This window comes from Ischnura elegans, chromosome 13 (genome assembly GCF_921293095.1).
Source record: "Ischnura elegans chromosome 13, ioIscEleg1.1, whole genome shotgun sequence".
In the NCBI taxonomy this organism is placed as follows: Eukaryota; Metazoa; Arthropoda; class Insecta; order Odonata; family Coenagrionidae; genus Ischnura; species Ischnura elegans.
In genome coordinates, this window is record NC_060258.1 from 6,437,439 (window position 1) to 6,509,527 (window position 72,089).

The 72,089-nt window shown below is 38.6% G+C and overlaps 1 protein-coding gene across 1 annotated transcript; it reads right to left on the reverse strand.

The window, feature by feature from the left end:
• Positions 1–14,236: 14,236 nt before the first annotated feature.
• Positions 14,237–52,694, reverse strand: LOC124170418. Its single transcript, XM_046549139.1, has 11 exons — positions 52,281–52,694; positions 51,762–51,896; positions 46,358–47,121; positions 45,280–45,447; positions 42,870–42,989; positions 41,381–41,518; positions 40,421–40,540; positions 33,716–33,883; positions 27,216–27,288; positions 24,153–25,111; positions 14,237–14,317 (listed from the first exon to the last, which is right to left on the reverse strand). The coding sequence occupies exons 3-11, from the start codon at positions 46,898–46,900 to the stop codon at positions 14,237–14,239; spliced, it is 2,370 nt and encodes a 789-aa protein (XP_046405095.1). The 5' UTR covers positions 46,901–47,121; positions 51,762–51,896; positions 52,281–52,694.
• Between the last annotated feature and the right edge of the window lie 19,395 nt (positions 52,695–72,089).

The following is a 72,089-nucleotide window of genomic DNA, read 5'->3' on the forward strand; positions in this document are numbered from 1 at the left end:
GAGCATCGAAATTTCGTGCTTTCGCGAAGTGAATGTCCTGTGCGAAGGTTAGGGAGGGCCTACGTTGCACAACGATGGTATGAAAACAATCTTCAAACCTTATCCTTCCTGAAAATAACCGGTATTAATTACTTTGGAAATGTAAATTATTTTTAAAAATTCAATGAAAAACCCTCTGCACGAATTCCAACGCTTTCCTTACGGGGAAACGCACACGGCAGCTTCAGCTGGCTGATGCCTTCTCAGAAACGAAATCAAGTGGAAAAATATTGCCTGGTCCGCGTTTCACGATTTCTAAAATACCTGGGGTCCCAGAATTGCTGAAATATAGGGCCGAGACATTATTGAATGGAACAAATATATAAATGGACACCGGGAAGCGGAAGCCGATTTCCATGCCTTTTGATAATGTAATCCCGATGCGATAAACGAGGATTGAAGGAAATTGTCGCGTGTAATGCAAGTTAAAGTTATTCCCACACCTATTTCTCTAATTGACGACATATCAGAATCGACGAAACTTTCGCAGTAGGGAATGAATTCAGGGTAAGTGATTGCAGTGATTACTGAAAATGGATTTTTTTTCGCAAGCCTTTTCTTTCTAACGGTACATTAACGTGACTCTCTTGAAACACGAACAAAATTCGTAGGAAACATTTCACATAGTGACATTTATCTTTCTTAAATAAGTTTCTAGGCATATTCTGGGTATGCATTGCTCCCATTACCTCAAATAAGAATTCCATGCTCACCCTATCGAAAGCTTTTTCAAAGTCCACAGCTATCAGCTGCAGATTTCTTTCGTCTAACGTGTCCTTTGCTGTTATTAGGTCTCTAATTATACCCGTTGCGGTTATAATATTTTCTCCACCTGTTTTAACTGCAAATTGTAAGAGGTGCATGTATTCATTACCTGCTATCATCATCCTATTTTTAATCATTTTTGCCAAGATTTTTTAGTCTGTATTTAAAACTGTAATTGGACGGTATTCTTTGATGCTTATCGGATTCTTGGACTTATGGATTAGTATGACCTTCCCCTCCCTCTGGGATTCTGTTAAAATTCCGCTTTTTATGCTATGGGTAAAGGCCTCAAAAAGATTCTTTTCTATTAAATTTTCAAAAGTAGTGTAAAATTCTGTTCCAAGCCCATCCAACCCTGCAGCTTTTCCTGCCTGCAATTTAGAAATTGCACACTTTAGTTCACTCAGGGTGAAATCCCCTTCTATTTTTTCTACTTCTTCTTCAGATAGTTTGTATTCTGAAATAAAATCCTTCTTAACAATTTTACTTTCTATCGACAGCGTGTTCTCAAAATAGCTGTACACAACTTCTTTAATATCGTTTTCGTCCGTTAGAATGAAGTTCCCATCTAGACTTTGCAAACTTTTTAGCTCAATATCTTGTCTGTCTTTGATGAGGTGAAACAAGACTTTACTTTCTCCCTCCATATAGTCCCTTTTGTTATTTATAGTTCTGGAATCCTGCCGCTCTTTTCCCAAAGTTTCGATTTTCTTTTTAATTTTAAATGCCATCTCTAGGTTGTCATTTTGCCTGAGACAATCTCTCAAGGCTTTTTTTATAAAAGGTCATCAGTGAATTGATATCCCTTAACTTATTTTTACCCTGTTGAGTAAAAAATTCCCTTGTTTTAATTTTTAAAGTTTCCTATTTTAAACCAGGGTTTAAATGAGAATATCTACCATTCCACTCCCTCCATTTATTTTTAAAAACTTTGCAAATTTTTTCCAAAAAAAGATTTGTATTAATTTGATGAGCGTGGCCAGATTTTGTGTGTATGAAAATTGCTTACTGACACATTTAGGATAACCAAATTATGGTCACTACATTTAACTGGAAAACTCCCTTGTGTTTCCAGGCTTACATCAGATTTCCTTTGAATGTAGAACCGATCAACCCTTGTCGCGTACGTTTTTGTAATTAATGTATAATCTATTTTGCCTGCGGCGTCTGCGAGCTCATTCGTATCGATAGCACTGAAGGTGCTGAGTAACGTTTTTAATTCTTTATTAACCGGATAGATTATTTGCTTGTCGTTGTTCAAGCTGTCCTTAGCTTCTATGATGGCATTAAAGTCACCTCCCAGGATTGTTTTTTATGTAAAACCATTCATATAGAAAGAAAAAGTAGAAGTGAAGAACTCTTTCCTCTCCTTTTGCAATCTACTGCCCGCTGGGGCGTACACATTTATAATTTTTACAAATTTGAAGTCTAAAATTAAAATTCTCCCATCAGGGCTTAAACAAGTGTCCATTGGCTTAAAATGATTTTTGAAAAGGATACCAGTTCCTCTGTTCCCGTTTGTATTACAAATAAATTTACAATAGGGAAGTGCACTAATTTTTTTTTATTGCTGAATTTGAAAGTTTAGCCTAAAAAAGAAACATTAGTAGAGTCACTTTTATTTTCTGCATCTGGGGTATGCACTTTAAAACGTTTTGAAAGCCGGAAAATTTCATGTTGCGCTGAAACACAGTGCCTCCATCTTGATTGAGATGTGACGTCACAAGGCAGTAGTCACCAGTGGAGTATCGCTGAATTCCGTCGCCTTCTTTAGCGCGGCGAGAGTTTCCGGGAATCGGTGGAGTTCGCTTCCTAAAAATGTCGTCTAGTACCGAAAGCATGAATTCAAAATAGAATTATAAATGATTTTTTGTTCCAAATTTCATCTCGACGACGAAAAAAAGCCTGGAGAAGATATTCATTGCCGTGCCTTAAGCACAAGCTATACGGAATAAATGGTTCAAGGCTGCTCCTGACTCTTACCTATCGATGATATTCTGTTTTGAAGATCATTTGAAGGTGTTGTAAGATCAAATTGGTATTTATATTATAATAATTTACTTAATAGGTACCTCAGTCACATCAGAAAGTGTGCTGAGTCAAAATATAGCATCTTCCTACGTAATTTATAAACTGAAAGTAGTTTGGTTAAAGAATTATGGCGCGACTGTTTTTTTACACGACCGGGCAAAATGCGTACTTTGCCCATGATATGTGCATATATGATAACAAATGATTTTTGTTAAAGTTAATCTTTATTTGTTGAAATTAGTACATTTATAGGTGATACAGATATTAAGGTACACGGCAGGTCGCGCGGCGTAATTTGTACTCCACTGGTGACGGGTTCATATCTTGCTGATCCAAAAAATTAGCTACAATACCTCGAACTTTGAAAACTCGCAATATAGGCAGTCAAAGTACATTGTAAGAATACACGAGACCATTATAGCCCAGAATGTACGTACAATGTCGAAATCCTTGGTTTTCAAAGACTGACGTATTTTATACGCCAGCGCGCCCGGTCCAGGGTTATCAACTTTTATTTCATCCTATTTGTTAGTTGAAATTATATTTCAGAATGGTTCTTTTAGCACTGCTACTGAGGTAAACTGGTAGGTACTGAGTACAAGTTACTGAGGTATGTACTGAGTAAGTAAACTCCCTTTGGAGTAATGTGAATTACAAGTGTTCGAGATATATGGCATTTTATATTCGCTTTGTGTTCTTATTAATTATGCCTGTACGCATATTGTTGCTTGCCGCGAGCCTTTAATGGTATGTGCTCTTGCAAGAGTGGTTTTCATTTTTAATGTGGAAGTTGGTCAGTAAAAGCAAAGAAAAAATTAACATTTTAGCGCACACCAACCCTTGTAGTCATCGTATCTCTGCGTTTGTAATGACACTGCTAAAATACCTAAACGCCATAATGATGATAAAAAAATTGTCTTATGTCAATGATTGCTGCAATTATAATTAATGATAAATTTGATGCCGTATGATCACAATGAAGACAACAAAAAATAATGCCATGACGCAGTCTTGAACCTCGGTCCTTCGGGTGCGATCAATCCTGAGAATCGTGCACGCTACCACTACCTCAACCAACCCATTACGTAATTGTGGACATTTTAAATTTATATACATAACTTGTAACAAGTAACGCATGAAAATTAATTAATTACAGCCTAACTAACGCCCTAATTGAAAAAGATGGAGCAAGGTACGCGGTCTCCCCTTGTTAGCCTTAACGTCTCGCATTTCTATGGAGCGTTGAACCTGTCCTCCTTATTCAGTAACCATGAATACATCAAAGTTTGGTATACCATTTATAAATCGTTGGAATTTTCCTTCTCCCAACCAAGATGATATTTTCTTGAACCCATCCTGGACAGCGAACCATTGCAACAACCAGCCAGCCTGGAAATAAGGCTAACATCCCATGATTCTAGTTGCGAAGGGCGAACGTTCCGGCCGGCGTGAATACATACGCAACGAATAAGTCTTGCAGCAAACGTCTGAAATAGGTTTATTAGTTTGACTCGGTTCTTACAAAATAAGTTTTGGCATGATAAACGGCATTGTGTCAAAATATACCCAGCGAAAAATAAATGCCATCATGCATTTATTAAAGATTCAATGTGCTATTCGTACTACTCTTTCCAAACTTGAAGTTGACACGTAAATGAATATTAATATATTACGCAATGATGAAGTCGTTTACTCAAAAGAGAAGCAGCCACATATATATTCTGAAGATATTTTATGACAGCAAAAAACGGATACCCTCAAATTCTGTAATTTTTCTATGCAATAATAGTGGTAGAACTAAACTGTGTAGAAGCTGCCTTCTGCTACTGCCTTGTGACGTCACGGCCAATATTCAACATGGACACCCGTTTTCGCGGCCTTTGAATTTTTCCATATTTCAGACGGTCATCTCGAATAAAGTATTCACTATTAGGATTTAAACTGTGGTTTTACGACATTATGTTATTCTGAACTCTAATTTAAGAAATGTGTTTGGTGCATTTGAAACACTAGTGCACTTCCCTATTGTGTTTCTTCCAAAATTCTGAAGGGATGACTTCCTGTAACAACAACATATCAATATCATTTACTAGAAAACAATTAATCACTTCCTCCACTTTGTGTCTCGCGGAGATTCCGCGTATATTAAGGGACCCGATCTTTAATTTACTCATTTGGATTCTTTTTGAGAATCCTTTATAATTGCACTCTTAATTTTAGCTGCACTTTTCCTTTTTGGGATTTGCAAAATCAAATAATTCGGATTCTTACACATTTCTTTTTTTTTCTTTCCTCCCGATCATCAGCTGTTTCCGAGCCGGCTTCCTCTTCAGTCGGTAGGTCCCTACCCGCTTCTTTCCCTTCGACGGCCTCCCCACTCTCCCCACTCCCCTCCCAAACCGGTATTTCCCTTCCCTCAGTTTGAATTCCTCGTGGCTTCACAGCTGTGTCGGCCGAATCCCTCTTCCCACCCCCCACATCTAGCTCGCCTCTCGGCTCATCAGGCGTGTCTGTGGACACACTCCCCTCACTTTCCCTATCTCTATCCCCCTCTCCTGGTTCTCCAGGCGAGGCACACTCCTCACTCCCCTCCCTTTCCATAATGAAGGCCCAGTCTATTGTAAGTTCTTCAATAACCGAGTCCCCTTCCCTTTTCTCTGAGGCTCCCTTTTCCTGCCCCAAGGAAGCTTGTGTGCTCGACTCAATACAACTGGTTGTGGAAGGTTCCATTTCCTTCTCCTCGATCTTCAATTTTTTTTTACATTTTTGACGTCTTTAGCCCTATTGTCTTTTTCCATACTCTTATCCAAAACGGGAGCAGAGCTATCACTGTTCTTCCTCACCCTCCCATCTCGTTTCCCCCTACCTCCCCTTCTTGCCTTTTCGGCCTCGTCATTTTCGGATTCCCTGGGCATATCTGAGTTATTCAGCCCACTTCCCTCGCCCGAGAGTTTTTCCTGTTGATGACATATTTCCATTAACTCCTCCTCCTCATTTGTCATGGCTTTCGCCGCGTCACTATACCCCCTTTTCAAAACCACCGTGAGATTGAGACATTTACCCTCAAATTATCCGTGCCCCCACATTTTGAGCACGTTTGGACCTGCCCATCGTAATGAATTAGAGCTCTTTCCCCGGCCAAATTTAAATAGCTGGGAATATTTTTATCCAAAACCATCTTAACTCTCCTGTTTCCGTTCTTAACTTTAAACCTGTGTTCCCCCCATTTTGTCTCGGTGTAATCCACAATTTTGCCATAGTCTTTTAGGATTTCACATACCTCTTCCTTAGTAACCTCGAAGAGAAACATGCTAACACGGACGAAATTTGTCCAATTTGTCGCTGGTTCCACTCTTACCAGGCCTCTTCTGTTCTTCTTTGATGGGAAAGGCACCAGTCCTTCAGCCTCCATAAGGATCCTCTGGACGGCTTCTTTGGATGTCATCTTTAGAAAGGCTGTTTTCTCGAACGGCCCAAATTGTAGGCCCAAAAGCTCTTCCTCCTTCACTCCTATCTCTTTTTCAATGAACTTCATTAGCTCATTGCTAGTTAATTCGTTAACCACTTCGGTTAGCGTGATCTTGATTATAGATACACGATATCGGGGCATTATTACAAACAAAAAGCCGTCACGTATCCGCGCACTGGCACTGTTAAAGCAAGAAAAACTAGCGCTGCTGCGCCGCGTAAGGTAAAAAACAGAACACTATCGCGTTCACCGAACGAGACCGAGGCCCGGGCGATTGCTGAAGCAAGCGCCGGGCAGCGAAACCTGTTTGATCGGGCTAACGGGACGAGGGAGCTCGCGAAAAACACGTCCGCTCCGTAGGTATAGCCGTTGGCGAGTGCATCACCGAATCCTTAAAAAGTTATCATTAAAAGAGTGATTTTAATGAAGAGTGCAACCGGCAGTGGTGGCCTGGTGGATCGATGATCGCCCAGTGAGCGGAGGAGTACAATGTTGAGGCCGAGGGAGAAGGAAGTGGAGGAGGTAGAAGGAGATGGAGGAGGTAGAAGGAAGTGGAGAAGGTAGAAGGAAGTGGAGGAGGTAGGAAGAGGTGTAGAAGGTAGAAGAAAGTGGAGCACGTAGAAGGAATAGAAGGACGTAGGAGGAAGTGGAGGAAGTAGAAGGATGTGGAGAAGGTAAAAGAAAGTGGAGGAGGTAGAAGGAAGTGGAGGAAAGATAGGGAGGGGGAGGAGGGAGAAGAAGGGGAGGTCAGAGAAGGAAAGAGAGAAGGAAGAAGGAAGGGGAGGAGGTAGAAGGAAGAGGAGGAAGCAGAAGGAAGTTAACGAGGTAGAAGGAAGTAAAGGATGTAGAAGGAAGTAAAGGCTGTAGAAGGAAGTGGAGGAGGTAGAAGGAAGTGAAGGAGGTAGGAGAAAGTGGATGATGGAGAAGGAAGTGGAGATGGTATAAGGAAATGGAGGATAAAAAAGGAAAAAGAGGAGGTAGAAGGAATTGGAGGAGGTAGAAGGAAGTGCAGCAGTTAGAAAGAGGTGAAGAAGGTAGAAGGAAGTGGAGGAGGGAGAAAAAGGGGATGTCGGAGAAGGATGGGGAGGAGGTAGAAGGAAGTGGTGGAGGTATAAGAAAGTGTAGGAGGTAGAGGGAAGTGGAGGCCGTAGGCGAAAGTGGAGGAGGTATCAAGAAGTTTAGGAGGTAGAGAAAGTGGAAGAGGCAGAAATAAGTTGAGGCGGTTGAAGTAATTGGAAGAGGTAGAATGTAGTGGAGGAGGTTTAAGGAAGGGGAGGCTGAATAAGGAAGTGCAGGTCATAGAATAAAGTGGTGGAAGTAGAAGGATCCGGAGGTGGTAAAAGGAAGTGTAGGAGGTAGAAGGAAGAGAAGTAGGAAGAAGGAAGTGGAGGAGGTAGAAGAACGTGGTGGAAGTAGAAGGAAGTGGAGGAGGAAGAAAGAAGTTGAGGAGGCAGAAGAAAGTGGAGGAGGTAGAAAAAAGTGGAGGAGGAAGAAGGAAGATGAGTAGGTTGAAGGAAGTGGAGGAGGTAGTAGGAAGTAGAGGAGGTATAAGGAACTGCAGGAGGTAGATGGAAGTGGAGGAGGTAGAAGGAGATAAAGGAGGTAGAAGTAAGTGGTGGAGGGAGAAGGAAGTTGAGGAGGGAGATGGAAGTGGAGGAGTCAGAAGAAAGGGGAGGATTCAGTAGGAAGGGGAGGAGGGAGAAGAATAAGAAGAAAGAGAAGGAAGGGGAGAAGGGAGAAGGAAGAAAAGGAAAGAGAAGGAAGGGAAGGAGGTGGAAGGAAGTGGAGGAGGTAGAAGGAAGTGGAGAAGGTAGAAGGAAGGGGAGAAGGTTGAAAGAAGTGGAGGAGGTAGGAAGTAGTGAAGGAGATAGAAGGAAGTGGAGGACGTAGAAGGGAGTGAAGGAGGTAAAAGGAACTGGAGGAGGTGGAAGGATGTGGAGGAGGTAGAAGGAAGTGAAGGAGGTAGAAAGAAGTGGAGGAAAGAAAGGTAAAGGGAGGAGGGAGAAGAAGAGGAGGTCAGAGAAGAAAGGGGAGAAGGGAGAAGGAAGGGGAGGAGAAAGAAGGAAGGGGAGGACGTAGAAAGAAGGGGAGGAGGTAGAAGGAATCGGAGGATGTTGAAGGAATTGGAGGAATAAGAAGAAGGGGAAGTCGGAGAAGGAAGGGGAGGAGGAAGAAAGAAGTGGAGGAGGGAGAAGGAAAAGGAAGAGGTAGAAGGAAGGGGAAGAGGTAGAAGGAAGGGGAGTATGCAGAAGGAAGTGGAGGAGGTAGAAGGAAGTGGAAAAGGCAGAAGGAAGTGAAGGAGGTAGTAGGAAGTAGAGGAAGAAGAAGCCAGTGGAGGAGGTAGAAGGAAGTGGAGGAGGTAGAAGAAAATGGAGGAGGAAGAATGAAGTGGAGGAGGTAGGAGGAAGTGGAGGATGTAGAAAGAAGTGGAGGACGTAGAAGAAAGTCAGGAGTTAGAAGAAAGTGGAGAAGGTAGAAGAAAGTGGAGGATATAGAAGGAAGTGAAGGAGATAGAAGGAAGTGGGGGAGGGAGAGGGAAGTTGAGGGGGGGGATGTTAGTGGAGAAGAGAGAAGGAAGTGGAGGATGGAGTGGGAAGGGGAGGAGGTAGGAGAAACAAGAGGAAAGAGAAGAAATGATAGGACGCTGTAAGAAATGAAAGAGGGAAAAGGAAGGGGAAGAGGGAGGAGGATGGTCAGGAAGGAGAAGGAAGCGGAGGAGGTAGAAGGAATTGGAGGAGGCAGAAGGAATTGGAGAAGACAGAAGGAAGTGGAGGACGTAGAAGGAAGTGGAGGAGTCAGAAAAATGTTGAGAATGTAGAATTAATTGGAGGAGATGGAAGGAAGTGGAGGATTCAGAAGAAAGTGGAGGAGGTAGAAGGAAATTGAGGAAAGAGAAGAAAGGAGAGGTGGGTGAAGAAGGGGAGGTCGAAGGAGGAAGGGGAGGAGACAGATGGAAGGGGAGGAGGTAGAAGGAAATGGAGGAGGTAGAAGGATGTGAAGGAGGTAGAAGGAAATGGAGGAGGTAGGAGGAGGTAAATGAGGTAGAAGCAAGTGGAGGAGGTAGAAAGAAGTTGTGGAGGTAGAAAGAAGTTGTGGAGGTAGAAGTAAGTGGAAGAGGTATAAGAAAGTGATGGAGATAGGAGGAAGTGGGGGAGGTAGAAGGAAGTGGTTGAGATAGAAGGAAGTGGATGAGGTAGAAGGATGTGAAGGAAATAGAAGGCAGTGGATGAGAGAGAAGGAAGTGGAGAAGGTATAAGGACGTAGAGGATAAAGAAGGAAGTGGAGGAGGTGGAAGGAAGTGGAGGAGGTAGACGAAGTGGAGGAGGGAGAAGGAAGTGGAGGAGGTAGAAGGAAGCGGATGAGGGAGAAGGAAGTGGAGGCGGTAAAAGGAAGTAAAGGAGGTAGAAAAAAAGTGGAGTAGGAAGAAGGAAGATGAGAAGGTTGAAGGAAATAGAGGGGGCAGACGGAAGACGGTGAGGTAAAAGGAAGTTGAGGAGGTAGAAGGAAGTGGAGGAGAGAGAAGGAAGTTGAGTAGGAAGAAGAAAGTGGTGGAGAAAAAGAATATGGAGGAGGAAGAAGAAAGCGGAGGAGGTAGAAGAAAGGGGAGGAGGTTGAAGAAGTTGAAGAGGTAGAAGGAATTTTTGGAGGTGGAAGGAAATGGAATAGGTACAAGGAAGTGGGGGAAGTAGAATGAAGTGAAGGAGGTAGGAGGAAGTGAAGGAGGTTGAAGGAAGTGTAGGTGGTAGAAGTAAGAGGATTAGAGAGAAGTTAGTGGAGTAGGTAGAAGGAAGTGCAGGAGGTAGAAAGAAGTCGAGGACGTAGAAGGAAGTCGAGGTTGTGGAAGGAAGTGGAGGACGTAGAAGGAAGTGAAAACGTAAGAAGTAAGTGGAAGAGGGAGAAGGAAGTTGAGGAGGAAGATGGAAGTGGAGGATTGAGCAGGAAGGGGAGGATGGAGAACAAGAGAAAAGAGAAGGAAGGGGAGGATGGAGAAGAAGGGGATGTCGGAGAAGGAAGGGGAGAAGTCAGAAGGAAGTGGTGGAGGTAAAACGATGTGTAGGAGGTAGAAGGAAGTGGAGGCAATAGAAGGAAGTGGAGGAGAATGAAGGAAGTGGAAAAGGTAGAAGGAAGTGGAGAAGGTAGGACTAAGTGAATGAGGTAGAAGGAAAAGGAGGAGGGAGAAGGAAGTGGAGGAAAATGACGGAAGTTGAGGAGGTAAAAAGAAGTTGAAACGGTAGAGGGAAGTGGAGGAGGTAGAAGGAAGTGGAGGAGGTTTAAGGAAGTGGAGAAGGTAGAAAGAAATGAAGGATAAAAGGATGTGGAGGATGTAGAAAGGAAGTGGAGGAGGAATGAGAAGTGGAGGAGTTAGAAGAAAGTGGAGGAAGTAGAAGAAAGTGGAGAAGGTAAAAGTTAGTGTCGGAGGTAGGAGAAGTGGAGGAGGTAGAAGGAAGTGGAGAAGGTAGATGGAAGTGTATGACGAAGCAGGGAGTGGAGGAGGTAGAAGAAAGTGTGGAAGTAGAAGGAAGTGGAGGAGGTAGATGGAAGTTGAGGAGAAAGAAGGAAGTGGAGGAGTAAGGAGAAAGTGGACGAGGAAGAAGGAAGAAGAGGAGGTTGAAGGAAGAATATGAGGTAGAAGGAAGCGGAGGAGGTAGAAGAGAGAGGAGGAGGTAGAAGGTAGCGAAGGATGTAGAAGGAAGTTGGGAAGGGAGATTAAAGTGGAGGAGAGAGGTGGAAGTTCGGGATTGAGTAGGAAAGGGAGGAGGGAGGAGAAGAAGAGGAAAGAGAAGGAAGGGAATGAAGGAGAAAGTGATAAAAGAAACAGAAGGAAGGGGAGGAGGGAGAAGGAAGTGGAAGTGTAAGACGGAAGTTGAGGAGGATGGAGGTCGTGGAGGAGGTAGGAGAGAAAGGGGGATCTAGAAGGATGTGGAATAGGTATAAGTATGTGGAGGAGGTTAAAGGATGGGAAGAGCTTGAAGGAAGTGGAGGAAAGAGAAGGAAGGGGAGGAGGGAAAAGAAGGGGAGGGGGTTGAAGGTAGGGGAGGAGGTAGAAAGAAGTTGAGGTTGTAGAAGGAAGTGGAGGAGAAAGAAGGAAGTGGAGGATGGAATAAGAAGGGGAGAAGGAAGAAGAGGATTGAAAAGGAAGGGCAGGAGGGAAAAGGAAGAAGAGGAGGGTGAAGAAAGTGGATGACGTAGAAGTAAGTGGACGAAGTGGAAGGAATGGAAGGAGGCGAAGGAAGTGGAAGATGTATTACGAAGTAAAGGGGGTAGAAGCAAGTGGGGGTGGGAGAAGGAAGAAGAGAGGGTAGAATTAAGTTGAGGAGGTAAAAGGAAGTGGAACAGGTAGAAGGAAGTGGACGACGTAGAAGGAAGTGGAGGAGGTAGTTGGAATGGGAGAACACAGAAGCGAGTGGAGGAGGTAGAAGGAAGGGGTAAAGGCAGAATGAAGTGGAGTAGGTAGTATGTAGTAAAGGAGGTTAAAGTAAGTTTAGGAGGTAAGAGGAAGTGGTGGAGGTAGAAGGAATTGGAGGACGTAGAGGGAAGTTGAGGAGGTAGACGAAAGTGGAGGACGTAGAAAGGTGGAGAGGAGGTAGAAGGAAGTGGAGGAGGTAGAAGGAAGTGGATGAGATAGAAGGAAATGAAGGAGGTAGAAGGAAATGGAGGAGGGAGAAGGAAGTGGAGGAGGGAGATGAAAGTTGAGGAGAGAGATGGAAGAGGGTGAGGGAGAAAAAAAGAGGAAAGAGAAGAAATGGGACTTGGACTTGTTTTTTATTTAACCTGGCCCGGGTGAGGCCACAATCCGGCCCCCTCTTCCCCCGGGCCAGGGGTCTTTTACAGTAGATGTTTCGTAATTTCAATTAATTGACTGGCACGTAAGTCAGTAAGTCCATAAAACAAATGTGATGCCTTGAGGTGGTGTTACAGAGCTGTCAAGTCTTGAGGCTGCTGCTATCTGGAGACACTCCTTGCCTCCGCTGATGTAATCGCAGCAGCCTTCGTTAGTGGGCACCACGGGACTCACCACTGTTACATAATAAATAACGATAAAAAGACATAGATTAAAGATAAAATCGTAAGACTTTGATATATAGTTCTATATACAGGATCAGAGATATCCTCAGAAATGTTATGAAAAGGAGTCTTTTGGATTGAATAAAGTTTGAGCATCTGTTTCTACAGGAATCTCCTTACGGAGACGCAGCTTGAGGGCCTGGAATTTAAGTCCTTTTTTAGAATTTTAGATTTTCTAGAAAACGCATACCAATTGTTCCTAACCGTCACATATAAGGCATGCAGGTCAACATTAAGATCATGTAAATATGATTTGATGTCAGTTTGGTCATTAACATCCTTTAAGACTTTATTGACTATATCATCATCGACCAAAGGCAAGTCATCCTCGTCAGTGTTACCAGGGTCAGAAACTGACTCATCACCAGAACTGTTATAACTAGAAGTCAGGTCGGCCATGTCTGAGTCATGGCAGTCGTCGTCATTGGAAGATAGGCGGTCCTCTGTCTCCACCACCGACCTCTTCGCCTGGAATTCGGTGGGTGAGTCAGGACTCCGTTTTGGTGGTCGATGAGCTCCATCCCCGGAAGGCCTCGGTACTCCCTCCAACGCAGAGATCTCCGCGACCGAGGACCGAGGCACCTCCGCGACCAGCGGTGCTGGATTCTCGGGAGAAGGGGGCGGTGTGGGTAGAGTGGGAAGCACCGTGACTGCCTTCACGGCCGGAGCAGGTGTGGGAGACTTCCCACGCATGATGTCGCATCGCGCCTGATGGTGCCCCGTCCTCCGGCACGTGGTGCAGACGATGTCATCGAGGTTAAGGAAAACCGTGTAAACGGTCCCGGCATGTTCCACAGGTAAGGAAAAGGGAAGATCCGCCAGGTTGTCCACTACCACGTGAGCTAGTCGTCTGAACCCCAGCCAGCCGAGGGTCTCGACAGGAGGATCGAACGCAGGAGATCGACCCCACCACACGCCCGTACTGCGCGAACATGTTGTGGAGAATCGAAGAGGGTATGTCTGGTAGAACATTTGAAAGAAAAATCCTAGTTGCTCCTGACACATATTTCCTAAACTTATAGGATTTCCCCTGATAACACAAAGGGAAAGCCGAAACAACCCTTTCGGCGTGAGCCAAACTTTTGAGGTAGACGCAAATCCTATTATTGCTGATCTTGGATGCAAATTTAATATCACGAGGGTCCACAACAGACAAAATGGGTATGAGGTAATTATCAAGCGGGACATTCTCGACTGCCTCACACACCACAGCGGTGCGCTTATTCGGCACATCACCAACGTCAGAATAGGAAAAGGCTGGCATCCCGGTAGCGTTGGCGGTAGCTGTGGCGTAGGTTGTTGAGGTAGAAGTCAATGAGGTCGAGTCAGGAGGAGATGGCTTTTTAGTGGAATAAGGGGAAGGAGGACAGGTAGGCGGTGGCTGGATCTCAACATCCGTTAGCGGGGGAGGTGGAGGGCTTAACGTGGAGGACTTCAGTTTTTTCGTGGGCATTGCAACTGAAGTAGAAGAGGCGGTCTCGTGGATGGACGATGACGTGGGAGAAGATGGGCAATTTGACCAAAATTTGCCCTCACACTTTTCCACTTCCCGACATGGTACCTTGAAAGCAGAAGAGGTGATCTCGTGGGTGGACGATGGCGTAGGAGAAGATGGGCATTTTGTGGAATGGCTTTTCGTAGATTTGGAGGGAGAATGATAAGTGTCGGGGACGATTTCGGCCGCTGAGGGGGAAGGAGATCGAGAACGATCGCCCCCGATCTGCGACACACCGAGATCACTGGCAGATGATGCCTTCTTTTTACGTTTACGGCCAGCCCCCCTGACTGATGACTTGTTTTTGCCCACCATAGCGCACCAGACTAGTGGACACTACCTCAATTCACACACGACAGCGCACCGGTGAGCTAAAGACGGTGTATGCACTTGAGGGACACTGCAGGCCCGTGGTCCAACAGAGGGTGGTACGTTAAAGTACCACGCATAAACTGAATTAAGATTTAAAAAATGAAAAACTCGGCACCCAAGAGCAGAAGAGGCTCCGGTTCACGGTGAAATAGTAGTAAGCACAGTGAGAATAACGTCGAATCAAAAAATATGCCTCTAATGAGGGGTGCCAAAAAACATGAAATAAAGTCAAAGTCAAAAAACACTAATATTTGAAAAAGGGATTGTTGGCCTCCTAATTAACACAGGACGATCGCAATACCACCAGGACCTTGAGAAAATTATTCAGAACACAATTCTGGGGCTCTAAAGGGAGGTTATAATGAGACACCAGTTAACAAAACAAAAGACGATCGCCGATCACTTCGAAAACATCGAAAAATAACCCCAGATTATCACTTTTGGAGGTAAATGGCACACAGAATAATAGAATTAGATGATATAGATGTCCTACACTGGATATAAACACTTGGTATGAAACTTATAAGAGATAATTACGTAATTATTAGAACAGGATCACATGTTCACTCATGAAACATAAAACTTCGAAAATAACCGAAACTTAGGCACAGAATGACACTAAAGGGGTGAAATATAACAGAATAGTAACTCCGGAACACTGATTACCCTCGATCAGGACGGATTTTCACTAAAATAAGGAATTATAACATAAAAACCAATTCGGTAAAACTGAACACTTAATCCACTTGTAATCGGATGAAAAATGCACTTAAGAGAACGAAACTTTCACAAGCGCTGTAGAATAAACGGCATTGGAATCACACAAAATCACTCGGTGGCCAAAGCCAACCCTTAAGAATGTCGACTTTGAAAAATCTCGGTAGCGGCTGGGTTGTGGCAAACACAAAAAATGCCACAAAAACGCCAAAAATGGGTGAATATCGGAGATTTTCACATTGGTCAGCAGCGGACACTTTCACAATCGTTGCTGACACTAGCAGCGTTAGTTTATCGGCGAATTACCCATGAAATCAGAGGATATACGGGAGCGGCACTTGGACACGTGTGACTCGTGTGGAGGAGGGAGAAGGGAGTGGAGAAGGTAGTGGGAAGTGGGGGTGGTAGAAGGAAGTGGAGAAGATAAAAGGAAAATGAATAGGCAGAAGAAAGTGGAGGAGGAAAAAAATTGGAGGAGGAAGAAGAAAGATGAGGAGGTAGAAGACAATGGCGGAGGTTGAAGGAAGTTGAGGAAGTAGAAAGAATTGGCGGTGGTAGAAGAAAATGGAGGAGGTAGAAGGACGTGGAGGAAATAGAAGGAAGTTAAAGAGGTAGAAGTAAGTGGAGGAGGTTGAAGGAAGTGGAGGTGGTAGAAGGAAGTGGAGGAGGTAGAAGGAAGTGGAGGACGAAGAACGAAGTCGAGAACGTTGAAGGAAGTGGAGGAGGTAGAAGAAAATGGAGGAGGTAGAAGTAAGGGGAGGAAAGAGAAGGAAGTTGAGGAGAAAGATAGAAGTGAAGGAGAAAGATGGGAGTGAAGGATTGAGTAGGAAGGGGAGGAGGGAGAAGATGAAGAGGAAAGAGAAGGAAGGGGAGAAGTCAGAAGGTAGTGGTGGAGGTAAAAGGAAGTGTAGGAGGTAGAAGGTAATGGAGGCCATAGAAGGAATTGGAGAAGGGAGAACTAAGTGGATGAGGTAGAAGGAAAAGGAGATGGTAGAAGGAAGTGGAGGAAAAAAGGATGTGGAGGAGGTAGAAAGGAAGTGGAGGAGGAATACGAAGTGGAGAAGTTAGAAAAAAGTTGAGGACGAGGAAAAAAGTGGAGGAGGTTAAAAGAAGTGTAGGAGGTAGAAGGATGTGGAGGAGGTAGAAGGAAGTGGATGTGGTAGAAGGAGGTGTAGGGCGTAGCAGGATGTGGAAGAGGCAGAAGAAAGTGTGGAAGTAGAAGGAAGTGGACGAGGCAGAAGGAAGTTGAGGAGGTAGAAGGAAGGGGAGGAGGTAGAAGTAAGGTGAGGACGTAGAAGGAAGTGGAGGAGGTAGAAGGAATTGTAGGAGGCAGAAGGAATTGAAGTTGGCAATATTAATTTTGGGACATAGAAGGAAGTGGAGGAGGTAGAAATACGTGGAGGAGGCAGAAGGAAGACGAGGAGGCTGAAGGAAGTGGAAGAGGAAGAACTAAGTGGAGGAGGTGAAGGAAGGTATAGAGGTTGAAGGAAGTGGAGGAGGCAAAAGAAAGTGGAGGAAGAAGAAGAAAGTAGAGGAGGTAAAAGAAAGTGGAGAAAGTTGATGGAAATTGAGAAGGAAGAAGGAATTGGCGGAGATAGAAAGGAATGGAGGAGGTAGAAGGAAGTGGAGGAAGTGGAAGTATATTAAGGGGTAGAAGTAAGTGGAGGAGGATGAAGGACGTGGAGGTGGTAGAAGTAAGTGGAGGAGGTAAGAGGAAGTGGAGGAGGGAGAATGAAGTGGAAGAGGTAGAAGGAAGTAGATGAGGGAGAAGGAAGTGGGGGAAATAGACGGAAGTGGAGGAAGCAAATGGAAGTGAAGGAGGTAGAAGGAAGTGGAGGAGGTAGAAGGAAGTGGAGGATTTGCAGGAAAGTGGAGGAGTTAAAAGGAAGTGGAGGCGGAAGAAGGAAGTGGAGGAGGTATAAGGAAGTGGAGGACGTAGAAAGAAGTGGAGTGGGAGAAGAAAGTTGACGAGAGAGAAGGTAGTGGAGGAGGTAGAAGTAAGTGGAGGGGGTAGAAGGAAGTGGAAGAGGTAGAAGGAAGTGAAGGAGGTAGGAGGAAGGGGGGGAGGTAAAAGGAAGTGAAGGAGGTAGGAGAAAGTGGATGAGGAAGAAGGAAGTGGAGAAGGTATAAGGAAATGGAGGATAAAAAAGGAAATAGAGGAGGTAGAAGGAATTGGAGGAGGTAGAAGGAAGTGGATCAGGTAGAAAGAGGTGAAGAAGGTAGAAGGAAGTGGAGGAGGGAGAAAAAGGGGATGTCGGAGAAGGAAGTGGACGACGTAGAAGGAAGTGGAGGAGGTTGAAGGAAGGGGTGAAGGCTGAAGGAAGTGGAGGAGGTAGTATGTAGTAAAGGAGGTAGAAGTAAGTTTAGGAGGTAAGAGGAAGTGGTGGAGGTAGAAGGAAGTGTAGGAGGTAGAAGGAAGTGGAGGCCGTAGGCGAAAGTGGAGGACGTATTAAGAAGTTTAGGTGGTAGAAGAAAGTGGAAGAGGTAGAAAGAAGTTGAGGCGGTTTAAGGAGGGGGAGGCTGAATAAGGAAGTGCAGGTCATAGAATAAAGTGGTGGAAGTAGAAGGAACCGGAGGGGGTAAAAGGAAGTGTAGGAGGTAGAAGGAAGTGAAGTAGGTAGAAGGAATTGGAGGAGGTAGAAGAAAGTGGTGGAAGTAGAAGGAAGTGGAGGAGGAAGAAAGAAGTTGAGAAGGCAGAAGAAAGTGGAGGATGTAGAAAAAAGTGGAGGAGGAAGAAGGAAGATAAGGAGGTTGAAGGAAGTGGAGGAGGTAGAAGGAAGTGGTGGAGGTAAAAGGTAGTGGTGGAGGTAGGATGAGGTGGAGGAGAGAGAAGGAAGTTGAGTAGGCAGAAGAAAGTTTAGGAGGCAAAATAAAATGGAGGAGGAAGAAGAAAGTGGAGGAGGTAGAAAAAAGTGAAAGAGGTTGAAGGAAGTTTAGGAAGTTGAAGGAATTGCCGGAGGTAGAAGGAAATGGAGGAGGAAGAAGGATGTGGAGGAGGTTGAAGGAAGTAGAGGTGGTACAAGTATGTGGAGTAGATAGAAGGAAGTGGAGGAGGTAGAAGAATGTGGTGGAGGTAGAAGGAAGTGGAGGAGTCAGAAGGAAGTGGAGGAGGTAGAAGGAAGTGCAGGCGTTAGAAGGATGTGGAGGACGTTGAAGGAAGTGGAGGAGGTAGGATGAAGTGGAGGAGGTAGAAGTAAGTGGAGGAGAGAGAAGGAAGTTGAGGAGGTAGATGGAAGTAGAGGAGAGAGTTGGAAGTGTAGGATTGAGTAGGAAGGTAAGTTGGTAGAGGAAGGGGATGTCGGAGAAGGAAGGGGTGGAGGAATTAGGAAATGGAGGAAAGAGAAGGAAGGGTAGGAGGGTGAAGGAAGTGGAGGAGGTAGAAGGAAGAGGAGGAAGAATGTGCAGGAAGTGGAGGGGGGTGAAGGAAGGGGAGGAGGTAGAAGAAGGAGGAGGAGTTAAAAGAAATTGGAGGAGGTAGAAGGAAGTGGAGGACATAGAAGGAAGTGGACGAGGTAGAAGGAAGGAGAGAAGGCAGAACGAATTGAAGGAGGTAGAAGGAAGTTGAGGAGGTAGAAGAAAGTGTGGAAGGGAAAAGTTGGTGGAGAAGGGGAAGGAAGTGGAGGAGAAAGGAGGAGGAATAAGAGTAGGTTCAAGGAATTGGAGGAGGTATAAAGAGGTGGAGGAGGTAGAACAAAACGGCGGAGGTAGAAGAATAAGGAGGAGGTGAAGGAAGGGTAGTAGGTAGAAGGAAATAGAGGAATAAGAAGGAGATTGAGGAGGTAGAAGGAAGTGGAAGAGTGAGAATGAAGTGGAGGAGGTAAAAGAATGTGGAGGAGGGAGAAGGAAGGGGAGGGGGGAGAATGAAGTGGAGGAGGGGCAAGGAAGGAGAGGAGGTAGAAGGAAGTGGAGGAGGTCGAAGTTATTTAGGAGGTAGAAGGAAATTGAGGAGGTAGAATAATTTGAAGGTGGCAGAAAGAAGTGGAGGAGGTAGAAGGAAATGGATGAGTTGGAAGGAAGTAGAGCAGGTAGAATGAAGTGGAGGAGGTATAAGGAAGTTGAGCAGGTAGAAGGAGGTAGAGGAGGTAGAACAAAGTGGAGGAGGTAAAGGAAGGGGAGGAGTTAGAAGGAAGTGGAAGAGGTAGAAGGAAGTGGAGAATGGAGTATGAAGGAGGGGAGGGAGAAGTAAGGGGAGGAGGTCGGAGAAATGTAGGAAAGAGAAGGAAGGGGAGGAATGAAAAGGAAGTTGAGGAGGTAGAAGGAAGTGCAGGAGGAAGAAGGAAGTGGTGGACGTATAAGAAAGTGTAGGATGTAGAAGGAAGTGGAGGAGGTAGAACGAAGTGGAGGACGTAGAACGAAGTGGAGGGGGTAGAAGGAAGTGGAGGCGAGAGAAATAAGGGGAGGAGGGAGAAGGAAATGAAGGAAATAGAAGGAAGTCGCGGAGGTTGAAGGAAAGGGAGGAGGTTGAAGGAAGGGGAAGAGGGGGAAGGAACGGGAGGAGGGAGAAGGATGGGGAGGAGGTTGAAGGAAGTGGAAGACGTAGAAGGAAGTGGAGGAAGTAGAAGGGAGGGGAGAAGGCTGAAGGAAGTTTAGGAAGTAGAAGGAAAGGGAGGAGGCAGAATGAAGTGGAAGAAGGAAGTGGAGGAAGTGGAGGCGGAGTGCTTCAGTAAGGCATGCAGAAGAGGCTGAGAAATCTGGGAAGGCATTTTTCGGCTTTAAGGGTGTGAGCCTACTCTCGAAAATCATGCCTGACTATGTAAATGGTTGTGGAGTAGATGTAATGCACTCTGTTTTTGGTGGCACTGGAGGAAAAGTTCTCATGAAGCTTTGGTTTAGCCCAAATTTTAAATCTGAGTCATTTTCACTGCATGGTCATACTGATTTGGTGTCTATGAGACTTGCTATTGTCAAACCCCCATATTTCCTGTCTCGCACTCCATGACCTATAGAAAGTCACTAGCATACTACAAAACAGCTGAGTATAACTACGGTTTTTTTATTTTTCAATACCAATTTTGCATGATGTTCTACCAAATAGAATGCTCCAGAATTATTTGAATGTTGTTCATGCAATATTCTTGTTAAACTCTCTATCTGTGTCTGACATTGGTGTGGCTGAAACCTTATTGATAGATTTTGTAAAAGGCTTTAGCAAAATTTTTGGTGATCGCTTTATATCAGCAAATGTCACTCAAATTAGCATTTAGCCGATCATGTGAGGAAACTTGGTCCATTATTGGTTATTTCATTCAAGTTGTTTCCCATCGGAGCCTATTCTTGGACAATTGAAAAAGTTTGTGTCTGGGAAAACTCACGTTGCTATGAAAATAGCAGATATGTTTTTGCTTTTGCGGTCATTTCCTATGCATGTTGGTTCCTTGCCACATGACTGCAGTGCAAAAGGTTATGCTGAAAATCTAAGTGCCAAGATTATCAGCACAGAAGAGATTGACCCCAAAAATTTTGTCGTTGGTGCTCTAAAACCTGTTTTTTCGGTGTCGGCATTCATGTAAAAAGCTATAGAAAAAATAGAAGAAATGCCCTTCAGTGATATTTGAAAAATATGGGTGTTTGATAGACTTTATAAGGATGTAGTGGATTATGTCACAGAAATCTATTCTATAAAAGGAAAGCATTACTCCTCTTTTGTTGTGTTAGATGATGGCTCGTTTTGTGTCATTGAGTCATCTATTAAACTAAAATCTTGTTGTTGCGCCATCAAATGCATTTGTGAAGGGGAATTCATAGCTATTGTTAGAGAAGACAAAATCTTTACTTCTAGTACCTTGCCAGAAAATATCTTCATTAATGACGTATTAGTAACATCAAAAGTAAAAAGTATTGCCATTAATCGTATTGCTGATATATGTGTTATGGTGGAAGTTGGCAATAAAACATTTTGTGTGGAACGGGTAAATAAATTCGAATAAATCATTGCAAATTCTTTCATTGATTGCTAACTATTTGCCCGAGTCCTATTTGATATTTCAACCTTCGTTTCTTCTGTTATAATTTCATTTAATATATATTTTTTCCTCCTGTACATTTTTTACTACCCACCTCTGCTAGATTCTTTTATGTAAAATACTTTTGTTATCAGGTGATCTCAGCATTCTCTTCGGGTTTTCACCGCGTTTGTGGGTTTTGGCGACAACAGTTTCCAACAGTGTCAGACCTTCGACCTGAAGACGCTGACTGCAATGTCAGTGAAACTGTTATCGCGAAAACCCAACAGACGCGGTGAAAACCCGAAGGGAATGCAAATATCATCTTATCAACGCAGCGAAAATCTTTGAACCTACTTTTGATATCAGTCTAAATTTATTTTGTCCCCCTTTGTAATGCCGTCAAAAGAAAGCAACTCCCCATGTTGTATGGTTATGTGCAGTGGGTACCCTTGAACCTATATGCAATTTATATATGAGATAACATGTTTGAAGGAAATAAAGGAGTAAAACTTTCTCAGGTTCTCTATTATATTAACTTCTTCTTCGTAACTTAATATTAATATAATAGTGAACCTGACAAAGTTTCACTCCATTATTTCCAATATGGAGAGGTTTCACAAAGTTAAGCTTGATTTAATCAGTTACACATGTATAAATTTTATCTCTTCTTGAAAAAAAGTAATGTGCATAAAAATTTACCACTCCATAGACTGTAACATATGTATATCGCATGTCATTTGTCATTGTCCGCCAGTCCACACCAGTGTGGTCTACAGCAGTGTTCGCTTACCTCGCGCCTAATAAACATCTACGTAGAGTACATACGCATTATCAGTATTATTACATAGACTAGGATTCCAAATTCCACTAAATGTCAATGCCTAAAATATATTCTAGTGATTGAACAGTAAGAACTAAATTTAAGAACGGTTTAAGATCACTGAATAAAATATCAGAGCTCATATATTATCCAGACCAGTTGCCCCCCTTTGATTTTTCAGAATAGCTCCAGACCAGTTGGTACCCATTTCAGTAGAGTTCCGGACCAGTTGAAACCCATGGAATATTTCAGCTGAGTTACAGAATTGATCCAGACTAGTTGCAGACAATCGAAAATTCCAGTGCAGCTACAGGCAATTGATTCAGATCAGTTACACATCATCTAATCTTACAGCACAGTTACAGACCAGAATTCCAGTCTAGTTGCAGACCATTTTCCTTTGCCTCTCTGAAATCCAGACCAGCCTAGTTCTGTTACAGACCAGTTACAGATAAATTTAGCCTTTCAGACCAGTTACAGACCAGATCCAGATTAGTTACAGAGCAAATATTTTTACCTGGGTGAGCCTATTGTCCAGTGGGGCACACATGCAGCAAGGGAGAAGCAGTTCAAATGCATAGACTTGCACGGGAGAATGGTATCAGAGTTTTAGTTGAGTGCTCTTTTTCTTGTTGAGGACAAGGCAGTGCAGTGCAGCTACAAGGTTGTTTCAAGGCAGTTTTAACACATTCAGGGGAGTTTCAGCCAAGAATCAGCTCGGTTTCAAGTGAGAAATTTTTACTTGAGCACGGTTGCTTGAACTCTCACTCCTCACACAGGCTAATAAAACGTCTGTGACAGTTCTCTTAGAGAAGCGATACCTCTGGAGGAATTCCGCCCCTGAATAATACAATATGCAATTCTGCCTATCCCTAAGGTGCATTCTTCCAACATAAATACACGGCTCTTCCATCACATACCTAGCAAATTCTGCATCTATGTTATTGCAATGGTTGTTCACTTCATTGCTATTACGGACTTCACTTTTTTCGTTCTTTTTATACGTTTTCTTATAACAGGCATGTATGATGATTAAATAAATATCGTGAGGTTAAAAAAGCGACATCTTAACTACAGATTTTGATCGCACATTGCAACATGTGTCTATAAAAAAATGCCAAAATCCGGAGGTGATCAACGCATTCCGCCATATTAGACCTTGGAACCGTTCCTACAAATTAGTAGCATGGTCTGAGCCATGCTCAAAATAGTAGGGAGACAATCGGTATGCTTGTCGATAGAGTTGGTCCTACAAACGGAGAGGTACGTTTCAAAAACGCTTAGAGGTGGACTTCCCCCTAGTAACGAGTCGTACAGGAAGAGTCGTTCCACTAGGAACGTCTTAAAATACTGCCCTAAGTGCCTCAAACTATTATCAAAAGTGTTGAAATGTATGGCTTACATTTTAATTTAAACACTTTTTTACCATTTAAGAACAGCATTTAAAGATAAAAGAATAATTTATTTATCCTTAAGAATAAAGTAGAGTACATTTACAAAAACATTTAGAAATTAGGTCACAGACTTAGTTGAATAATATTGCATTATTCAATTACTACGAGGCATTTCTTTCATTTCAACAATGCAGTTATCATAACAGTAAGCATTTTTTTACCCTAGTGGCTAGTGAACACTAATTAGACTACTTAGACCAATCACTGTTTTTAAATGAGCGAAAAAGTGAATCTATTTAGAGAAAGACATTTATAATTAACGGCAAGAGTAAGGTTTCTCCTTCGTATGAGTCAGAATGTGACGGACAAGGTCACTCTTTTGAGAGAAAGACTTTTCACATTCTCTGCAGGAATAAGGTTTCTCCTTTGTATGAGTCCGAACGTGACGGACAAGGATACTCTTTTGAGAGAAAGACTTTTCACATTCACAGCAGGAATAAGGTTTCTCCTTCGTATGAGTCCGAATGTGATAGATTAGGTGACCCTTATGAGAAAAAGACTTTTCACATTCTCCGCAGGAGTAAGGTTTCTCCTTCGTATGAGTCCGAACGTGACGGACAAGGATACTCTTTTGAGAGAAAGACTTTTCACATTCACTGCAGAAATAAGGTGTCTCCTTTGTATGAGTCTGAATGTGATAAATTAGGTGACTCTTTAGAGAGAAAGACTTTATACATTCACCGCAGGAATACGGTTTCTCCTTTGTATGAATCCTCATGTGACAGACAAGGTTGCTCCTGACAGAGAAAGACTTTTCACATTCACCGCAGGAATACGGTTTCTCCTTTGTATGGGTACGAACGTGACGGACAAGGACACTCTTTTGAGAGAAAGACTTTTCACATTCACTGCATGAATAAGGCTTCTCCTTCGTATGAGTCCGAACGTGTTGAACAAGGTGACCCTTTTGAGAGAAAGACTTTTCACATTCACCGCAGGAATAAGGTTTCTCCTTTGTATGCATCCTCATGTGACAGACAAGGCTGCTCCTAAGAGAAAAAGACTTTTCACATTCACCACAGCTGTAAGGTTTCTCCTTAGTATGTGTCCGAATGTGATCTATAAGGTGACTCTTTCGAGAGAAAGACTTTTCACATTCACCGCAGGAATGAGGTTTCTCCTTCGCATGAATACAATTGTTACGGATATGGCAACTCTTATTAGAGAATGGCTGTTCACATTCATTGCAGGAATAATGTTTCTTTGCACTGTGTGGACTATCTCTGCATGATGCCCCATCTGCAGTGAAGCTTTTCCTCACTTCCCTCACATTTTTCTCCCTTGTTCCTCCAAAGTTTGCCTTAAAAACCCCATTTCCGTTTTGTCTCATCCCTTGTCTTTTACATATCAGCTTATTTAAACTTTTGGAGGAGGTGGACTGATAAGAACTATTAGTTTCTCCTCTTGAAACAAGAGGTTTGAGGGCCAAATCTTTTCTGATTGTCAAATTAGCATCAATATCCAAAATGCCAGAACCAAAATGAATTTTGAGGTGTTCGATAAGATCATTCTTGGCATTGAATGCATCTCCACAGTTGAAGCAACGATAAGAATTGTCCTTTGATTTGGCAAGCTTCCGAGGATTTTTGATCATGCTAGTACTCATCTCTTTGTTTTCTCGCATGGCTGCCTCATGGCCACTCTTTCTACTGTCAGTGACCCTGAAAAACTCTATGGTGTCTCGATTATCACAACCATTTGTTTGTCCAGCAACAGTCATTGTTTCTCTATTTCCTCTGATTTTAGACACATGCCTAGATTTCGAATGAAACTGTCCATCACCAGGAATTGAGCACGAAGTTATTTTATCAGCAACCAAGGTACCACAGCTTTCAATGTCTTCATCCATCACCTTCCTTCCTTTCCTCGAATTTGATGCTCTAGTTTTTTGTTCAAGGAGAGTAAACAAAGCTGAGGCTCTTTCAGAAGTAGGGTGATCTAGAAAAGAATTTCACATTTAAAATGAGTAAATTTATACATGTAATATATCATTCGTTGACCAAATTTATAACAACCATAAGACAGATATCAAAGTTGCAACTTCAAACGATCTTTCGTTTCAATGCCATACACACAAACAATGTTGCAATTTACTTATTATACTGGGGTCAAAACATTTCTTCACAAATTGAGTGGCACTGCAGCTCAGAGAAATTAAGTAAGGCATTACATAATAACCTCAAACATCTACTCCAAAAAACACCCCAGTGCACCATTTCACGCAAAATGGCAGTAGAGCATCCATATTAAAAAATATACCATGAAGTTATTTGTAAAACTACATCCAAATTATTCAAACCTCTCATAACCACCCTCAATGTGGGTGATGCCCTGTACGTCATTGTACAACCATGAAAAATTTGGATGAAACTATAGCCTTGAAATCTTAGCTAACAAGAATAAGTAAGCATGGACTGGTCACTTACTGTCCTTTATCTCCAGAACCAGAACTTCGGCACACAAGGCATTGAAATTGTGTTTTGCCTATTTTTAGCCAAATCAGTATTTTTCCATGTCTCACGTCTTCCATGAATATGTAATTGACCTAATATAGCACAGTTTCCATGAGCACAACAGAGTGAATTGGAAGCGTTATGTATCAAATTAATTTTTTTCTATTATTTCAAAACTGAACCAAACCTTTTGTCCTCATTTTAACAGGTTCCATGTTAACTTTGTCTATCGCTACCATGACTATCAAGAAATAGAAGGCTATGAATTTTTCTACATAGCAATATTTCAGTGAAATATTAATATATTTCACTGAAACACGAAGAAAATTTTACTAAAAATTTGCCGACCTGATTAAATTATCCAACAGAACCGTCAACATAAACTAAAGAAAGTATAGCAGGATGAAATATTCACATGCTACATCCTTCACAAGTGGAGTGTCCAAAAAGCTGATCTAAGAATTTCACCAAATTTTTTTTTGCAGTCCATTGTGAGTTGTCACCGAATCAGCCCCCATTTGGGGTAACATGTACAACCAATATTTTAAACTACAAATCCAGTTAAACATTTGAGGGTCAAACATATTAATAAATAAGAGACACTCTGCAAAGGGTTAGCATTAGTCCCGTGCTTAAAGTGCCCAGTTGTCACCCAGAGCGGTCACAGTTTCGATCCACTCATAAAAATAAAAATTTCTTCAAATTTATGGAACAACAGGCTTCTGTAAAATAAAAAGTAAAATGAAAGTACGACAAATTTCATCACAAAATTTGATCAAATAGGGTGGTTTCCTATTATTTTTTTATTGCCTAAATCGAAAGATTATTACTCCTGGAGTACGTATTTCACGCTTTTAGATTTTTAAATGACAATATCTATTTTTCGCGATTAAATGAAAAGTGAAAATTTACAAGCGCGCGAAAACGCGACGCGTAAGTAGGAATGATGGGAAATCTTTCCGTACGTCGTATTTCTGGTTCCCCCTCCGCCCGGTGAGGTGACCTTGAGACGAGGCTTAGCGCTGATACGTCGCAGGCTGCCAGCGGGTAGCCTAGTGCCCTGCCGCCTGGTAGCGCTTGGCTTAAATAAGGATTATTAATACCTTATCAAACGAGGAAAACTTTCCGACCTTAGCCAGTTTTAATAAGTGATTATTAAGACATGTTTTCCTGAGATCTTTGACTCATGCATGCATTGGTAACCTCAGACGATGTATAACTCCTATCTTTTCCTATAGAAACTAGGTCCCTGTGACGTCACGTGGAGTGGCATCGCATGGGCGCCAATCCGGCCCTTTTCAAATGAGGATAAAAATGGACCATTGCCATTCGTCTAAACCGGCATTTATAAAACGAAATAATTTGTATATTATGAATACACTAATGGTGGATAACGAATCGCAATTATTGCCTTTTGTTTTCTTTGATGAAGGAAACTACCCTATTCTGGGATCACAAAATTTGATTGAATTCTGGGATCACAAAATTTGATTGAATTCTGAGATCCAGTATTGGAACATTTGCCTGGTCTGAATTCTTTACAAGTCTTTTGTGCGAAAAGTTATTTTCAAGCACTTATGAGCACTCACCTACTGCCTCCGTCATAGACTCCATGGCCATTGTCTGATTCTGAATCAGCTCTCCATTTTCCATAGAAGTAGGCTGAAAGTAGGAAAAAATATGAATGGACAGGGAATTAAAACTAACTTAGCACGTGATTACGCACAACTTATTCTTTAACCATATAAACTCGCATATTAGCTTATATTTTCCATGTGAACAAGAAGTAAATCAATAATATTTATGATAAAATATGAATAATCTATGGATGACAGCAAATTTAAAGAAATCTGATTTCCACCTTTCAGAACGATAAAAAAATCATAAACAGCAGTCGAAACGTATTCCAATTGAGTCTGCGGTCTACACCCATTACATTCCATTGTATGCCTTCCTCCTCGACTTCTGTACCAAAAATTGTATTTATTTATTCATACACGTATTTATCCTGTGAATTGAGCACTCTAAGAAATCGCATTAACCTCTTCCCTACGCAGGGCATGATTTCATGGCTTGAATTTTTCGAAGCAAAAGGGCAAAGGCCGTTTTTTTACGATTTCTCGGTCAAGAATGCCAAGTGGGTCCCTCGGCAAGAGAGGTCCGACCCTTTCCTATTGTCCGTGTGGGGAACACCTCGGCCCATTCCGGCACTTAGTGACCCACTCAAGGAAGGTGCTCATGGTCACTTATTTGTTTATATGGTGGAATAACTAAACACATAAATGTTGTATTTATTGAAAATCAATGCGAGGAATTACATTCTGTATGTTCTGCTGATTGGTTCCAAATTTTAAACGGAATTCTAGCGTTCATATTAACGGAGTTGATCATAACCTAGAACATTTTTTGAAGACGCTAAGGTTAGATGTTTAGTTGTTATTTTTTTATCTTACTATCAAGTTTATAGGAGCGATATTTTAATGATGTACATCTAAAATATAAGTTACTCTGTTAGCTACATTCTAAGAGTACATTTGCGGTGAAATTCGATAGAACATCCGATTTAACTTCCATGAAAAAAAAGCCCTCGTAATGTAATAAAATATGATTCTCTTAGTTCTTTGTCGTGAGCCAAACTTACAGCGGCTTACTTTAATAACCTCTTACCAACCTTTGAATACAAAGGTATTTTAAACGAATTTAGCTATAAATACTTATTAATGCATATCCTAAAAATTCGTAAATTTAATGTACGATAATGTATGATAAGGAATGTTTTACGTAGACACATGCTGTGAGAAGCATTCCATACCATTGCAAGAATAAGAACTTCTCTACCCAGGTAATTACTCTCATATCTTGGTTCTCTGGTCAGGATCCAGGTGGTCTGCCCTGTGCCCCTCACGGGCTTATTTCGGGATACATTAGAGCGTTAATGTTTTCTTTGAAAAACTTATTATCCTCCAAGTGGAACATCCAAGAGTATATTGGTGTAAGTATTCTCCTACTCAAATATGTACGTGGAAGACGATAACCTCACTCCTCTCGGAAAAGCTCATTTGGCTACGATATAGTGCCGTTTAGCTGAAAAACCTAAAAATAACCGTAGAACTTCGTTTAAAAGTTCTAACGGCATTGCAAAATGAAAGGAATACATGTATAAACTGACATTTAATGCAACAGTAACAATTAAAAAAATTAAAATTGCACTGGCAACAATAAACTGACCGCAAAAGTACGCTGGGATGGGTTACCTTTGGGGAAAAGGGTCGAGGATTATATTTGCCCAGTTGCCGAGGAAAGGGTCCGGCACTCCGCTAGGAAAGGTCATTAAGGGGAGGAAGCGACTACCTGGACAGTCCCAAGCCGAGAAAAAACTCCGTATGGGGCAAAAAAGAAATTCTCAAACCCTTCATATAGCCACAAGCAACTTCCTGTAAAGGAGCTCGGCGCGAAAAGGTTAAATTTCACGACATACCCCTGTCAATCACAGTACACATTGACTACATATCGATATTATTTTATGCTTTTTGAAGTAGGGAACTATAATAGAGAACTTAAGTATATCAAAATTATCCATATAAATTTTGGCTAGGACAGGGGACAAAGGTGATCCCATAGCTAGGCTATCTAACTGTTTGTAATGCCTGCCAATGAAGAAAAAACTGTTGATTTGTGCACAAATTCATGAGTTAACAAACTTCACTTATCACTGGATGCGGTGTATCTGACTCGGTTAGGGTGATTTCCACTAAAAGTGCTATGTACTTTCTTGGGATAATTGGCAATAGATTCACTACGTTAAAATCAAACTAATACGCAACTATGTTGTAACAGTTGTTGTGAGAGCATGCTTGCAAGTTCATCATCACAATAAATCACTTAAAAGAAAAAGCCAAGATTTTATTTCTTCAACTCCCACAATAAAGGATTTCCACCAAGTGTCAGTACTACTATCAATTATATTAATATTACACTTGATTTAAATCTATACCATTATCAGATATGATTTATAGGTCCTTTTTTTACTTAGTAAAATATAAGTCAAATACAATGCATGCATGCATGCAGCAACATAAGGAAACAATCTACTAGCCCTGTGATATGAATACACATCGAAGAACTTTTTAAGGCTGAAGTAACTTAAATAACAGGAAGAAGTTTCATTTTATGCTTGAACTCATGTCTCAAAGGAATATATATGATGTTCAGAGGCAAAAGGTTCTTTACTTTTGTGGCCATAAGAAAGGGTACCTTGTTGTACACTACTGAGTAATTGGAGAGCATGATTACATCCTCACCATGTCGAGTTAGTTTCCCATGAACTTGGGCAATGGTGATGAGCTGTTTCAAGAAGTATTCTTTGAGTATATGCAGAATAAGAGGATATACGAAAATATTATTATTATTATTTAAATACAAGGGCTTTTTTTCCAGCAGAGATATCTTTCTTTCTCTTCTTTATGGCACCCAAAAGGTTTGTACCCTTTCTTTCAAGCAAAACCAAGCCAAGTGATGAGAAATTGACCATTAGTAATATCTCTGCCTTTGGTCAAGCATAAGTTTCAATACAGCATGATCTGTAAAGCGATTCCCAGCTTGACGAGAGTCGTCCTTGCCAAGGTAATGAAATCCGTTAATCAGATAATTACTATCTTTTTCCGCTACATGCCAGTATTTTTGCCCATATTTATGAGGCTGTGATGCCATGAAATGCGTGAATGGACATCTAGCTTTGTTTGGAAACAGCTGTTCGTCAAAGGTTATGTGTGGCCCAGGCTATGGTTCCACAGAATGGCCATCTCCTTCTCAGGTAGGATCTTGAACGAGAAGGTGTCGTCGCTTTGAAGCCTGCCGAGCACCCCTTCCACGTCGGCGCACAACCTCAAGATAGTCATGTGTCAGTCCGATAGCCATGTGTACATGCTAAGATGTTTTTCCTTCGTAACTGAAGTACTAAAATGCCCTTACCATAGCCTGGACCACACACAACCATTGACGAACTGCTGTTTCCAAACAAAGCTAGATGTCCATACATGCAATTCATGGCATCTAAGACAAGAATATCATTTAGTATTGCAATAATTTTCTCTGACGTAACACGTCTATACAGTGCCATTATGAAGACCAAACTGCTGATGCAAGTCAAGAAGCACATCTTGACTGGTCATGACACGCCAGCGAGCCAGTTTGTCAAATTCCGCGCCAGGCAGCCGAACACAGAGGCACGGAAGAAGTGAAGTGCATTGTTGCACCCGTCACTACACTTATGTTTCACGGCAAATAAGTGTCATCGCGGTAAAATTTGGCTGATTTCAAGGAAAATCATTGGCAAATACAGCGGAATATACTTACCTTACGATCCAATACATTTTCGAAAAAATGATAACAGCTGTTATTTATTGAAATGATGTAAAACATAGACAATCGTGAAGGTAATATATTATTTTAAAATACTAATTTGGCTAGTAATAATCAAACTGCATCCCATGAAACACCTAAACCGTACGAAGAAATCATAAAATATACTGGGTGTCAAAATGACACCCTCCGGCATTCAAGGTATATTTGAATATTTAAGACCGAAAAAGGAGAGCAGGGTATCCCTAATACTGTTGTTTTATCAAGCCCTAAAAGTGATTAAAAGTCACGAAATATTTCACAGCCTGCAATCTTAACCTTTACTTATCTCCGGTTGTAATCTCTGGAGTTCCCTGTCCTTACCCATAAAAATTCCCCTTCCCTCCTCATTTCGAAATTTCCAGCAAGCCCTTATATCTATTTTATGTATTATTTATCACGTCTTTACAAATAATCTAGAAAAAATGCATTTTAATTTTTCTCCATTACCAAATTTTTACAGTACTACAGTCACACTCTTATTTTAATTGTTATTATCAGATATGGATGGATGTATTTGTTGTTGAAAAACACAGAGTTTAAATAAATTTTAACCCTTCACTCATATCTGCCAATTTTTTGATGGTCTATTACTGGGGGACCTAACAAACCCTCAATTTTGATACACCATTTGCCATGTAATTCACAACATTTACATTTTATATGCTTCTTCAAGCCATAAAATAATGATATTAGGCAATGAACACAAGTATTGAAGAGAGTATTTAACTATACATAACCACTAAAAAGAGTTTTATAGTACATTATTTCTTAGGGGAGTTGCTTAATTTTTCCTATAGGGCTCATTGGTGAACAAATATTCTCTCACAGTAACTCACTTGATGCAAATGATTGGCATATGTTTTAACGGGAGTGATTGCCAGATTCCCCTATTCTAATCTTATTACGGTCCTCCTCTCTAAGATTGAGAACGAGGTATGGATGAGAGCAGAGATAAGAGTATTTTCAGTACTATTGGTGCTATTTTTCTATACTTTCAGTACTATTCCTTTGGGGCTCATTGGTGAGGACATTCCCCAAACTCACTTGATGGATATGAATGGCAAATGTGTTTACCAGAGCGGTTGCCAGCTTCCCCACTTCTCCTAATATCCTTACTCCGAGAATTAGAATTAGGCTTGGATGCCCGCAATGACAAGAGTATGTACAGCATAATGGGTGAAGTGACAACATAAAAGGGACCCATGCGATTCCAATGCGTACATTCTTAACCGATGTTGTCATATAAGATATATTATAAATGGTTCACAGAAATTTCTGCAGCATGGAAATGAGAGAAAAGAGTTGCATTCCTTCCTGATATTTGTCACAGAATAAACTTCCAATTACCTGTTCATAGACTTTGAGTTGTTGATGAACAGAATTTCACCAAATCTAACATGAAATTGTCTTCTACAGTGAAGCTTAATGCACAGTTTACACTTAGGTACACTTATGTTAATTTTTTCTCTTTCAAATGAGGAAATCAGGGCATGCTCACTGAAAAAGTTTCCTATCCGTGTTTCAGTTACAATTACAAATGAATACACATGAATTGCAATGAGAAAAAATTCCCTTATACTGCAAATCGACCATGGTTAACCAGGCAACTGTGCAGATCACAATGCAGATTCCTACGGCTACTGCACCAATGCTAACGTTACCACATTTTAGGCCCTCACCATTTATCAAGGATGGCAACATGAGGGAGAAAGGACTTCAATGAAGCCACAACCGGTTGACAGCCTCATGAAATACTTTTCTTCTTAAAAGGAAATCAGGGTCTGCCTAAAAAATTCTTACCATTTGATATTTGTAACTTTAACAGACACCCCCACTGAACATTACAGATTTTGTCCTAAAAAGTGCATTGGTAAGTGAGAGATACATTTCAGGCAGTATAACTTAAATTCTGTGCACCATAGGATGGCTTTAGTGGGGCTATTTCACAGCCATGCACATAAATTAACCTTATCATCATTGCAGTCCCCAACAGGACCACCAAATGTTTTCGTTCATGACCCTCCGGTAATTTCAGGACCAACGAGACACACTTTGTATAAAATTGGCTTATAATGAGTTTTATCGCTCAAGAGTTGACTGGAGAGCTGCTTATATGTTAAAGCAAGGCCATTTAAATGCCCTGCCATGCTGTGATACATCTGGGATTTAAAGCTGTCCCTTAAAGGTTAAGCTGATATTGCAAAGTGGTTGAAAATCATAGCTGTAATAAACTTGGAGGTAATTACTTGTATGAGATGTATATATATTTATGTATATCAGTAACTATATTCTCCTTTGCTCTTCCATGTTTATATTAAGGCAAGGTCCCTTACTGACTTTATGAAGGGATATCGCTTAAACAAATAGCTGTGTAACAGCCAAGACTACTGGCTTGTAAGTAGAATTGAGAGAATTCACTATAGACGTACTACATGGGACGTGCAACATTTAATTCATCCCATTAGCCGTGTTGCGCAACTAAGATTGAATTATGTGTAAACTGATAAGCAATTAACCTCCTATCATACAACTTATGATCCAAATGTTAAAGAACACTCCCATAGAAATGCACATAAATATGCTAAAAAAACCTATTTTTATCATACACACGATGCATTAATATAAAAAAAGCTAAAATAATGAATCTTACAACACAGGTTTTACTGTATATGAGAATAAAACTTACCAACATATTGGCTGTGGGCAGTTGGATATCTGGCACAGGAATGAATATTTCAGCAGGCTGGACTGAGTATGCTACCTGTGCAGTGCCTACAACTGCATCTTGAACGCCGTCCTTTGTATCAGGAGAAGACTTAAAATTGTCATCAACTGCCCCCTCTCCTGCAACACACTGCAAACAGAGTAACGCTGACTTAACAACTCACCTACTTCAAAATCAACAACTAAGGACTGCTGCTAATATTTATGAAACAGTATTTTAGAAATGGCATCTATGTCATTAAATAAAAACTGAAACGTGTTTGTAAATAAATCACTCAAAAACTACATGGCCACTAGAAACCAAATTGGGCAAGAAGATTCTTGGTGAAATTTAGTTCATACTATTATGGCTTTATTACAGCATCATTGGGGTCATGAGAATGCCTTCAAACCATGCCATTCACTGCAAATTCATGTAACCCCTGGAATATCAAGGTCATGCAATGTATCTTAACTCCCTTCTTTTTAAGTTACAAGCTAGTTCTTAAACTAGAAATTTAGGGTGACAATTTTCACAGGTAAATTACATTAATGTGTACATTTATTCAAGTATGCTTTCATGGGTTAATTTATTGGACAATAACTAGTAAGGTGAGGTGGGGTAAATGTGACCACCCTCACGGAAGATGGTATTTCCATTCTCGAAGCACGTGGTGGTCGTACAACATATTCCACACATTGTAATGGAACACGAGCCAACAGTATTTTCCCTCGAATTCTCGTTCCACATCCCTAGTGTTCAGAGAAAAAAAACGTTTGGGATAGTTGGTGCCCTCCAGGATATAGAAATACAGGATAGTAGTGGAGATTGGTTTCTGGCTATATTCAGTGGTAAGAAGTCAGTTGCTCACTATATAGGGAGAATTCTGGAGAACAATGAATCAGGTGATCCCGTGGTTTGCTTTCTGAGAACATGTTGTGGGACTGAAATAAGTATCACCTATCCATCGATTAAGAATTCAAGCGAAATACCAAGGGAAGACGCTGTAAAAATATTGCCTTATCCTTTGGTTGGCTGTGGAGGATAAGTTAACATTTTCCCTATCTTTCTCGGGTTAAAACCTGAGTTAAAAATTAATCAATATTGAAGGCTCAATTGTTGGAATACCATGAGTTTTTCTTCATTTTGTTTCTTTATACTTATAATGCAAGCTACATTATAGGATGAATTTTTTGTTTCTATCAACCTAGTTTGCATTCAGATATTTTGTCATACAAAAATTCTATGCTATTTTTCCTACTATTTATTCGGCTTCTATACACATTATCTATTAGTAATATGCTTGTAAATTAATTTATGAAATTGGAATACTGTCACCATCGATCAATGACTATATTCCTTAGTGTAATACCTAATTAACAAGAAGATGCAAAAAACTACTTCCATTACCTTAGATAAAAGCCAATTTCTCAAGAATGGTTTAACATAATTTGGTACCTTAAAAAGCAATGTAATGCTGAATTTCTGGGCAAATCACACTTACCCCATGTGCCACTTCATGTGGAAATATATGACACATCAGCCATGGGGTGCACTTGCTCCATGCACAGGGCAAGTGCGATCCCTTGACAAGATTTTAAGAAATGATTTATAAAAATTACCACTTCACTGAGAGAGAAACGTAAATATAATTTTCTTTTTTGGTCAATAATACATATATTTTACGTTGAATCTCAGGATTTTAGCAAGACTAGAAAAATTTCCTAGGCTAGTTAAAAGTTGATATATGCTATTTAGGGGTTGCACTCATCCCACCTTACAGGTAAAAGTATGGTGTAAACAAACCTTTGAACAAGAACAGTAAAGCAACAACTCCTACCTATTTAAAAAGCAATGCAGAGTTTAACCTTTTCGCGCCGAGCTCCTTCAAGGGAAGTTGCTTTCGGCTGTGCGAATGGTTTGAGAAATTCTTTTTCGCCCCGTACAGAGTTTTTTCTTGGCTTGGGACTGTGCAGGTAGTCGCTTCCTCCCCTTAATGACCTTTCCTGGCGGGGTCCTGGACCCTTTCCTTGGAAACTGGGCAAATATTATCCTCAACCCTTTTCCCCGAAGACAGCCCTTTCCGGCGTACTTTTGCAGTTAGTTTATTGTTGCCAGTGCAATTTTTATTTTTTATAATTTTTACTGTTGCATTAAATGTCAGTTCATCAATGTATTCCTTTCATTTTGCAATGCCTGTAGAACTTTTAAACAAAGTTCTACCGTTATTTTTAGGGTTTTCAGCAAAACGACACTATATCATAGCCAAATGAGCTTTTCCGAGAAGCGTGAGGTAATCATCTTCCACATACATATTTCAGGAAGAGAAGACACGGAATGAATGTCTACATAAAACATTCCCTATTGGTATATTAAATTTTCGAATTTTTAGGATATGCATTAATCAGTACTTATAGCGAAATTCGTTTATAATACCTTTGTATTCAAAGGTTGGCAAGAGGTTATTAAAAATAGCCGCTGTAATTTTGGCTCACGACAAAGAACTCAGAGAATCATATTTTATTACATTACGAGGGCTTTTTTTCATAGAAGTTGAATCAGATATTCTATCGAATTTCACCACAAATGAACAATTAGAATGTAGCTAACAGAGTAACATATATTTTTAGATGTAAATCATTACAATATCGTCCCTTAAACTTGCTAGTAAGTTATGAAAATAACAATTAAACATCTAACCTTAGCATCTCCCAAAATTGCTGAAGGTGATGATCCACTCCCTTAATATGAGGGCTAGAATTCCATTTAACATTTGGAACCTATCAGCAGAACATACAGAATGTAATTCCTTGCATTAATTTTCATTAAATGCAACATGAACGTTTTTAGTTATTTTAACTTATAAACAAATAAGTGACCATGAGTACCTTCCTCGAGTGGGACACTGAGAGCCGGAATGGGAAGAGGTAATCCCCACACAGACAATAGGAAAGGGTCGGACCTCTCACGCCGAGGGACCCTAATGGCAGTTGGGACTCACTTGGAATGCTTGACCGCGAAACTGTGAAAACACAGCTTTTTCCCTTTTGCTTCAAAAAATTCAAGCCGTGAAAATCCGGCCTTCCGTCTTTAGCATCAGAAAATTCAGGCCGTGAAATCACGCCCTGCGTACGGAAGAGGTTAATATCCACTCCTACAATAATGAGGACTCTTATATGGGACAAATTACTCAAATGTACATAGAAAATAGTACTTCCAAACAAAAGAATCTATTAGAAATATCATACCTATAGGAATGTTCCACTTTTACCATGAAATAAATAAAAACCATACTTCCATCTTTGTTAGCACCAAAGTTATGTACACAAAATTACATTTATCAAAAAATTATTTGAATAGGCAAGTAATTTAAGTAAGCAAGCACTTAATTTTTTTTTATAAACAACTGACATACATAACTTTAGCAATTAATATAGTGTAGCGGCGCCTGTGTGCACTGTGGCATCGCTCGGTAATGAGTTGTTTATGGACATGGATTGATTCCTGTGATGGAAGTAAATGGTTGTGATATTATATCGTGCTGTTTTAAAGTGTTTTAATTAAAGTTAGGCATTATTCCCTAGTGTAACCAGCTTATTTAGTTGAAAACCTGTAACAATTGGTGTCAGAAGCGGGATATTTTTTTGATTAAATTGAAATGGCTAGAAAAATTACACTCAGTCAATTAAAAGTGGCCGACCTAAAACGTTGGAGGAACGCGATTTGGATACTTCGGGCAAGATGTCTGCATTACAAGACCAACTTAGATAAGCCTTATTGTAGGAAGGAAAGGAACCTTTATGTTTTCTGTTTGAGACAGCAGATAAAGGCCATTTGCTCACTTCCTTGAAAAATTGGCAGGAGACAGTTCATGAAAGTATTTCAGCGCACCAAGGGGATATGAATGCATTGTAAGACACTTTGGACAAAAAAAATGCAGGACTTGGAGATGTTATGAATGAAGAATTGAATAAAATCAAAGATGATTTGAAAGCAATTGGGGATCGACTAACGGGGCTTGAGTGAGGGGCCCGAATTTCCACTAATCAAGGAAAGGTGACCGAATCCATTGGAGTTTCTCAATTGTCTAGGAAATCGGTGACAGGACATTTCCAAGTACGAGCTTTGGAAGCTGACGCCATTGAAGCTCGTAGTATTCAAGAGATATTGACGATGTTGTTGGAAATTTTAAAATATAAGAAGAGGAAAATTCGATGCTGGGCTTGTAGTGAGGTTGGGCACATAAGGAATAAGTGCACTTTGATAAGGTGCAGGTAAACTAAATAGGGTTGATAGGGAGGGGCAGCTGTCAACCTGCGACCAGAAGACCCCGAAAACAATAAAGAAAGTAGCATCCTTTTGCTAACATCATGACAACAAGGAAGGCACCTTGAGAAGAACTACTGTGGTTGCTGATCTTTGGGAAAGTGACACACTTCGGGAACACCAGGAGGAAGATCCTAACCTCAAATATCTCTGGAGATGGAAATTTTCTCGTGAAGGAAGACCAGCTAGGCAGGAAGTGGCTCCTCTCTCACCATGTGTTAAGACATACTGGGCTCAGTGGAACTCGATTGTGGAAGATGCTGGTGTGCTGAAAAGGGTGATTGAAAATTCAACTGGAGGCATAAAGAGGAATCAGGTTATTGTTCCACAAAACCCCATATCTGAGGTTTTGAGGAGTCTGCACGATGGTGCTTCTGGAGGACATCTTGGTCTACACAAGACACTAGAAAAAGTCCGGGAGAGATTCTACTGGCCACATTTGAAGAAGGATGTCAGAGAACAGTGTAGGAAGTGTAGTGTGTTCTGCGGCAAATGGTCCACTGAAAAAGAGTAGAGCACCAATGAGGACCAACAATGTAAGGGCACCTTTTGAGCATGTGGCTATTGATATAGCTGGACCTTTTCCTCTGACAAAGGATGGGAACAAATACATCCTTGTAGCCATGGACCCTTTCAGTAAGTGGGTTGAAGCATATGCCTCTCCAAATGAAGAGGCTACTACAGTGTCTGATGTGTTTAATGAAATACACTTTTGTATGTTCCACAATAGTCTTTAATCCCGACCCAGGTTTCGGCAGTACACACTGTCATTATCAAGGTAATGACAGTGTGTACTGGGTCGGGATAAAACCTGGGTCGGGATAAAAAACTATTGTGGAACATACAAAAGTGTATTTCATTATGTTTCCTGTGAACAAGTTCCACCAAATATCGCCTTCCAACCTTAAGCTGATCTGATGTGTTTGTGAAACAATTCTTTAGTCGCTTTGGTGTCCTATTAGAGCTTCACTCTGATCAGGGAAGAAACTTTGAGTTAGAAGTATTCACCCGAGTGTGGGAGTTGATGGGCATTAGGAAAACCAGGACATCAACACTTCAGCCACAGTCTGATTGCATGGTTGAGCATATGAACCGAACCCTAGGTAGATACCTTACGAAAATGGTTCCAGACTATCAACATGATTGGGACCTGCATCTCCATTTCTTCCTCGTGGCCTACCGAAGTTCTCTCAATGAGACAACCAAAGAGACACCTGCTCGCATCATTTTTGGGAAAGATCTGCGTTTGCCTTGTGATCTCCAATTTGGGTGCAGGCCTGGGGAGGATGTTGAGATAGAAGACTACGTCACAAAGCTCAGGAAGAGTATGGATGAAACCCATCAAAGAGTGCATTCCAATCTTGAGGAAGCAAGTGGCAAAATTAAGGAGAGGTATGATATCAAGACTGACCAGGGTGGCTACCAGGCAGGAGATTTGGTGTGGCTCTACAACCCAAAAAGGATTTGTGGGTACTCTGCAAAGCTCCAGAAACAGTGGGAAGGACTGCATGAGGTAGTTACCAGGATCAATGATGTGGTGTACACGATCAAGAAACCTCCAAGAGGGAAGCAAAGAGTAGTCCATTTCAATCGCTTGGCCCCTTTTCATGGCTGTAATGGAATGGAGAAAATACAAGCAGCTGAGATGCAGTGCACATTGGCATCTGAGGGATTTAGGGGTGACATTGATCCTCAGTTTCCCCAGAAGTATTATGTGATTAATGGTACATGTCATGACTAGGGTAAAACTTTCAATGCTCGCCGCTCAGTTGAAGGAGATGTTGAGACTGATCATATGACATCTGTTGAGGGACACCTTATAATGCAGCGAATGGTGTATTTCAACCCACAGATGACTTTGTCGCCAGAGTAAGAAGAAGAGCATGAGGAGAAGGATGTGGGTGAGGAGAGCTGTTTGGAGGAAGCACAGCCTGTGTCTGCCTCCATTGAGCCAAAGACTTATACTACCCTGGTGTGATCTGGTGGCCCTGAAAGTGGATAATTTGATACATCCAGTGGGTCAATTCCTGGTATCTCCGCCTCTCATGGCCCATGCCCACTTAATTATAAAAATTCTTTTTGATTTTCTAATAAAAATGGATGAAAATCAATGAAATAGTTTCAAACCTAAAAATAACAGTAAGATAAGCTACCAGTATAGTAAAATACACCTAATTATTTGTCGCAACAATTCATTCATTTTAAATGATTCGTTCATGAAAAACATAGCATTTCTGCTCCTGTTAGGTCAAGGGAGGAAAAATGTCTCGCCTTTCTGCTGAGTGGTGCAGGGGACGTTCCACCCAAGAATGGATTTGTGTCATCGCACATCTGAGCTTAACAATGCAAAAGTACACTCACCATGTCATCCGTTGCCAATGGATCCGAGACATCAGTTGAATTTCCAGCAAGGTTTCGTATGTGCAGCATGGGATAACTCTCTTCCATAAGATGGTCTCCGTTCTCCTCTTTCACATGACACTAAAAGAGAATGCTGATTGTCAATAAATATAAGTCAACCAATAAAAATAACCTCTATAAAATAAAAATTAAACCTCCTCTCCTAGCTGAGACCACTTCAGCTAGCCAAAAGCATGTGCTCATTAGTTTTTAATGACTCCTTACTTGCAGTTCAACTCCAGTAGTATTTAACCGCTCTTTCCTTTATTTATTATTTCTTACAGATAATTATCTCAACAGCTCGAGGGATGGAAATCCCATCTCTTTTTCCGTTGCTAGTATTTTCTTGCAGCCAATCACAATGCATAGCCTCTAACAATGATTTTAACACCACAATTGGCTCTCAACTGAATGAAAGTTGTAAATTGCGTAAAAAAATCCACAGAGGGAAAAAGTCATTCACCTACACCTGGATTCGAGCCCCAATCCCTCGATTTCCACCTGAGTGTTTTAGCCAGTGAACATTCCAAGCCGTCCCCTGTGGATATTTGTGGACTATACTGCACAAGGTGATGCTGGAATGCTGAGCATATGATGCCAAAAGCACTCCAAGTCGTGCACATGGCACCACAGCCGCAGAGCAATGTCTGAACTTTGAACACATAGAGGTGTTCGGTCTTGACTACTTTTAAGTACACCGGGACTAGCCACGGCAATAACTGTAGCAGGAGTCACCCACAAAGCACAAACTGTGCAAAAACTCCAAAGAGAAAACATTCCCACAGTTTGTGCATTACGGTTTACTACCTTAAAATTTATCACCTCTGATTGGCATTCAAGTCATGAACATCAGTCACCATGTCTCCTTGTATGTATCACCTACACCTAAATATCAATAGATTAGATGAATGTCTGGCATACCTTGGCAGCATCCTTCTCCTCTTGGGATGGTTCTTCCTTAGCCCCAACTAGCTTCCAGTCAAAGTCTGTCACGATGGCTCCTGTGCTTTCAGCCATACTTTCCAACCATTCTTCTTCAAAAGGAGTAGAGGTCAAAGGCTGCACAAGAATCCACATATAATAAGTGCAAAAATAATGAGAGAGTTAGAAAAATGAGGAAACACCTTGTTGAGTTAGTCACAGAAATAAAATTAGAGGTTGATTTTTATGTATAGTGTTTGTCTAAATCTACAATCTACTCTGCAAGCTGTCTCAAGGAAGTAATGGTAAGGAAATTTAACTGCTTAAAAATTGGTTTGCATGTTTGCCATTTGGTTATCTTTGCCATACTCATAACGCCTCTTTTTTGCACTGCAAAATTTGTGAAAAGCCAAAAATGATCCTCAGAGCAATATTCTGGAGATGTCTACCTTCTGATACCATCTTATTTGTAATGATGACTTATCTGTAGGGAGTACCTGGCATATGATTTCAGTACCTATGCATTAAAACATTTGTACAGAAGACATATACATTCAATATCAGAGAATTTAGTTAGAGATTTAGTGCATTTTGGGTTATACTTCGTTTTATTAACATCAACTTTGGCAAATAAAAATAATACTCATTTTCATAATTCTGTCATTATTTCACAATTGCCATTTAATAAAATTCTAAAAATGGCCTATTTTTTGATCCCAGGGAAAAAAGCCAGTTTTCACTGGTTTATAATTTTTGCACTATCATGTTGGAAGTACTTGTAAGAGATCAATTTATTCTTAATTTCTGGAAATATTATCAAAGAAGTTGAAACTTCAATTGGTTGGGAAATACATATGCTCCCATTGTTGGAAAACCAGAAAAAAGTGCCAACTTCAACATTTTTTTAAGCAATTAAATACTTTTTACTGTCCAGGGTAATGAGTTTCATCAACATTCATGGCATGTGGGGTAGGTGTGACAAATTCTGTCTTAAGTTACTTGCTCTACTTTGTGGAACCAGGACATTGGAATTTTAAGATATTTGACCATAATCATTAATATTCAATGATAATTATTACCTCAATTTGCATTCAAAACCATCTCTTAACATTTTTAGCCCCCTCATTCATTCTACATTTTGACTATGCTCCTGACCCATCTGAAAAGAAATTCTTGTAGAGAAAATAGCCCCTGCGTGGTGCTCCGCAACACTTCAGTCTGAAGTGTCTTAGAGTGAATGTGGAATTCATTGGATCGCACCCGCAGTGAGCCAAGTTGAGAGGCAGAACACACCTATTCTTTTCATCACAATGCATAGTTCGTTTTGAAGGGTACAGTCATGAATGATACCTCTGTACTCTATGATTCAACTTTCATCAACTTAAGAAAAAATTTGTGTTTTCCTGCTGAGTGGCACTGGGAATATTCAACCATGGAATGAATTTGTATGATAGCGCAACTTCACTGACCCATGCAAGAGTACACTCACCAATTCATCAGTTGCCAATGGATCTGCGACATCCCTTGAAATTTCTGGTGGATCTGGTGTGTACATCGCTGGATACATTCCTTCACTGAGAGGGTCTTCTTTCTCCTCTTTCACATGAAACTAGAATAGAATGCTAGGTGTCACTAAATTAAGGCAAAATAAATAGTACTGAGACCCTCTTAAACACATTCAATGCAGGCCTGATTTTCATTTAAGTCATCAAAATTGGCCGATATAATAAATGAAAGAAACATAGCAGGAGTTTCTGTGACATAATTTCTATTGAAATATTGCTTTTTACAAACGGTGCACATGGTTAAAAAGAGGGAAGCTTGTTGAAGGCCATTCACACAATCCGAAGACTCGGAAGCAGATATTAGTTACGTATGGAGAAAAGGCTCCCAGCCCTACCAGCAAAGCATGCCAATTGACGTGCTCTGTGCTGAATGTGTTCCTCTTTCACCTAAGACCAGTCAAGCTGACCAAATGCATGTAATCATGAGATTCTTGTCACTCCCACTACATAGCCAGGAACATTTACTTACACCTTTGGAATAATTTTACCATCCTTTCCATTATTTGTTATTTCATATAAATAATTGTGCCCAATGTCATTTCTTCTTTCAATCAAAATTATGAGGTGATAAAAATTCAATGGGTGAGAGAATGAGTTAATACTTTTCAAATTTTGATACACTTTTTTTTATTTACAGCATCACCTTAAGGAGGCGCTTAAGCATTTTTTCCAATAATTTTAAGGAGTTTTTTAATTGGAATTCCATAACAAAGCAAAATATTTAATTCAGGCTCTAACCAGTGCAATTTTTAATATTAAGGTGTTAAAAACACATATTGAATATTAATTATTGATTGATCCGAGCTGCTAATAGATCTGTAAAATGAAGTTAATATACCTGACGGCAGATTCCTCCAAATACTTAAGTCTTCTATGATATATCTTACTAGTCGTTCCAATATATACTTAAATCTGTAAAAAGAGGCATATATTCTTGTGGGCAAAATCCACCAAATCCTTAAGTATTCTAGGATACTTCTTACAAGAGACGATTGGTACTTAATATAATGATATCCACCTTCAATCACAGTTTTACACCTGGCTCTTGAAACACAAACCTAATTCCTTGCTATGTGCAAATTTCAACAGAAATTTGAGCTTCCCTAGAATAATGAATGAATAAAGTGTGAGTAATCCATATATTTACCTTCACCACCCCAAAATCTGTGCATTTGGTCAGTTTGGCAGGCAAGTACCTTATTCTCCCGCCACTTCTGAGACCAGCATTTTAGGTTACACTGCAGTAAGTGTAGATTGCACAATTTCTACTCAATATTGGCAACAGAGTATTCAAGGTTGCTAGAGAGAGCATAGATAAGCAATGAATTGAATTATCTTTGAAATGTATCCTGTAGTATTTATAGAGGGCAACAACCTAACAATCTTCCTCAACCCTCATATGGATTCCCTGCACCTTAGTAGAGCTCAGAGTTTTCCTTCTTCCTTACCATCTATAACCCATACTTCATTATTTCCCACCAATCCAGGAGTGAACCCTCATCTGCCGCACTCTACCACGTCACATTTACCCATCCATCTCTAGAGAAACGTCCTTAGTGAGGGAATGGGGCTCCTCGGCAGGAAAAAAATACCCGCTCTTCTAGCTCCACCTCCAAAGTGGCATTGGGTTCTTTGACACACTGCTTATTATCCCATATTCTTTACATTTCAAGACCCACAAGACTTAATTTTTTTAATTGCAGGATAAGCTCCAAGAATATTCATAAGATTAGTCTTAATTGCCAGAATCACTGCAAAAATCACAAAAGTAATACTTGTCTCTTCTCACTTCACCTACACCTGTTCGATTATTAACGTTTAAGAACTTAGCCTTCTATGTACACTGCAAAGATATAACATATAAGGGGACACAGTGCACCAAAATTATATATCACATGGTTACCTAAGACTTATTCGGTCCTCATTCGTTATATAAAGAGGTAACATGAGAGTTTAGGCACGTTTCATAATCAAGGTGAAGCGGGAAGATTGAACAAACAGGGAAGTATCTTGAAACCAATCAGTGTTATGCATAAGAATATTTATTAGCTTGCAAGCAAGCTCAAGCTATCTCAGTTCATTTGCCATGCAAATTTCTGCCATAAGATTAACACTGTTCCACAACAAACATCGCCACAAGTGTAAATAGATAATAGTGATTAGGCTATTTGACTCGCATAAACTTGCTGTTCTGTACAACTGAGAGTTGTAGAATAGAATTGAGAATAGCATCTATTCATGTCAGGCACACCCATTTTCATTATACAGATGATAAATTTACACAACACAAGGTCGTCCAACTCAGGTGTAATTGTAGGTGAGAATAAAACTTACCAAAGCATCTGGTCTCGTTTCTTGGCAGTCTGACACAGGAATGTATATTTCAGTAGTTTGGAATGCACATGGGAGCTGTGAAGTGCCTTCATTTGCACTTTGCAAGCAGTCCTGTGAGTCAGTAGAAGACCGTAAATTGTCATCACCTGTCCACTCTTCTTTGATACTCTGCAGAGAAAGTAATGGAGATAAACAACTCACCTTCTTCTAAGTCAACAAATTAGGGGCACACCTAGATATAATGAAACAGGATTATTGAAATCTTACCTCTATTACTAGAAAAGATTATGTTAGATTGAAGGACCAAGCATGCATTGCTAAGCCACTCCACTTCAACTGCATTTAAGGACAAAGACCTAGAAAACACTGTCACGAGGCGTTGGTGAGGATATTTCAGAGTGACAATAGTACACGTACAGAGGTATGGTTATTAAGGTGTACTCTTCAGCTAACATTTTATTCTTTGGTTTATTTAAGAATTCTACCAAAATAACTGCTGGAAAAGAGAGACGTGAAGCAGAGAAGGGTCATTTTGGCTGAATACCTGAGCCTCTTCCATGAATTACCAAGCAGCAAAGGAAATTTCAACATTGGGAGAGAGAAAGAGATTTAACACTTTTTAAGCAAACCAGCTTTTCCCATCAACCAGGTAACAGGAAACATATTGGAGAACAACACACTCCCTGAATACTTAATAGGCTAGCAATAAAGAATATTAATATTTCCCCAATACTATGCACTATTGACTGCCATCAAACTGATCCCTCCCTTCTCAGATGATCTCTCAGCACTAAAATCTGTTAGGAAACTGGAGTCTCTTGCGGTAAAATTAGAAGCAGTTAAAGAAGGTTTTGAAAACATGCAATCAGCATGGCCACAATGCACACACTTCCCCTTAACTTTCTATCTGCAACCCATGCATCCCCGACCACAAAAGTCTTTAGCACATTCTGCTTTCCTATTACTCAGTGGACCATTACCAGAACAAAATTATGTCTCCTCACTCTTTAATAACTTGACCACATGTATTCCACTTAACTTCACTCCCACCTTTTCCCTGGTGCTCTCAAAAACTTACCAGGCTGCCTCCAGGATTTGATGCTGCTAGCCAGGGTGCATCCATCAGCAATGAACATTCTTTGCACTCTACTTCAGAACACTGAGCTTCAGTGATGGCCATACTAAGCACAAAATCCATGTTCTCCTTTACTTTTCTAAGACACTGGAAGGCCTCATTGTTCAGTAAGTCGATTGCATGATGACACAAATCAAATCCAAAGAAAGGGTTAATGCAAGACCCTATTACTTTACAACAATAATTTATGTCATCAGGTAACTTGGCCATGAAATTCACTGTCACGTTCCCACCAGTAGAGTGAGTTAACCTCTGGCCATTGACCAAATCTTGGTTTTGTGACGGCAACAAGTTTTTCCCACAAAAGCTGTTCATAAATCGATATTCCTTCCATGTTATAGAAGATAGTAGAGAGGTAATTACACATTCCTTAGATTTTATCAACACTTTCACCGTTTTTTGTTCACTGATCCATTCAGGAAGTCTTCCCAGATGCACTACCACATTATCAGTTTTGGAGTATAATGGTGATTTACATTGATTCATGATATCCTTATTCAAATTTATAAACACTACAGACAAATCAAACAGAACTATCTGCTTTTTAGTCAACAAATAATTTGCATAAAATTTGGGATGATGTTTGAGATCAATCTGGCACTAGTTGCAATGTAAAATATGAACATCAACAGCTGTGCATCACTTCCTAGGAAGGGCATCATTAAATGTCCATGGCTTGTATTTTAATAGCAGCAGGCTGACAAACCCTGAAAAAATAAACGTTATTATACACATTAAGATCAAATAAATTCACAACAGTAAAAGACACTGCCCAACATAGAAATGGAAACTTATGGAGACACTGCTATCTTATTATCATACATGTTATTATATCTTGGTTATCCATTACGAACAATTAAAAAATGAAGAAGTGGGAAACCTTCCAATACAATGAGTGGATATCAAACGACGAGATTTATGACCAAAGGTTACTAGGAAAAAGGTCCTAATTCAAAGAAATTATCATTACATTGTACATACCAATGTGATAAATTTAATTCAAAGTGTATAACTAAACAAGAAAACCAATTCTGAGGATCTCTTTTGCCTGAACGAAGCAATCAATTTCAATACCACCAGAAGCATGAGAGAGAGAACACAGTTGCGATAGGTCATAAAAATCTTTTGTTCCATAGTGCTTCATTCATTACATGTTAGTCTATTCTCATTATAATTATTGCACTTAAATTCATGTTTCCCAAGTTTGCGAGCCTTAATATCCCTTATTCATCATTCCAATGACTCACAGTTGGGATGCAAGGACGCTAAAATTATTCCCATCTGTTTGAGAGTGACAAATTTTAAAAACCATGAAAATTGAAATGATATAATGATGCAAATGTCTGCTAGTTTTAGAACCAATGGCTCAATTGAATACTTATTGGTACTGTTATGCAATGCATTATGTCTTCAATGCAGCTGGTAAGAGTTTATAAAAGAGAGAATCAGTCAACCTTAACCTTCAATTATTTTAGGTAAAAATAACTAGTGCTGTTGCTGATCACACCATCACTCATGTAATCTCCTTTAACATCAGGCATGCTGAGGCATAAACAGAGAGGCCAAAAATAAATCCCAATGCCTGCTACAGAAAGAATGTTGAAAAATTAAGGCTTAATCATTTGGCTTAATTTCAATGATTCGGGAGCAGACTTAAGCATTTGGTCAATCTAAACTGGAACTGAGCATGTCACCATTTCGTACCACTGAGCATATCATGCTGTGAATGATGGCCGGTGAAAAGTTGTTTCGTCTGAAAGCTGCCTTAATGTGGCACTGGCTGCATTTCACGCCATAGACAGCACACCATCGGGCCACACTGAGTAAACATACAAGTTTTCTAACAAACAGTACCCAAAGTATTTGCAACCGAGTAAAGTAATCTCCCAAATATCTGAGTGTGGATTTGAGCTGTAGATGAAAGGAATTTCAAAAACTCCATCATGAATTAGTCTTCAAATTTCATAGCAAAAAATGAAACATTTACAATTAAGTCTGTCTTCTCATTTTAATTTTTTGCCTTCTTGTGAGTAAATCAGAACATGCAAATAAAAAAATTCCTCCCATAATATTTTCGTTTCTATTTCAGGTACCCCTCACTTAACTATAAACATGTTCCTTAAGAGTGTCATACTAGCACATTTCATGCTAAGTGAGGTGTTTTTAATGCATAACAATACAACTTATATCCTGTGCACCACAAGATGACTTTTCTGGGGCTATTTTAGATTTTAGAGCAAAGTTGCTAATGCACAGTGATAACAAAATCCAGGTAATTATTATCTTTTGTAGAACCATTTACTTCATTAATACTTTGGATTGTGTTCTCCTTTGCTCTTCCCATTCTAATTAAGAGGTGACAGTAGGTTTAGAGTTAGCACTTTAGCTGATGTAAAGCGTGAATTTTGCTTGAACATTTACAGAACAATCTTTCATTCCAGCCATGTTTTACCAAATGCTATTGCCTTGAAAATAGAATTGAGATTGTTTACCATTGGCCTACTACATTAGATACAAGACATTTCTCCTAGGAGATTAGCAGTGTTTTAGCGATTTAAAACTAAGAGTGACTTAAATGAAAATAACTACGGTTACGCTTTTTGCCTCATATCATACAAGTCATACCGCTGAAGTTCGCACAATTGACAGTGACTTCCCGCAGAAATATTTCTACTAGGCAAACTCACTTCCTTTCTTTCACCAAGAACTTATTGTATCTGGAGGTTTTTTATCTCAGGTTTCACAATAGATGAGAAAGAAACTAACCAACACATTGGCTCTCAGTAGATTACAGTCCGGTACAGGAATGTGTGCCACAGTTGTAAGGACAAAGCAGTGAGCTGTGAAGTGCCTCCAACCGCATTTTAAATGCAGATGCGATTGAAGGCACTTCACAGCCCCCATGCAGCCCTTCGTATCTGAAGAAAAATCCCACTCGTCACCAGCTGCCTCCTCTCCTTTCAGAGAAGGTAACTGTGATAAGCAACTCACATCCATCACAGTAAAAAAGGAAGAGATGCTCCTAATCTTGATGAAACAGGATTTCCAAATATTCTATCTACACTTTCAAATAAATATTGAGCATCGTCCATCTGTAGCTAAGTGGCTTGAAAACTACTGAACCAAATGAAATTTAATTTGGCAGGAAGAAACCAGGTAAACTTGATTCGTATTCAGGCAATGTAACGACCTTTGAGCCCTCAAAGTGGGCCCTTTCACAGAAAAATATATTCTGCATATGGATTAGAGTATAAGGGGTCGTGCAGATGTGGTTTTATTCCCTTAATTTAATTGTAATTATATTCTTAACAGCAATGTTGATGAAGGTTGTCATTGTCACATTTAAGTGAATGAAAATGAACATTTTTTTATTCCTGCACTCAATCAGAATATCAGGAATTTCTGAGTAAAGAGTGATAAACTATCAATATCATTAAATATATTTTATTTAAGCCCAAGTCTTACCATAGAAACCATTGACATAGCATATGCTTTCGACATACTTCTTTCATTCTTGATGTCTTCTTTGTGTTTAAAGATTATCTCTGGGGCTTACATCATTATGAAAAACATACTTGCTGGCTTAAAGAAATTTATTTTCTACTTTCTATTATGCATGTGAATTGATTAGAGCATAAAAAAATTAAAAGTGGTCAAGCACTAAAAACTTATTTTACGTAGTAAAAAATGTCCAACATTGAATTCTAAAAAATGAAATTAAAATTCTATAGACAAATTAACAAAATATATCTGACATACCTTCATGTACTTGTTCCATTTGCATGCAAGTTGCTAATTTGTGACTTCATAATCACGTTTATTATATTTGCATCAACTTCGACTATCCAGATTACCATAGATTTTACTTAAACCAGCATTGTGAGTTCTATCATTACAATTTTAGTATGCCTGCATGTAAACAACCCTTTTTTTAAACAGTTGTGATACACTATATCTAGGATAGAAAATTTTAGATTCTAATTCCACTATTCTTCAACCAAACCATAGAGATGAGTGGGAGTAATACCGTTAATTGCCTACTTAATACAGTTGCAAAAACGACACACAAGATAATCTTCTATGCTAAAAATATTTTATTTATCATGATTTTTTTCAAATAACCCTTATAACTGAAAAAAAAACAATAACACAGCAATCACGAGCAAACAAATAACCACCGTTCTTTTCTGGCCTGTGCACACCATGCATACACTTGAACAAGATAACATGTGGGCGATTATAGTACACCAGAATGGAACAAGTACACATGAACCATATTAGAACAGGTTCTATTTTTTCTTCATGCATTTATACGACTTGGGTGGTCAAACTGTGCATTTTCGTGTCCATTTATGCATTCCTACATGAAGACATTAACTAGTACAGGTAAGTACCATGTAAACAGGCCTTGACCGTTGCACCAAGAACATTATTTAAGAAAAAAAGAAACCTCAAAGTCTCAAACTTCAAAAAGAAACCTTAAACCTCAAACCTTAAACAAAACCTCAAAGAAACCTCAAAACAAAATTATTTAATGAAAATATTTTTTTAAACAACCCTGATATTCATATCCTTAAAACTTGCAAAACCAATCATGCAACAATTATGCATTGCCCTCTCAACTTTTCTTACACAGAAAAAAGAAATATAATTTGTTTACATTCACTTGGAACTAAAATTGACAGCCGATCAACAAACTATTTTCAAGGTCCCTCACATTTCATTATTTAGCACCATATGGTCAGAGGTTTCTTTGTTCTATAAAAATAGAGTATGGAAGAGTCATGTGTGTGCATTGCCTTGCCAAGTTGATAAAGGGTGAATTCAAATCCCATACTTTCCTGAATATCATTGTCTATTAAACACTAAGTTTTACCAGAAGATGAAATGTCTTCAGTCTTTGGCACTGAAAAACCAACTGCAACATAAAAAGCATCCTGCCAAGTGCTCAAAGATAAGGAAAAACCGTTTATTAGAATTTGGACTTGTTACATTTTTCCCGTAGACCATGGACGAGGACCTTTCATGTGCCCTAATATTGTAGACTACCAAAAGGTATACTAAATTATCTTTTGACCGTTAATCGAAGCGCCTTTTTAGTTAGCGTTCCTATTAATGGCCACCGGTAGTACTACAACATTATATTTCTCCAATTGTGTCACCAAGAATTTAATCTATTACAATATAGAGTTAATCCTCACAACTTTATACAACGAATATTTCAGTCCGCAAAATTTATCTTTCAAGATTCCTCCTGTTGTCGACAAAAACCGAAGAGTGTCACCCTTAACTCTGCCATACTTACACCACGTCAGTCATCAAATAAGAAAAAAGGAAAAGTACTCACCCTGCAGCAACTACTCGGCAAACTTTCTGTCAGAACTGCGTGTGATGATGATAAAATCTTTTTGAAAACACTGCATTCCGTAAGTTTCTTCAAGCACACTGGTCTGGTAGTGGGCAGGCCATCTCCCACAGCAATCTGAGATATTAATAAACAAATATTTAACGTATCACAGCCATTATATTCATGTATATATCACTAGACACTCTGTTTTATTCTCAATACACTTTATTTACACCCACTTCAAGATGGCTCTCTCATTAACAATTTATTATTTATCTTTTATCACCATAGCATCGTCTCAAACAAAGAAATAAAAATAAAAACAAACATGCTCACAAATAAACAAAACAACAAATGAACTTAAAAACAGAAAATAAACTAAGCATTTACAAAAGTGATTTTGATCATAAAGGCACATGCATCATTATACATCAACAGATATCGTAATTATCTAGGAAAAAACAAAATGAAGGAAGCATCATTGTAAAGAAAATCGATAGCATTTAATGTGCCAATCACATGTAAGCCGACTAAATCATGTAGGGAATCATTCAGTTACTATTGCATGCTACATCCGAAGTGAATATGTTGTAATAATAATCATGATTTTTCCTACTAAGTCAGCAATTCCTTCCTGAAGATTCCGTGAAAATCCCGCTGGTGCGACTCATGTTTTCACTTCAAAATCTCATTCACTGTTTAAATCAGGTACATCGTCAAAGACATAATCTACTCACTGACAAAGATCTCAAAATCACACAAGGAAACTACATTCAGTACGTTGATGTTTGAAAATGAAAATACTTGTGATTATTATGCTCAACGAAAGGACCAACGACGCCAACAACGAACAACAATCACCTGAGAGACATTTCACGACTCAATAGCAAGGGCTGAGAATATTTTCAACAATTTATGACATGATTGTAAATCTTACGAACACAACATGCACGACCGCAACGTTTACTTGTTAATACAAGAACATGCAATCAAGCCTCAGATTAGAATCGATGATATCTAGTTGCCATTTTATCCGCAAACAGCACACGTATAGAACAGGCCAAACATCCGCGTTTCAAGACAAATTTCTTTCCATTTGAAAAAATAAAGGGATATTTAATATATATTCGTCAATTTTATTTCAATTTTTGGTAGTATTATAATTTATGTTTTATTATTATTCTATGCTTAGGACAGAAACTGAATTTAAGGCCGACTTCTGCTTCCACACGGTCACAGTTCATTTACGATCTTTATATATGAAAAAGGTTACAAAATATCTTGAACGCTGAATTTAAAGAGTTTTAAATATTTATGTTTAAAAAAATGCAAGTAAGCTCAATTAGATATATCTCATCGTTGCAAATGCCTCATCTATCGATTGTAGGCCTATTGCGTACGTTATACACTAGTGGTCAGAAACGCAACTAAAGTCTGGTATCTGAACTAAACGTTTCTACCTTGGTCTGTTATATCGTAGAACGTCAATAACGTGGAATTTCTTGAAGTATTTGCTGAGTATTCAGCTGCGGTGTGATTTCTTTTTGAGGTCACATTTAAATGTGAGCCTAACACGCCCTTTTTCTTAATAAGTCTCATGTTATTGCATTGTTGTACTTCATGGAAATGATCGTAATTTATTAGGAATTTAGTAATAACTGAGTGCTGTGTGGATGCTTACCTTGAGGAGTGAACTGGTTTAGAGACTGAGACAACATGAATGCTACCACTGGGAATTATTCGGATTCTTTAGACAGGAATTCCGAGGGCACCCCGTGCAGACTTTGCATGAAGAAAAATGATTATTATTATAACATATTCACTTCAATTGTAGCAAGCCAGACAACTGTAGAGGATGCCTTATATGATTTAGTCGACTTAAAAGTAAGTGGCGGGTTACATGTTATCGATTTCCTTACCTCTTATTTTATTCCGTTTTATGAGTACATATTTTCCTTGGTACGTCTGAAATCTCTTACATATGATTTCATTCCTTTCTTAGGTTGCTGTGGGAGATGGCCTGCCTGCCACTTTATGTCCACTGTGCTTGAAAAAGATCATCGAATTCTACGATTTCAGAAATATTTGTCATGAATCGGACGCAGAACTGAGAAAATTTTCGTCCAGAAATTACTTCAGGGTGAGTGCTTCTTATTTTTTTTCATTGGATGCCTCGTGTAACTTCCACATGATATTAAATCATTCTCGCAAACACATATTAACATGCTCGTGATTATGTACCGTGTAGCCCGGTATTAGTAGTTTTAAGTTTATATCAACGAGAATGAAAAATGTAGCAAGATGTTTGTATTTGTTGGTTGAACTGGTTATAACAGTTACTTCAAAAAGTAACTTAATTGTGTATTTGATGAATCATTTGCTACGACGGGGTAAGTATAATGCTTTATGACTGTAGCAAACAGGTATGTGCAACGTTTGGTAAAAATCGCTTTGATTAGGCATCAAAAGTTAATGGGGTATTAAATTTGTTAATGAACAACATAAGATGGTACTAAAAGCCCTTGTGCATGATCGACTGAACAGTAAAAAGAGTCCAATGTCCCTCATAGTGTTTCCGAATTAGTTAATCCTGACGAGGCATTAGTTAACTCGCAGCTGGTTACTCAATGGTGAAGAGTGAAGTCGTTTTTTTCTTTTTGTATAACTGTTTGCAATTCAATCATAGCCAAAAAAGTGAATCATTTGAATTCATTAATGACCAACTCAAATAAGATATCAATGAGCATGAAAATTTTTGTGGAATATGTTTTCGATGTATTTCTTTTGCTTTTTACATCCTGTTTGGTTTTAAAATCCAGCACTTACAGTGTAGATAATTCACAGAATCGTACTTGCGGACTTTAAGACGTTTATTAACCATTTTGAAGTCGAAATGCGCGAAGATATATCCAATGAAATTTTTCAACAAATCGATCTAAAATGTTTAGGACAGGTTAAGAAAATGTATTGTACATACCTGGCTATTTAGTGTACTTGTTCGTTGCAATGCTGCAATATTAAGTGTATGCATTTTTTATATTTGTAACATATCTGATTGATTTAATAACAATATTATTTGCTAAAATTATCTTTGTCAGCTGTTTAACAAATGTTTTATGTCTTTGCTTATATATACCTTTAATTCATACAATTCTTCCATAATAATATTTTGTGTACATGATTTTGGTGCTATCAAAAATCATGTACACAAAAGTGTGTTTTTTATTTGTTGAGAGTTTGGTTTTTAGTTATTACACTGTAAAAATGGGTACAATTCTATAGGTATCCTAATTTTAAGAGATGTTTCTCGCTGTGAAATACTATTTTTTATGTATTGAGATGTTTTTCCCATGTAAGAATCGTAATATTTGTGGCTGGGGATATTAAACACTGTATTGCTTTTTAAATCGGTAGGGGTTGTTGCATTACAGTTCATGGTTAAAGGTCTGTTTAATCCATGAATTTACTTGTGCTAGCTATTGTCTAAATAAAGGAATCCTGAAATGTACACAAGAATGCATTGTGTAACACACCCACTTGCGTGAATGCATTAATAGAAAATAGAACCTGTCTGATTTGGTCCTTGCATTCATTCTTCATGCATTCACACATTAACTTGCATATGTTATTGTGTGGTGTAAATATGCCTTAAAAATATGAGGTAATGATTTTGACTCTCATGATATATTTTTTCGGCCTACATTTTTGAAAATGCTTATTATTTGTACATATAATTTTTTTGCAAATAGCTTCATGGCATAGGGAATGGGATGTATTTCATTTTATAGATCTATTTTGTTTAATGAATTTGAAGTGCAGGGAAAAATTGTTGGAGTAGAGATTGGAATGAACTTCATGAATGGGAAGGTCTTCTTTTCTTGTATATTTTTGGGATATCTAGCATTTTAATTATAATGGCTGTCTTTCCAAAATCACCACCAGATTATGGCATGCACAAAAAACTTTCGGAAGCAGCTTTCCTGAGGCCATAATATCATACTCTGTTGTGTATGAGTGTGTTTATTTGCTTTGTGCAATATTTCTTCAGCAGACGCTCGCTCGCTGACATGTATCTTTGCATTGCACGATTCCTTGTCTCTTCTTGAAAGATGCAACCCATGTAGCACTGGCTTAGAATTCAAATCCTGGAGATATGTGCTGAAATCACCCTGAAATAGTCCATTCTTGTAAAGTCCGCATCATCACCTGTTCATTCCTGTTCTTGGCTTCCACAAAGCGATCGTATACCCATCTGTTGATCATTTCAAGCTTGTCAATTTTCGTTCTCTGATTTTATATCTTTCTCCCACATGAAACCTGGGCAACTCTTCAAAGACAGTATGTTTAAAATCTTTTGCTCTGAAAATAAGTTCCCTTCATTTTGATGACAGCACCACAGTTTTACCACTCCTGCTTGGATGAATCTTGGCGACATCAGTGTCAATATAGGGCTTATCCCCAAGAAGCAGTCAGGCAAAAAAATATAAAATGTGTGAAATCAACTAATCTGAAGAAGATGGAACAGATTACAAAAATGGAGGTGGCAGACTGGAAAAAATTTACTCTCTCCGAGTCTCGAACCCTGGTCTTTCAAAATGAAAGTGCGGTGCGCTACCACTAGGCCAAACTAGCATTGAAACAATAAGCCAAATTATTTAATCAAATTCAATGTGATCGTATTTTTAAATTTTAAACGCTTTTTTCCCTCAAACCCTGGCGTATATGGACAAAACCCTTCAACAGTATTCATATCAAAATGTCTACTTTCAAATAAAAAAGGTGTCATCTTCTTTCTTGACAGCACTTGCACAAAATCTCCATGAGACTGTAAGAGATACTTAATGGTGATATCAGGTTGCCTCAGAGGATCCCATTTTTTATTCGAAATCAATTATCTATGCTTTCCTTAAACAGCCATAGTCGACATTAACATAAAATAATTTTCATAAATCTTCTTTCCTCAAAATAGGGTTGTTCACCATATTTTTTTATTTAAGAAATCGAAAGATCGTGCTTCAGAAGGAGCCATGATAATTATATTACGCTATTTTCTTCATTGTAAATGTTTAGAGAAGGCTTTAAACAGTGACAAATTTTACGTTACGCCAAAAAGCCGTACTTCCATCTTGAATTGATGTGTGACATCACAAGCCTGTAGATGCCCTACTGCAGTGTTGTTTAAGTGGCTCAGCTGGGTTATTCCACTTTTTTTTAGATTTCCAGCGTCTGCAGCCAAATCAGTGTTTACAGAAAATCCAAATTTATCTTTTAATAAGAGTAATAATAAGCAAAATTACCATTACTTGTACATATTTATTGCTCATCATATCACAAATAGCACTACAAGGCACACATTTCACAAGATGTCTTTTTGATACTTATAATCAGTATATTCTGAATCAACTGATTCAATGAAAAACTTGGCTCACAATAAATATAAAACACTATTATGTAACACTAATAAAACATGACAATTGGTTTTCCAATCTCTCTGCACACACTAAAAGAATTTGCACTCCTTGAAGTTCGAAAGGATTCTCCACACCTCACTTCCCACTCATCACTAACGACTTAGGATCAGTTTACGTTATTTCACATTGACATTGCGAAGACAATGAAATGAATAGGCTGAAATAAATAATTAAACTAGCTAAACCAGTTATTGCAACATCAAAAAACTTCGAATTTCACTTTCACTCTTACCGTAACTAAAATATGACCAAAACAAACAACAGCGCAACGAAATTTGTGAAATGTAAACACTGGCGAATGCTCAAAATGAATTGGCAATAGGTAATAAAATCAAACAGAACTTAGAAGCGAACAAACATATGAAAATTAATATGCGTTCATTGTATCCCTAAAGTACAACTAGCCCAAATATGAAACATATCCCCTTCGCAATAGTTAGATACCTTAAATCGAAATGTATAGGGTTGATTGAACCAGCATGGAAGTAATAAATAATTTTGTCAAAGATGTTACATTCACAACTCACTTCACTTGTCGCTTCACTCTTTACTCCATCGTCTATTTGCAATCATTCACTTTGGGGTACATAAAGGGCACAAATTGTGTTCACTTGCACTAGGGGCACAATGAAAGTTCACTGCACGTAATTTCCTAGCAAATGCAGCTATATAAAACTTTCAATTCCTGTCAACGCTACATACGTAGCCTGCCTATATTGAAGAATGGATTTTATGTCGCCTTGATCCATCCGGAAGTTTCATGCACAACATAGGCCATTTCAAAATAAGGAATAACCTTGGTCAATGTCCAGTCGGCATGCAGAGTGCTCAGCTTGGCATCGAGGGTACAGGCCAGCATGGCCAGGCGTACAGGCTTTCTACGTCATCACCTCTATTTCAAGATGGCGGACCATTTTTGGCGGCGTTGAATTTTGCTGTTGTTCGAATTTTGATTGCTAATGATTCCACCATTACTTTTTCAGCGCATCTGTAATTAATCCCAATCAAAATGAAATTACACCAGAAGTGATATCCATTCGTTTTTTGAGACCGTTCTGATAGGCGTGAACAACCCTATTTTAACCCTTAGAGGACCAAGGGAGGGCTAAAAAATGTCCACCTTTTTCTTTTTTCGATATTTTAAGTACTCATTTACCCAATACAGATTCATAACTTCGTTATATTGTCAAATATAGGTTTAAAAAGATAAATACATCTTGATGTGTATGGAAAATTTTGTTCATACAACGTTATGAGATCGTAAATACGCGGTGGACACAAAGTATCCCTCCCTTGGTCCAACCTGTGACATATTTTTCGACCGAATGGAATCGTGTAATGTGACAAATATTTTTGTTTGGCATTAAAATTTATAACTTAATTAGTTTAAATTAAGTATTAACGTTTATTTTAATTCAACAATAGGCTCCATATTGCATTTATGTATTTAAACTATGGGATGTAATTACTTTGATTTTATTTCACAAATTTCTACTTTACTTACTTTCGATTATTATTCTATTCTAAGAAATCAGAATTCGTAAAAAAAGTTTTCAATCTATTTATCTTACATATTGATTAATTTTCTTTAAAAATTTTGAACTGCATGTATAAATAATTACTCTCTGTTTCTATTCACTTTGCTTACTCTTATAGGCTCTGCTTGGCAGAATTATAAACTGATACATTATATCGAAATAAAGCTACTGAGTACCCTTCTGAAATTTTGAATATTGAAGTCATTCCTTGTATAATACTTTCACAAAAACCTTTTCACTGTATTTATTTTATTCATTCATGAACAGGAAAGGGCGCAAAGAGCTCTATCCAGCCATTCATGAAGCATCTTTTACAAAATGAATTTTTGCATACCCCGGAAACACTTTGGTTACCTATCTAATCAGACTCGCAAGAATCCGAAGTATTTTACCTTCATATCAAACTGGAATGTCATTGATGCGAAAATATGAGTGCAACAAGAACTAGCTCATATTCTTACCGTGATATTAGTGTTTTTAAATTTATGACACACCGGCTAATTTACTCAATACCTTCACCCTCACCCTCAGCTGCCGCGTGATTTGAACTCTGGCCATTCAAGATGCAATCTGTATACAATATAATGCAATTTATACAATCAGGATACAATCCCAAAATTACCTATCACACGGTGAGCATTTACGATGCATGGCATGCTACCTGCAAAGCTCCTGTGAAATTTTGGTCCTCATGTTGACATCTAGAGCTACTATGCGGTGGCTTTTGAATGAAAGGGTTTATATCTTTCAAAAGTTTTCCTATCTGCTTATCTACTTGACTGAGAGTGACGTGTAATGAGAATTGGAAATTACAAGTGACACAGAATAAATCAGTAATGAAGAATTGAGTGATACTGTAGTCCACGTTAGTGAAATCAGTTCAAATAATGACAGTAAGGCAGGTGAAGGAAGTGACTTTTGTAGGGAATAAGGCAGCTAGGAAGATATCGAGTACGTTGCAAAAATGGCAAGGAAAAACCTGAGTAATCCTCGTCGCGCGACTAGGCGAACCATTCAAAATATATTGCGGAAAAAGCAATGTTTACCACCTGCTGGTAAGGAAAAGGATATGTGCAAGCCATTTGAAAAAATTTCGACCCTGAAATTCTTGACATGATTTTACGGCATACGAATGAAGAAGCAGAACGAGCTTAAAGTCTAAAAATGATACGGTAGAACTAAAATCCTTCGTAGGAATTTTGATATTGTTCGGCGCAAACGGTGATAGCAAGTTAGAATTACATGATTGGTGGTTACAAAGATTTGGAATGTCCTCCTATATTGCTGCGAAGAGTTGAAACTGATATCAGGAACTATTGCCTTATTTGATGAAAAGTCTACTTGAGGAAAGACAAAGATGAAAAGACAAAGTTGCGCTTATTTTTCGGTATTCCAAATGGTCAATGGGATATCACCCAAATATTACATTTGTGAACCCGATATGTTCGTTGATATGATAGTTGATGAAATGTTATCATTGTTTAGGGGAAGGTGTAGGTTTATAGTATTCATGAAACAATAACCAGGGTAGTATGGGATACTTATAAGAATGTTCACCAACTGTTATGAGAGGTATGTGATCAACATGGAAATTGTTGCCTGAGAAAATAATGAACCATCAACAAGCATAGGTTCAAACGAAATAGTGAACGCCTGGTGGTCCCAATCATGAATTCCGGGGAAAATGTGTCAATGGGTAGATACTATAATTCTGTGGAGCCAACAGAAGAACTTTATGGATTGACTATGGTTGGAACTATGCAGAGTAACAGAAAACGTATTCCTGAACAATCGAAGGGTACAGCTAGTCAGAAGATTTTTTCAAGTTTGTTTGAATTTACAGACCCGAGATCTGGGAGTCCACCGGTGACTCTTATCATTCATCACCAAAGAGAAGCCTAAGAAAAATATCGTTTCTCTATCCACACAGCATATAGAAAATCTGTTCATATACGATATAAATGTCAATAATTGTTTCAAAAATAAATGTGCCGTAAACTTGCTCTACTACAACACCAAAGGAGTTGTTGATGTTATTGATCAGATGCTATGCAAGTATTCCACCAAAAGATCTACAAGAAGTTGGCCAACCTGTCTTCTTTGCACTAATCGACATTGCTGCCCTAAATGGATTCTCTCTTTTTATAATCATTTTCCTCAGTAAAATATCAAAAAAATTAAAAGGAGACATCATTTAGGCATATTTGTTATAGGCCTTTGTATAGGCCTTGAACTTATGCGGCCACAATACAGTATTAGTTGAAAAAGACAATAGATTTACAGAAGCACATTTTATTGATGATGGAAGGGGTCGCGGATAGAAAAATACAGCCGTCATATGTTGCTGTCAAAGTAATTGGCACAGGAAGTTTCCACGCGTGCAGCAACGCACTCACATCAAAAAGAGAAAAACCAAACAAATTATAAAAAACTATGATTATATGTACTATATGTAACAGTTATAATTGCGGTTAACATGGCATAAAAACTAACGTATACAATACGTAGGCAATAATGCTGCCTTATCAGAAGATTCGAGTTGATTATTCATTAGTGATTGCTAATGTTAATCATTTTATAACTTTATCATAATGATATGGTTAATGATAAATAAATACTACGAACAATGTAGAACATAATTTTTTTAATTAGGAGACGTATTATGATGTATCATATACTTTTAAATTAGGTAACTGAAAACAGAGTGGAAAATTTTAGGTTTATTTTAAATAATCATAAAATTTTCCTGGAGTACGGTTGCTGAAAATTGACTTAAATTTGAAATACTATGCCTTATTGTTATTTTAAATACACAGTTATCGATGATTTAGAAACTTTATTTTCAAATAAGAGCATGAAACCCGGAACCTCTGTGAAGAAGTTTTGTCATAATTTCGTTTATGATAAGTTTAAAAAGATTTGAAAATTTCAATATTTTTATTGCAATTTTATGACTTTCAGCTGGATAAACAAATTTTAAAATGTTTTAACAATGTAAAAACACAATTGTTGAAGATATACTCTGTTTCATGAGTAGTTAAAACGAAAAAATATAAGTGGACATTTTTTGACCCTCCCTTGGGCCACGGTGTAACCGGAAAAAGGTTGGTCCTTTAAGGGTTAATCTGCATTTTTATCTCCCATTTATCTCAATGGATTTTAATGATTAACTTCAGTTTTATACAGTTAGAAGAAGTGATTTTACTTGAATGGAGAAGAGTGTATTTGAGTAATGTAAACGACCTCTTAGTTGATCCATTTCTTTAGAGAAATCTAAGGAAACGTAATGCTGTATTCATGTAAGAATGCATTAGTAACGATTTTTTAAATGAATTAAACACTCTCATGAGCAGGTAAATCTGTGTATGAAACTAAGAACTGGTTTATGGTCTCTATCCAAATCATTATGTTTTTTGGTGGTTTCAGTGTTCATGGAAAGAGTTATTGTTGTTTATGATCAATTTTCTTTGCTTTGAAAAGTTTTTTTTATAATGGAACTTACCCTTGATCAATGTTATGTTGTCAGGTTCTTAAGTTTAACAATGTCACAAAATTTTTTTTCAAAATTTGAGTTTTTTAATATTTCTTTACTTTAACCATCCTTTGAGACGTGAGTATCGCAAAAGCGATATGGATACGATGTGCGCAAATAAATGCAAGATGGATGCCGTGACTGGAGTTTTATTACATTTGTACGCAAATTTGCCTTTTAGACGGCAAAATTCATACATTATGTGCGAAGCGCAGTTTGAATTCTCTGCCGACTCTCACCACTTAAATCATGTGAGCCACTTTCCAGCTGCTAGTTGGCTGGGACTCTACATGGCCGCGAATTACAAGTGGGTACGGGCAAGCTACACCTCCGCCACTATACGTCTTGTTCCTTAATTTATTATTATTTCACAACATAATTATTGAAAATATTCTGCATTTTATCATATAACTGTGTTTCACTACATTTTATCGTCATTTACCTCATAATGAAAATAAAAAATAGACGCTACAAAATGCGATTAACTGTTATTGAAAGTGCAATAAAATAAATATGACTGCCATTTTTACGCGATGTCAGTTTTAAGTATAATAATAGTAAAATAGTTATTTGAAGAATATCCGTTTTTTTTAACAGTTTAGCCATAGGAGATGATTTTTTTCTTGCTTTCAAATTGTATTAATTTGGTCATGGGTAAATAAAATAAATTGAGTTTAGGAAATAAGATGCACTGACCTAGAAAAGTAGTACTCTTAAGTAGTTGGCAATATTTCAGATGCTGCATAAAATCTATCAGAATCAATATTTATAAATGTATTTTCCTTGTAAACAAAAAATTTTAATAATTGGTTAGACAAAAGTAGTTTTACCAAACTTTATACCAGTCCAGTTCATCAAAAGTGAAGCAAATATAAAACATTGTATTATAATATTACAACATATAATCAAGTAACTAACAAACTAAACGACCTTAATTTTTAGTTCCCATATAACTATATGTAAGAGTTAATAAAATGTAAGGAAAACTTATCCCACATCAATTATCCTATTCAAAGACACTATAGTTGAAAATAGAGAATTTGGTGGTTTTGACGCAAGAGATCTTTGCAGCTTGCAGGCTGTGTACTAACTACTAAAACATACATTCCTGTGACAGACTGCGAACTACCCAAAGTCTATATCTTGGTCAGTTATTTGCTCTTCTACATTAAAAACAGAGGTGAATGACCTTCAGTTGTGAAAGAGTAAACATATGTGTTCTTATGGGTAGTCTCTCTAAATTGTGTATCCTTCAGTTGGGCAACTTAACTAATTGTACGATACTAGGCAAAAAGCACAGCCATGCTTATCTATTCTCATTTAAGGAAATCCTAGCTTCACAAAACTGCTTATCTACTGTCAGAAATATCACACGCCACATGGAGTAAGCCTATGTTGATCGGTGCCTATTCTATTTAGAAGGTAAATGTCTTCATTTTGGACCCCATATTTTCTTCAGTATGAAATTTTTAGACATTTATCGAGGTCATCAACGAAATAAATACATTCCTCTTCAGTTTCTAAGACACCACTGTGTAAAATTATTAGTTAGTGATTTTATCCGTATAAACGCAACTTCTCAGACTATTATTGCAGAAGCAAATTCAGCATTACAAAATTTAGTTTTTTTTGTTCATTTAACAATGATAATTGTTACCCTAAATCTCTATTTTATGTACAAGCTTGTAACTTAAAAAAAGGAAGTTAGGATACCTCGCATGAACATGATATTCCAGGGTAAAATGAATTTTCTGTGAATGGGACGATTTGAAGACCTTCTCCTGGCTCCAAGGATTTTGTGATAAAGCCATAATATGAACTGAGTTTCAACAAGCTTTAGCCATAGCTCCATCTGGCAAGGTCACCAGGTGCCTCACTTTGTTACACTTAAAGGACTGCATTTCTTGATCCAGTTGCCTTTTCCAGTATGACCTATCTGGGCCAGCTAAGGCCTCTTTGACTGAAATAGGATCCTTGCCACTTACAGAACTTTTCGAAGCTAAAATGAAGGTACAAAGTCAGGGTAAAGTTGGGGGTCCTATTTCTTAAAGGGTATTTTCTCTCCCTTTCAATACTGGATTCCCTGACTTCAATAGATTCACCACAATTTTCAATACCAAGGACATCGTTATTGGAGTCTACTTCCCCATCCAAAACACAAAATTGACTTTCTGTCATTGGTCGTTGCATTCTACTCTCATTAAACCCAATTGACTTAACATTATTTAAAGGCAAACTAGTTTCATTCCTAAGAAAAAATGATAAAAAATGGTGCACTGCATCATTCTTACCTTTATTGGATACACTTTCATCCCTTACATTAGGCCTCGCATAATTTTCTAAGAAATCATTTCTTGCCTTAATGACTCTGAAGGGATTATTTGGATCAATTTGTCCATAACCTTTTCTTGTTTCACAATACCCAACAAAATTAACCTTTTCCCCATAGGATCCCACCTACTTCTTTTCTGATCAGGAACATGATCATATGCAGGACACTGAAAAACCCTTAAATGTTTCAATGATGACATTTTTCCTCCCCACAACTCTTGTGGAGTCTTACCTTGAATAGCTCTATGTGGTACACGGTGTTTAATGCAGACTGCAGTGTTACAGGTCTCAGCTCAATAACCCTTTGGTAAGCCTGGATCAAGCAACGTGCATCTTGTCATTACACATTGTGTGCGATTAGCACGTTCTGCCACACCATTCTGTTCAGGGGCATATGGGGTGCTAGTCTGATGCTCTATTCAATGTACCCTTAAAAAGAATCAAACTTCTAATTAGGTAATTCAAGACCATTGTCAGATCTTACAACCTTAATCCTTATACCTGTCCTGTTCTCAGCCCAAGCTTTAAATTCATTGAATCTATCAAATGTTTGACTTTTGGATTTCAAAAAATAAAAAAATGGCTTCCTGGAATAATCATCAACGAGCTCAAACATGAATTTTGCCCCACCAACTGAGACATCACTTATTCGACCATAGAGATCCATATCTACCACACCCAAAACTTGATTAACAGATATGCTGACACCACTCCATTTGTATATGAAAGCATAGACAATATGTTGAACATCCTTTTTCGTATTGCTTTAGAGCATCCCATATATGTATTTTTAAGGAGATGAGTGATTTTTCTCTATTACTTTTCCTGCAGAGTTTTGAAGGAGGGGCAGCTGATTACAATTCGGGGCCTTCTGTGGAGACTAAGGGCTGCATTCAAGATGTCATTGAAAACAATTCACAGCCCACATGCTCAGCCCAAACCACTGAAATATACATTCCTGTGCCAGACTTGGTACTGTCCAGGGACTATGAGTTGGTAAGTTATGTACTAGTACACAGTGAAACCTGATTTAAACCACCTTCAGCTATACAAATTTCTTGGTAGCAATAAGGTAGACGGTGTGTCTGTCATAAATATAAGTATATTTATGGGAAGTCACTCAAAGTAATGCCACCGTCAGTTGAGGGCTTTTCCATTTGTAACGTATGAGGCAGAAAACTGAACCACACCATTCTTTTTTAGTCAATATCACTTGTACAACACTGGAAATCTTCTGATAGAAATTACTTGTATCTGATGGAGTAGCCTTGTGGATAACGATGTGAAATGTCTGTTTAAGTCATTAGTCTTGGCTTTAACTGGGCTGTCTCATTATTGCCCTCTCTTTGTTTTAAGCCATCTTTCTCCTTAATTTCGATGAAGGATCCAGCTATAACTGTTGTGACACCTCATTACAAGCATGGGTGAAGAAAATATTAAGACAATTCAATGTACAGTGGAACCTCAATCTATCATCGTTCCAGCTGTTTTGCCTCTGGTGAAAGTGGCCGAAACTCACATTCAAACCACTTGCCCTTTGTGACATAACTCTCCCTCCCTAGTTTAACGTTGATATTCTGGAGTTTGATCCGGAAGTCGCAAAAATATCATGAATACATTTGCCAGCTGGAGTGGTCTCAAGGAAATGAGGATTTTTTATCTTCGAATGGGCTTATTATTGTTTTTTCTTTAATTGAGTGAAGCCCATTACTATCTTCCAGTTTCAAGTGAAAGACGAGGATGAAGGCAACCTCAGTGAAGGGATTTATCCTATGCTCTACACATCAGATCCAGCAGGAATTTCAACTGATGTGTCAGACCCATTGGCCACTGCTGAATTGGTGAGTTTACTTTTGCCTTTTATAGTTCTAATTTTCTAGGGCACAATGTCATTCCTTAGTGGAATATTCCCAACACCTCTTAGAACAAACGTAAAGCATTCTCCTACTCCTGATCAATAATGACCAGCTACTGAATACATTTCCTGAATGAATCATGATAAATGAATTATTTATTGTAATGAACCTTTTTTTTGCTTTTTTTATGCAAAACTGACAGCTCAAATTTGTTTGCTGAGCAAGTGAGAGCACTGTCATCACATCACTGATCAGTTATTAATGTTTTGATAATATAACAGAGTATTTAAATCTGGTTATGACAGAGTGGAAGAGTGATTAGGAATTGAGAGTAAAGATGAGTACTGTTGAGTTTGGAACACGATAAAGAATGACCATGACATCATGATGCAGCTGCTAACCCAGTGGAACAACATAGCTCGTTCCTTATGGGAGATTGATATTCACAGGAATCAGGGGCCGTATTCTATAACTGCAAACCGATCGGTGCGGCACCGATTCGTCGGGTGCGATGTCACACCAACTCCCGGTAAGAAGTCGTGCGATTCTATACCAACCCGATCGGTGCGGCACCGACGAGAGGACGGAACATCGTCGGTAGCCGTACCGACAGCTATTAAGTGTCGATACGGCCACCGACTAGTGGGTTTCATGAACTCCCTGGTGCACATAGTACGTTTTATTTTGTTTTTACCTCATCACCTAGTAAATAATGAGGTTTTCTGCAATGTTATCTATTTCTGCCCCTTCGAACACGCCTCTATAATTCACTGTGTCATCATCTATATTAATTACCATGACAGAAATATAAGATAATGGTTAATAAACATGAGGTTTGCTAACATATAATGACTTTCTCTCATTTATGTTACCACTTAAGTGAAATTTCACTCGCTTGTAATAGGCTTTATTTCTCTCTATCATCATTTATTTGCTTTTTTGACATGAAAATGATATTTTTGATTAAATATGAGTTTTGCCGCAATGTTATCACTTTATATCACTCTGAATAGGCGACTGTTATTTCACTCAATCATCAATTTGGCGTTTCTCTCGGCATATAAATAAGATCTTTTTATTTAAGTATGAAATTTGCCACAACGGTATGAGTTTCTTTCATTTGTAACAGGCAACTATATTTCATTTCATCGTCAGCCATTGATTCCCTTGACGATAAAAGAAGATATTTGTTAATAAGTATGAGGTTTTCCGCAATATTATCATTTTCTCTCACTTGGTATGCGCAACTTATACATATGTATTTCACCCAATCACAATTTATTTACTTCCTCGTCATTACACTTATTTTAATTACACCCAGCTCCATACTTTTATAACAATTTCCCAACTTGTTCCTCTAATATGACATTTACATTTGCATTTGAATCCTACGTTCATGTTCGATGGTATGATATTTTCGTCTGCTACGGTGCCAATGGCATAACCTTCCGTTGATAACATTTAGAGGGAACTTACTTAATGACAACTATATTACCAAATCATGAATAAATAGCATTATATGGAACCAATATTTAAAAAAAGAAACTACATTCTCAAGGATAGTTTCAATAATTCATACTTTTAGAAAGATTAAGTATAATGCAAGGGAAACTGCACAATTTTAAGAGCTATTTATTCTCAAGATTTTCCCAATAAATAGGTTCCTTCTTCTCGCCAAGAATTTCGTTAGATTATATTGAAACAATAAGAACTTAATTGGCCAAATATTGTTGGTTGATTAAGTAAATCTATTTCTACTTAGAGGCAGGAATCGTTCATTGGTAATAATTTTTTTTCGACTGACATCCTGTGATTAAAGCATTTTTCATGATAACTTTTGCTTCTTGTACCAATTGATTATAATAGGTATCAATGTAGGTTCCTCTTTCCAATAGAGTAATCTGGTAACATACAAGTGCCCATCTCTTAAAGAAGATGATATTAGCGATGAAAAAGAAGGAAATAGACTCTTTGATTGCACTGATGGTGCCTCAAGCAAACTGATACATCAAGAAATTTCTGGACAGGTAATGCTATTTATGAACTATTTATTGTCCGTTGACCTTGAGTTACATATAAACTGTATCGGCATCTTCCTAAAATTGGTTTTTCTTATCTTTAGATATTTACTTTCTTTTTCTGTTTTGAATCCTTATTAATCTAACTAATGATATATGTACATCTAGAAGCAATCTTTTCTCTTCTTCCCATCCATCTCTCCATTTCTCTTTTTGACTAATGTCTTTATAAGTCTATCATATCTCATGCTGTGGCTGATCAAGTTTTGTTTTTTTGAAGACTTCTCCTACTATTCTCTTTTCTTCCTTGGTATTTCCTCATTCCATCCCTTTTACCTTCTACATTATTCATGAGCAACACATTTCCAATGCTTTCACTTATGGCTTTCATGCGGCCGTCGATTTAAAATCTTGCTATCATTTTTAAATATGCTCAAAATGTAGTGTCCGATGAATATTTTCCATATTTTTGTATAAGTATTCTCAGCTGTGTGGAGATTCCTCTTTTCACTAGAGTGCTCTTTGTGCCGAAGCTATTCTATTCACTATTTCTTCTTGCTTCATCCATCACTGAGAACTAGGCCTCCAGTAGCTGGTCTGCCTTTAAGGTTATGAGGCATGAAAATGACATAGTGTTGAAACCATGGTCAGGAGTGGAGATATATGTTTAAGTGTTGAAGTTATCATTTGTTGTTTATATTTTATCATAGGTAATAATTGCATTTACACCTGAAACAATTTCATACGCTTGAAAGCACTGTTGCATAGCTTTTGATCAAATAAGTATGCAAAGGTTTCAGTTATTTTTGTGCAAGATAATGACATTCGTCTTAAAAGCTCAGTGCTCTTTGCTTTGTTCTTTTTTGGAAGTTAACTACAATGATAGGGAAGTCCCCACTTTTAAAAGCTATTCATTCTCATGATGTGCCCAATGAAGTTGTTCCTCCCTTTTCTCAAGGCTTTTATTAGAGTATATTAGAAGGAAGAATAAGCTAACTGGCTGAATCTTGTTCGTCAGTTAAGTTATTCTGTTTTTTACAAATAGGCCAGAATACTTCATCAGGGATTACTTGTTTACTACAGACACCCTGTAATTCAAGCTTCATTTATGATCACTTTTGCTGGTGCACCAATAGATTAAAATGTGTATCAAAGTGTGTTCCTCTTTCCAATAGAGTGATCCAGTAACTTACAAGTGCTCTTCTGTTAAAAATGATGAGATTAGCGATGATGAAGAAGGATATGTGTTTAATGATTGCTCTGATGGTACCTCAAGCAAACAGCTGCATCAAGACTCTTCTGATCAGGTAATACTATTTATGAACTATTTATTGTCTGTTGAACTTGAATTGCATATGAACTATACATCAACTTTAAACTAACTTAGGAAAATTTTCTAGGCTTGTTAAAATCCTCAGATCCATTGTAAAATACATGTATTAATAACCGAACAAGAGTTTAGGATTTACATTCCTCTCTCTGTAAAGTGGTAATTTTATAAAGTATTTCTTAAAGCCTTCTCAAGGGATTGCACTTCCCCGTGTGTGGGACAAGTGAGTCCCATGGCTGATGTGCAATATATTTCCACATTACATGGCGCATGGGCTAAGTGCGATTGGTCCAGATATTCAGCTTTACATTGCTTTTTATGGTACCAACTTATGTTTATCCGTTCTTGAAAAATTCACTTACCACTTCCAATACCTTATTCAAGGTATTGGAGTTTTGTCTATTATTTAAAGGAACTTTATTGATTATTGTAATGATCATAGCTACCAAAATTACATTATATTTTTATCTACGAATAACTTATATTGCATTTACTATAAACAATATATCTACAATTTTAATAAATCAGAACAACAATAAATCAATTATATTCATATCAGCATTGATTTCAATAGTTGGAATTTCTCTAATTGTGGTAATTAATTTATGTTAAGATCTTATGTTAAAAAACAAGTAGCCTTCAAAGCTTCCAATAAAAGTAATAATCTTTTAAGTCTTAGTTTATATAAACAACTTTAGAATAGCAGTGTAATATAATTTCTATTGACTATATACCCAATGACTTCCAATACCTTCTCCAAGGTATTGGAATTGGCTCTTTTCATCTTCTGGTTAATTAGATATTACACTAAGAAATTTTAGTGAAATTGGTTTTATTAATGATGGTGACAGTATTCGAATTGCATACATTAATTTATGAGCATATTACAAGTAGCAAATGTGTTTAGAAGCTGAATAATTAACGATAAAAATAGCACCAAGTTTTTATGTGACAAGATATCTTCATGTAAATTAGATTTAAAGGAACAACTCAAACTATTTCTTCAAACTATTCAGCATTGAATATTGATTTGTTCATTTTAATTTGGGTTTTAACCGGAGAAAGATTGGAAAATGGTTAACTTATCCTCAACAGCCAACTGAAGGCTTAGGTAATATTTTTATGTCTTCTCTAGGTATTTTGCTTGAACCCTCATTCTGTGGATAGGTAAAACTTTTTTTAGTCCCGCAACATGTCCTTGGAAAGCAAACCACAGGATCACCTGATTCATTGATCTCCAGAATTTTCCCAATATAGTGAGCATCTGACATTTTACCTCTGAATATAGCCAGAATCCAATCTCCACTACAATCCTGTATTTTTGGGAGTGCACCAACTATCCCAAGCATATTTCCCTTCGAATACTATCAAAGGAGGGGCTTTGATTTCATTTGCACTTTCCACCATTAACAATGATGCTCAAACGACCTAATAAACTAATTGTATGAGTCGAGAGAAATGCACTCTTGAAAACGACTCTTGTCTTCCCTGGGTACATAGAAAATGAAGTTTTGTCCAGATTCTATACATACATTCTGGTTTATTATCATCGTGCAGCTCATGGATTGTCTTTTGCAACAAATCAAATTGAGCATTTATCACAAGAGGTCAGAATTTTTTTTCCTTGCATACTCTATCCTTTGAGGTTTTTTAATTGAAAATTTGTGCCATGAAATTAGACCAAAAAAGCAATCTTCAGGATTTTTGTCGTCTTAGAAAGGTATTTTATGCTATTTCTATGCGCATGATCAGCAACCATTTCAAAATCCACTTTTTTAGACAGCTTTAATGCATATTTATTCATACTAGCACATTTTCTCCCCATTCTTCCAATTATAAATTCGTCAAGTGCCTTCTGAAGGTCATCGTTGCTATTTGGCAGCCCTTTTGTGTTTTTCTCACGTAATTGTGCACCATTTCACCATGCAATATTAATTATTGCTCATATTATGACAGCAACCCCCAAAATATGCATGAAATTATTGAATATATGCTACAAGGTCTTAAACACAGTGAAGGAAATACACACAATATGTCTGCTAAAAATATAAGCTTGATTTTGGTAGGGCTTCAGGAAAGGTCTCAAGTTTAACTTTGCATAAACAATTTCGCCTGAATCGAACTTAGGTTATGACAATCAAAAAGATGCAATTGTTATGGTGAGAGCAAAATGCGATGTAACTATTTTATGAAAACTTACTAAAAAAAGCTTCTTTATCAAAACAACCATAAAAATAAAAGTTGATATGAGA

Bases quoted from the DNA above. Each gene is read 5' to 3' on its own strand.
- LOC124170418 (XM_046549139.1), bottom strand. From the start codon at position 46,900: ATGAATCAATGTAAATCACCATTATACTCCAAAACTGATAATGTGGTA. The intron at 42,990-45,279 runs GTAAGTTTTATT...ATTCTATTCTAG, and splicing joins AAACGAGACCAGATGCTTTG to TTTCATGTGAAAGAGGAGAA. The intron at 27,289-33,715 runs GTAAGTTTTATT...TCCTACTTTCAG, and splicing joins TGCCCACAGCCAATATGTTG to CCTACTTCTATGGAAAATGG.